A 71,091-nucleotide genomic window follows, 5' to 3' on the forward strand; every position below is an offset into this window, starting at 1 on the left:
TTTGTTGTTGAGCAAATCATTGGGCTTTTTAAATCGTTAGAAATGGAACATGGTATTTCAACCAAAATAAAATGGTGAGGAATAGTTAGGATTTAAGATGAGATATATAAGTTACTTATAAGTAGTAACTACAAATTAACTTTTAGTTCTCTTTAGAAATTTATTTTACTTATAATTTTTTTTATAGAAAATCTATGTAAAAAAATAAAAAATGAAACATGGTATTCTAGAATTTACAGTATATTCTATACTTTGTACATGAATCATTTGTGTTAGACTTATGGTGATTTGACTATAGTTAATTAGTTTAAATTCTAAGGGATATTGTTGATTTTTCAATATTTAAAATATATTAGCCGCATGAAAATCAGTTTGTGGTTTAAGTTATTTTTTGACCATAATAATATCAGTCAACTCACAATGTCTTACTGCGTCAAAAAAAAAAACTCACAATGTCTTACTATTATTATTATTATTATTATTATTATTATTATTATTATTTTCAAGTAGTCTAGTTGTTAGAAATTTTACCCTTAAAATGGATAAGTGGAATGACTGGGATTCGAACCCCGAACTCATGTATATGTAATGTAATGTCTCTACCAGCTAAGCTAAACTTACGGGACTACTATGATTTTTATTTTAGTAACATATTTTTAACTATTTGAATCATAAAACCTAAAAATAATTTACATTCTACATTTTCTCAGATTAAAAAGTTTTGATAAGTTGAATTTCGTGACTTAGAATATATTCATAAAGCATTAAGCGTCGACACATATGCATATAGTTCACCAACCAATGTCTTACGGCCATAGTGAAAGTTAAACTCATGTCTTTTAGAATTAGTACAAATCAACTCTTTATCAACCGAACTCATTTTACTATGTAATGTTTCATATTTTCTCGCCGCCAAAATTCAGTAATTTCAAATCTTATGTTGTTAGTTTAGCATAAAATGAACACTATCATATTCTAAAATTTTGTTGGATACTTACCGTCGTCCAATTATTTAATGTACTCAATTATTTATATTTAATAATTCATTTGGGATGTTTTAGTGGTGTTGGTTTGAGATCTTGCAGTTTGTTCATTTTAAGGTCTCAGATTTGATTCCTTTTAACGTCAATTTCGGTGGGCTAGTCCATATAGAGTAAAAAAAAGTCAAGATTTAAGGATGATGAGATTGATCCCTTGAAATTAGTGATCCTTGGGTCGGATACTGACTTTTCAAAAAAAAACTTATGGTATTTATATTTAATATTTTAAACGGATTTTAATTAAATTAATTTGACAAATGAAAATACAAGTATTTGACCCACAGCAAAGTAATATCTCATGTGATCTTATCCTTTCTCTCTTTGCCATATATGGATACTCTCACTTTCTATCTCTATGTCCAGTACCTTGAATCTTCCTCTATTTCCATCTAAGTTGACCCACTCATTGCCACATCATCCATCTATAAACTAACAATTAATGAAACAAATTTATATTTGGTTATTATCCATGATGCCTAAATCATCCCATCCTAACTCCAATTGGTTTCATATCATTTTCCATAAAATATTACTAACAAATTCACTATGACATTTTCTTCCTATATATATAACCACCCTCAAAACAAACCAACACAACAACACCAACCACCTATTCTCTCATTCTTCTTTCTCTTTGTGTAACACTTCCTCTAATCTCTTAATGCTCTTTTCTTCATTTTCTTTAAACAAACCAAAGTTAGTTATTATAACAGAAAATAAACAAATCAAAGTTAGTTACTATTCCTAACAGAATAACTGAAAATGGAATTAGCAGGTAGTTGCACAGATGAAACAACCACCACCACCATCACCACAAGCAATGACTCTCTTTCGGTATCTCTCATTCCGGCGAAACTATCACCACCGCCGACGAACGCACTAAGCCGCGTCGGCAGTGGTGCTAGTGTGGTGGTAGATCCCGAAATTTGCGGCGGATCCGGTGAAGCTGAGTCTCGTAAACTTCCTTCATCTAAGTATAAAGGCGTTGTGCCACAGCCGAACGGACGTTGGGGAGCACAGATTTACGAGAAGCATCAGCGCGTGTGGTTAGGTACGTTCAATGAAGAAGATGAAGCTGCAAGAGCTTACGATATCGCTGCTTTAAGATTTCGTGGAAAAGACGCTGTTACAAATTCTAAAACTCTCACCAGCGTAAATAACGATACCGATGAAGCTGAAGCTGAGTTTCTGAACTCGCATTCCAAATCTGAGATCGTTGATATGCTAAGAAAACATACCTACGACGATGAGCTTAAACAGAGCATGCGTGACACGTGCGGCGGAAGACAGCGTCGCAACGGAGAATTATATGGTGCAGCGTCACGTGGCGCGTGTGATGCTAAAGCGCGTGAACAGTTGTTTGAGAAAACGGTTACGCCGAGTGACGTTGGAAAATTGAATCGGTTGGTGATACCTAAACAGCACGCGGAGAAGCACTTTCCGTTAAATGCTGTCGCGGTTGCCGTCTCCGGCGAGGGAATCTCGCCGTCTGTGGCGGCGGCGAAGGGTTTACTTTTGAATTTCGAAGACGTTGGAGGGAAAGTGTGGCGGTTTCGTTACTCTTATTGGAACAGTAGCCAAAGTTACGTTTTAACCAAAGGTTGGAGCCGGTTCGTTAAAGAGAAGAATCTCCGAGCCGGTGATGCGGTTCGGTTTTTTAGATCGACCGGACCGGATAGACAGCTCTACATTGACTGTAAAGCAAGAAGCAGTAGTGTTGTCGGTGTTGGTGAAGTTGATAGTAATAAAACCGGTGGTTTGTTTATTTCGGTCCGACCGGTTGTTGAACCGGTTCAGATGGTTCGGCTTTTTGGGGTGAATCTTTTGAAACTACCTGGTTCTGATGGTACTGTTGGTGGTAGTTGCAATGGGAAGAGAAAAGAAATGGAATTTTTTGCTTTGGAATGCACCAAAAAACCAAAGATTATTGGAGCATTATAACATTATATTAAAAGTTAATTTTCTTTTTTATGTTTAAAGTTTTTTTTTATGTGAATTTTTATAATTATGTGACTGAGGGAAAGAATTAGAAAAGTTAATAGTGGTGTAGGTTGTAACTTGCAAGTTGCAAGTTGCAAGAATGCACGTTGCAAAAAGCTGAAGTGTACATTATTAGACAAAAATTTGTGATACTAGGGGCAACAATAATTGTTGTGTTTGATAACAAAGATGGTTTTTGAAAATGAAACGTAGGAAGACAACTGTTTATTCTATATTCTACTCTTGAAAATTACTTGATCAATATTAATATCAATATATAATGTACAATATTTTTGTAGTATATTAGTAATATAATATAATCTACAATTGTCATTTTAATAGTAGTATTAAAGACATATTTGATTTTTATTATAAAAAAGCACTTGTATAATTTTTTACACCAATATATACTGTACATGTAAATTTGTTTTTGGTGAAGAAACTAATATCTCGAACTTTGTAGGATTTAAATATCGATAAATTAGTTTAAGAATTTTAGTGATGCTACATATATTTATGTTTGAGATCCAATTCAGTTTTTCTTTTTGCCAAATGATCCAATTCAGTTTTAGCTTTCATCCTTAATTTAATCTGATTCGGTGTCAGTTCTACTATCCGATCGTAATTGCGAGAATCGAACCGTGAATGATCTATCCAATTTTAAAATGTGTTATTATTGTATTTTTTTGATGCAATATTATTGTATCCGATTATGTCATAGATATTAATTCATGTGGTGTACTTCCATTGAAAAAATATCATCCTAATAAATTAAAGGGTCATACGTGTCCCCGGGATACTAGTTAAGCATACTAAAAAAAGAAATAAATAAAAAATTAATGATGAGAGAGAATAACATTTTACATATTAAAACATTGAATACATAATTTACGAGATAAAATTTCCATATTTATATTCTTAACTAGTGCTAAATTAAAATATTTACTCTTTTTTGTTTTGAGGAATGAGAAAGGTGTGCCAAATATTTAGATACAATAAAAAAAGAAGACTAGTTCATTGATATAGTTGGGGAGGGAGGGGGGGTCCAGAAGGGCATGACCTAGGAAGGTGTGAACGAGTTGATTAAGAGACATTTGTCCAATAAATAAAGACCTAGTTGGCATGCAACTTGGTACTACGTACACTGTACATGGCCCGATAAGCTTCTTCTAATATTCTCAATATATTCTACAACGTAGCAGTACATTGTTTTTGGAATGGTCAAAATTCCACCAAAAAATATAATTGAACAGCTTGCATTATTCTGAACCACGTAAAAGAAATGAAAAGAGGGGCAAAACCTGCAACTCGATCAGTCTTTGGTTCAGGACAAAGTTTTTGGGAAGATCTGTTACCTCTTTAAACTGTTGTCTAACTTCTTTTCATTTTTATATCTTTTTTGATATATAATTTATATATTTTTTTTTTATAATAGAGCTGAGATCGAACTTACAATCTTTAGTATACTAAACAAATTACTTATCATTAAATCAAATCTAATGGTTTGATATTGTATAATTTATACTTATCATCATCATCGTAATGTTAACGGATGATATCAAGTGAAACTTTTCCTTCCTGTAGATAAAATATTATCGGTTTTCTTGCAATTATTATATATTGACTTTTAAAGGTGGGTGTAGTTTTTTTTCCTATCAATCAACTAAACTAAATCAATGATATACAACTGAATTGACAAGGTTGACCCAATAATTTTTATAAATAAGTGAGGCTTAAAACAAATATTACTATTGTAACAATAAAAAAAAGGGTCTTGCTAAGGGCACTCTTTAAGCATTCCATTAAAAGAAACTTTTTATTCAAAAAATTAAACACTCTAATTTTCAATGCGTTGACTTTACGCGTTTCCTCATACTCCTATACACCGTCTTCTCATAATCATATTTATAGATATACTTATAGTTATAGTAGGTTTTGCCTAACATGGAAGGCTTCACCAAGTCTTCTATGGTGTATAAGTTGCGAATATTATTATAACGAATATGAATTTTATAAAATTTATCGTTTGATTGAGAGTTTATATCATATAAATCATTCATAATTTTTTTAAAAAACATTTATAATCATTTGATATGTTATTGAGACCCATCAAGATTAACAGTATTCAATTAAAACTCATAAACTGTTAATTTTGATGGATCTCTGAGTCTGTTTGGATTGAGTTATTTTTGATCTTTATGTGAAACAACTTATGCAAATAAATTTTTATGTATTATTATAAGTTTTTCAATGTAATTTATGATAAAAATAGCTTATAAAGATACAATTTTTGTTAGTGAAAACTTATAAATTAACATACAAATTTATTTATTTTCATAAGCTCAAAAACATGCAAATCCAAACGGGTCCTCAATAACACATCAAAAATAATATGGATGATCTACATAATAATATTCACAAGTGGTGCATGTTGCATCAGTTGGGTCAGTTGTGCACATTAGAGCCCGCCATTATAGTAAGGTAAATTAAATATATACTTATAATTTTGTCTCAATTATTACTTTTCAACTAGTATTAATTTTATCTCCTATATATATGTATTTTTTTCTCCCATGTTTAATAGTAAAGATGTAACAATTAAATTTTTTTGAGAGAATTACAATATTAATGGAGATAATTCACTCCTATTATGATTGACTATCTGGTTTCAAACATATATATATATATATATATATATATATATATATATATATATATATATATATATTGAAGAGGCTAAAATATATCAATATATTGAAAAGAGGTGAGTTCTAACATGGAAGACTTGATGAAGTCTTCCATGGTGCACAAGTAGTCAAAAACATTATAACGAATACGAATTTTATAAAATTCACCGTTGGATTAAAAGTTTATATCATATAGATCATCCATAAATTTTTTTAAAGAAATTAAAAATCATTTGATATGTTATTGAGACCGATCAAGATTAACGATATTTAATAAAAATCCATAAACCGTTAATTTTGATCGGTCTCAATAACATATCAAATGATTTTTAATTTCTTTAAAAAAAATTATGGATGATCTATATGATATAAACTTTTAATCCAACGATGGATTTTGTAAAATTCGTATTCGTTACGATGTTTTTGACTACTTGTGCACCATGAAAGACTTCATCAAGTCTTTCATGTTAGCCAAAGCCTTGAAAAGGTTGAAAAGAGGGTATAGTGTACGAGGAGTACAAAAATCCCCAAGCGAATACAGAAAATTGGGCTCAAACAGAAAAAATAAACAATAAAGAAAAACAGGGCAGCCCAAACACACAGATTGAATAAACACACTCCCTAAAAAATCAGAAACCCCCTGTCTAGACACCAAAAAACGCAGACCAACAGCATAAAGTAGAAACCAGAAAAAACAAAGCTAATTAAGGCAACAAAAACAGCACGCAGACCAGCACCGGCATACAAATCACCGGTTCATTCATCCACTCATATATAAGACAATGGTGCACTTTATCTTTACTCAAAAACCACCGCCAAGACAAAACTTTAATTTCTTCTACCACAATATTAACGTCATCCGTTCGGTCATCGAAAATTCCTTCATTCCATCGGCGCCAAATACACCATAGAACAGAGTTCCAAACCAACAATAAGCCATTCCTTTGCTTTTTCCCAAAACTCAAACCTCTTAAATAGTTCATCAAAGTAAAAAGGTCCAGTGGTAAAACTAAAACCAACCGAAGCCACTTAAACACATCATATATCACACCCTCGCCGCAAAGGAGCAATGTGAAAAGAGGTGTAGAGCGTATTCAACCTCGGAGTCACATAAAACACAACTTCTAGACCTTACCGGCACCCCTCACTTGCTAACAGCACCACCCTTGCGTGACAATGTTAGGAGTCTCGCATCATGTAAATAAATGTGTTCAATGTGGTACTTTAAGTTATAAGACTTTCCCATTTATTGGAGTAGTCTTTTGGGTTGGGCTATCCACTCAAATGGGCTATCCACATTACACCATACCCTTTTATAGACTCTACAATAGTTACTTGTTAGTCAAGTCATCATAACAAATCACTCTAACTAACAAAACAAACTTGAACTTCCTAACCAACTAAACTATGTTGTTATGAATTAGTTTATTCAACAATGTGCACATTGGCTTGCTAAGTTTGGAGCTAGTTTGGCTACTGGCTCAAACAACCATTTGCAGTTCTTCTCCCTCTCAATTAGATAGCGCATTTCTAACTGATGCAGTCATGATCGAGACTTAGATTCTTGTTTCATTTTCTATTATCTGTTTTATTTCCCATTGATAAAAGAATACACTTATTTTATTCCCAAAGAGTCAACTATTTGCCTCTAACCAAGTGAAGCAAAGAATGAAAATAAAAAATACGGTGATTCGTGATAATACTACTTTTATATGCCGGATTTATGTGTGAAGAAGTGTACAATACCAGATACCATACCAGATTGACAGCAGGTATGTATTCTGTTAAATCAGAAAATCTATGTTATACTCCAGAAGCAGAATCATGCTTCCAAACAGCTTTTTCCTAGCTCAAAAAACCAGCTTTAATAACCGAGTATTAAAATCACCATAAACATATAAAATATCTATTTGAATATTGCAATCACCATAAGAGAAATCTATTTAAACACATACTTTTGGTTCAGCATATTAAAGTTATCAGAAACCTCTTTCTTCCTCTGCAAGATTCGGACTAATCTCTCGTCTTCTTTGCTTCTTTTTATCAGTGAGCCACTGAATATGAATTCCCAATACAGTAGAAGAACTCTTGTTCTTCTTGAGCTATGAGTTGTTTTTCCATATTTTTGGTTTCTGAGAGTTTTTCAATATCATCTAACCAAGTACCCCTCAAACGAAAAAAACCTTAGCTTGTACCCTCAGACTCGGTTTCTAAGAATCTAAACAAAATTCGCATGACATCAATACAGTTTTCAAAAACAAAAATGAAAAATTACCAAAGAAATTAACATAATTTCACAAGGTCATTCTTCAAATTCAAATCCAGGACATATACAATTACCTAATTTTAAAATACACAACAAAACCCATAATTCAGTTTTAACACATAATTAAACAAGTTCTAAACATAGTCAGCGATATACATACATATGCATATATAAAGAGAGAATCAGCCATTACGAGAGATAACATTAACCTGGACTGGGGAGAAAGTGATGTCGGTTTGTCCCTCTAATGTAGCCGAGAATCAGCCATTACCGTGCCCATATCCTGCATAATTCCAATACAACTTACAATGACTTCCATTATTTTATTCCTTCAAAGTTCAGGTTGTTCAGAAATTTGATGTTTAATGAGATTTTCTCATATATCCTATATCGGCCAACGCTTCATGGCAGCATAGTCTTCATTGATTATGACAGCATGTAAAATTTAAGTCTTCTTCAATAAGAACAGGTTACTTATAAACTATCCTACATTTCTTCATCCCTGACACCAAGTTATACTTGAACTAATTTGTCTGATAGAAAAGACATTATGCGATACATCGAAACAAAAATAAGAGAAATTATATTTTATTAAAAATTAGAAACTCAAATTTAATATGCAGATACTGAATATATCCTATTTGAATTTTCATTTCATTCTTACTTCAGGGAACAAAAGGAGTTTTGGTTTTCTCCCACAATTAAAAGTTCATATATAACTGAAACTGTGTTTTGGTCAATAGTGTCCAAGTTTTTCATTAGTAGATTAAATTCTGACCAAATAATAGCCCTATTTGCAAGTTGCAATGATATTTATATTAGTATGTATAGCTTACAGAAATTACTTGTAAGTGCATTTAGCCCTATTTTCATTTTCATTAGTACATTTGATCATTGGCTTTAGTAAGTGCTCCTAACTAAGCTCCAACACGTTGTTACCAATCTCGACAATTGATTTAAAATCTAACAGTTTAGATTATACAATCAATTTCACTTTGAATTAAACAGATATTAAAAAGCCTAAGATACTTACTTGTAACTCCTAAGGACACGTGTTAACAAGACTTATTTAAAAATGTTAAATGTATCTGGCATTAACCAATTTTTTTTCTCAATAACAACTTGTTGAGGCCTCATTCTTTATTGCTCATACAAACTCGGTAAAAATATGACAGTACAAACATTAATATATCAATTAATTAACTATAACTTAATTTGTTTTCATGCCAAAAGTCAAAACTTAGATATTTTAATGTATATTGTCAAAAAAAAAAAAAGGTATATGCATAGTGTAAACTCGTTGAGTGGATTAACTTATTTTGTATGGTTATTAATTAAAATATACTTTTAGTAATTATAACAAACTTTTAAAATGTGTATTTGAACAAATAAAGAAACAGTAAAGGAAAACACATGAGAAAGTTCACATGACTCTTGTGCTTACTTGTTTTATATCCTACATCAAAGATCATAAACATAATTGGCCCATTAGCTCAGTTGGTTAGAGCGTCGTGCTAATAATGCGAAGGTCGCAGGTTCGAGACCTGCATGGGCCAATTTTTTGAATTTCGGCTTTCATTTTTTGACCATTTCTGTTTTTGTATAGTTGAAATGATTATGACAAAGAGCTATTGATAATCTATTGCATAAACTAACTTAGCTCAGCTGTTCTACTCACTAATTGAGTACAATGTGATTTTTTGAGACCAACTTCTCCTTACAATTAAAACTTAATAGTCATGATCTTGGATACGCCACTGATTAGATACGAGTCATTTCAACTATATATATTGCTCGGTAATCATTTACAATTCAACGGAGACTTTCTACGTCACACTTTAGGTACCAACAGTATTATATAGGCTTGAGCTATTTTTCTGTTTGATCCACATGGTTGGTTTTCATTCAGCTTGCTTTCAATGAAATAGGAGAACTATAAAAGGCACAAAAATGCCTCGAGCAAAGAGCAATGAAACCATAAGTACAAGAGTACTATACAATTAGTACATTGTAATATTGTATGTAATGCATGAACATGAATATAAGTACAAGAGTACTATACAATTAGTACATTGTAATATTGTATGTAATGCATGAACATGAATAATTGTTTTGATTATTATCAATAATGGTTGCACCATTGGATGCATTTAAAAACCAATGGTTAAAAAAACAGTGACATATGTAAGTAATAAAGAAAAACACAGAATCTCTGACTGAAAATGTTTCATATAGGAACTGTTTGTAGTTTTTCTGAAAAGGCAAAAGAAAACCATTTGAGTGAAACACTAAAAGCAGAAGCATGCATTATAGTGGTCCATCTTTTACTCTCACTGACACTAACACTTCATCTAAGCGTTACAAACAAGTGGTGCTTCTTCAACCTCAGAATCTACACTGTGTCTGTTCTGTTCTGCAGTCACTGATTACTCTTCATCACTATACCTTTGTTACGTTACTCTCTCTTTTCCCTTTAAATCACATAATAAAGCAACATTGAACAGCCCTGAAATTGAACCATTTATTGCAACATATGAAAGAACCTTAGCTTTCATTTCACTGTTTCTTTCACAGACAAAGATAATGAATCATTCCAAGTACTACTAGATTACTACTAGTTCACAACACCAACACAAAAAAAAAAAAAAAAACTAACATGTGACATGAGTGGTAGATAGTAGATACATTTGTTAGCAGAAGTTAACCTCTTAAATGGATCGCAGCTAAGAAGCACGAACACACATCGACACTGGACACGACACAGACACCGACACGTTGACACCAGTAATCATAAGTGTCGGTGTCGTGTCGGTGTCCAACATAGACGCGTGTCCGTGCCCGTGGTTCATAGATTTCAGTTAACTAGGGATTAATCTATATATTTTTAGTTGAAAGTAAAAGCAACTTCACTGTTATTATCTTCTTCATCTTGATCTTCACTTCCACTTGCTTCTTCTTCTTTGAAATTTTCATTTGCTTTATATTCATGATCAAAGCTCAAAGATTCCAATGTATGTGGAGCGTGGCCATTACCGAAAGCACGAACATGATCTTTAAGTGATCTTTTATGTTTGAAATCAGAACCACAGATACAGAACCAAAGCTTGCCACAATTCTTCTCATGTGTTCTCCAATCACCTCTCACAGCAAATGGTTTCCTACACTTCCTGCACTCGAATGTTTTCCCTCCATGTTTCCTCTTGAAGTGTGTTTGAAGTGTCCTGAAATCTTTCAATGGTCTTGATCTTGGATAGTTTATGTTGTTTTTGCATCCCTCAGCACAACAATAGCAGGGTAGTTTCAACATTGATGAAGATGATGATGTTGGTTTTGAGCCTTTTAGAGATTCAGGTCCTTTTCTATATTGTGATCCATGTCCCCACATATGCATCTTCCATAAACACATGCAACAATTAATATTTTAATTAGATAAATTTATATCATAAATTAAGGGGAAAAAACTTGAGAGCTTGAAACGGAGAAAAACTCCTTAGAATTCATATTGATTTATAAAAACAGCAAATAAATACATGAGATGTTCTGCATATATAGAGCTCGTAGAGAATCAACAAACTAACTAGTAACTACTACTAACAAACTTTTATATTTCTATTAAATAAGGTGCACCAAAAAAACTACACTATACTCCCTCCGGTCTCATACATAAACAAAGGTTCATTTTTCAGGTTTATTGAAGACTACTCTATACTCCCACCAGTCTCATATATAAGTAAAGGTTAATTTTTCAGGTTCATTGAAACTGAAAAAATGAATCTTTGCTTATATATGACACCAGAGGAAGTATATGTTGAGACATATAATTTAAATAAAAGATTGAAATGAATGAATGAACCTGCATGTTGTTGAAACGGTTGAAGGTTTTGTTGCAGACAGAGCAGGAGAATTGGGTGGGACCAATAAGGATTTGGGAAGGAGAAGGGATCCAGTATTGAGGAATGGGATTGTGAGGTGGTTCGGAAGTGGAAGTTGGATTAAGGGAAATGTGGAGGAGAGGGGAAGAAAGTGCTACATTTACAGCAAAAGTATGATCATGAAGAGGAGAGATAGTATTTTGTTGAAGGGGAGGAGGGATAGTAGTGGTGGATGATGAGAGTTTGGGAGGAGCTGGTGGTATTTGTTGGTGGCCAGGAGGGGCAAGAGAAAGGAAAATGGAATCTTCATCTTCTAAACTGCTGCAGGAGATACTCTCACTAGTACTCACACAAGATAATGAGTAGTACTGATGATGATGAGTTTGCATGGTGATGCAGCATGCAGTTGATGGGATAGGATCAATGGATGGTGTGTAGATAGATAAAAAGGCAGGAGGATTGGTTAAGGAGAGGGCTTTTTCGGTTTTTGTTTTGATATGCGGTGAAACTCGCACACATTAAATGTTAAAAACCGGATATTGTAATTTAAATTTACGCACCAGAATACTCCTTCCGTAATATTTTATAAGTAAATTTCATCTTAAAATGGTTCGGTAATTTAGAGTTCAACTATGAAGTAAGTAAAATCTGACTAATAATTATTCTCGTTAAGAATCGAATTTGAATTCTCTGGAACAATTCGTCCTAAAAAAAGATCATTTAACCACTTGAGCTCTATATCTTAGTTATCATACATATGCGTCTTTGATGACTATAGTGTCAATTAGTGTCTATTAATGATAATAAAATTAGATGATAAAGCTCACAAATAAATCTATCTATAATGTTATACACACAAAGAGATGTGACATAAATGTGCATTGATCTCCAACCCAAAATTGAAAGTGTGAAGGTCCAATTTCTTTCCATTTGAGACAGAGAAAACACACAAAAATGTATATAGTAAGTGGAAAGTGAAGAAGAGAGAGTGATAGTGTGAAGAGAGTAAGTAGACATGGAGAACTGTAAATGGGAAGGCGTGTGTCCCTATTGCCCAAGTGATTGCGATAGTCACAGACACACAGTGTGATTGTGATGCAAAAGGTATTGCATCTAATGAAAGCTCCAGTGTAAGTAATTCACGACTTTAACTTTACCTATGGATTATATAATTAATGTTTCTCATTCTTTGTGCTTACATCTCATTTATTTATACCTGCTGCTTTAAGCGAAATTCAAACTCGATATCTTGAAATTACAATATTAAGCTCTTATTATTAAGTCATTGTATTCTCTTGACAATTTTTTCGACACTACTTACTAACTAGGGAGAATTTAGTCAAACCTACTCAAATGAGGATTTTTTGGTGTTGAACCCGACCCGAGTCAAAATGCGTGTGGTGTTCGGCGGAGTTGGAAAGCGAGGTGCATCTATTTGGGTCATGCCCCTTTGTGTATTCTTTGTGGTATAAGATTTTCAATTGGTTTGATTTGCGTTCCATGGTACCTATAGATAATGACCCTCTCATGTTGCTGCAAATGTTTTGCATTGAAAATGGTCATGGTAAAAAAAACATCTCAAGGGCCTTTTATCAGGTACTCGGTAGTATGGTCGATTTAGAGAGCTAAAAATAATTCTATTTTCAACTCAAAAGTGACGCCGGTTGATGACATTTTTGGCTATCATCAAAGTGGTTAATAGGGGAGGGGGGGTTTGGATCTTGTATTGATTGTTAGAAGGATGTTTCACTTTAGGAATTTTGGTGCTCTTTCTTAGGTGTTTTCTTGGGTTAACTATTCCTTGTACTTAATCTCGTTTTGTGAGTATAGTAATGCCACATTCATTGGCTTATATATGCAACTATTCACAACCTCACAAAATATGCATTATTCTAACCTCGACTTCAACCTCAAGTTTATACTGACTGGGCGTCAGAGTGTTTTCCATAGGTAACCCCCTTTATGCTCGGATTCTGACTTCCGGTTTAGAACATTTCTTTCATTGGTCCACCAAATAAGTTCTCTACCATCACTTCTATCTCTTGAGATAAAACTTGAATTTTGTTACCAACAGTACATTATTTGTACTTTTTAACCTTTATATATAATTATTTTTTGTATGGTTAAAAAAACTATGAAGTTAACACCTCAAATGTATATGCTATGAAATTAACATGCATTATTAAAAATCTACAATCAAAGTGGAAACTTTTGCATAAGTATCATGATTATTAGTAGTATATAATTGGCGAAAATTCTGAATGTCGGGAGAAAAAGTGTGAAAAATATGTGACGATTCTTGTGTTGTGTTGTGTTGTGTCACACGTGAAGTGTGTTAGCACTTTTAACCTTGGGCAAAAAAGAGAAAATGAAGACAGCATTAATGGGCTCAAGTATAAGGGCTAGATGTTAATGGTAGGCCATATACTCTTATGTTTGATTGGACATAGCCCTAATAAAAACCTTTTATTGACTGTTCCACCCATCCCATCAACTACTATGTATCTTTGCTCACATTCAGATGATCCATTGATTGGGACGCTAAAAAGGTCAGGTAAATATTCCAATTTGAGTTTACCATGTTTTTTTTCTTCCGCGAGTACAGGTATCTATCGCTTTGGATTTTCGTAAGAGCGTCACGCGGTTGTAGTTCTCAATTGTTCGATTTAAATAGAAGGTTGAAATCGTTTTACTATACAAGTGATTTAAATTATTAGAATTTGAGATGCTTATACTCAACCATAAAAGCTAATTTGAGAGTTGAGGTTTGCACTACACATATAAAGACCATCTCTGCCATATCTCTAGTCAATGTGAGACTTCTAACACACCCCCTCCCCTCACGTCCAGAATTGAACAAGCTGGAACGTGGAATCAACAACAACGGGTGGCCCAAATATGGGAGGTCTCCACAACAAACAACAAATGGATCTAGGATAGGCTCTGATACCATATTAGAATTTGAGAGGCCTATACTCAACCGCAAAAGCTAGCTTGAGAGTTGAGGTTTGCACTACACTTATAAAGGCTATATATGTCATATCTCTAGCCAATGTGGGACTTCTAACATAGATGATCCGATCTGAAATCAACGACCCAAATTTATTACCGCGTGGAAGTGTGTGAATGTTGACAGCATGAGACTCTGGTCCGGCTAAAATTTTGGTGAAACAAAAGAAAAGTGCAAAACAAATAAAAGTTTCAACCACTTGTTATACCTATTATATTATAATTAGAAAGTTAATAAACAAAAGAGTTAAATAAATAAATGTTCTTGTAGTTTTTCAGAATTTTATTTTTGATCCTTAAAGATTTTTTCGGCACTTTTTTGTGTTGAAGTATTTTCTGTCATGATTTTTTGTCCTTACTTTTCTCGCTACAAGGATGAAAATCAAAACTCGCTATAAAAATAGGGACTGAAAAGATATTTAACACATAAAATAATGTATATGATTCTAAAATCTGCATGAGTCCAAACATAATTGTAAATATTGCACTTTGCTTTAGATATGCATTTTATCACTTTTCTCCATATACTTTAATTATGTACCCTTGTCGTGGCTTAATATGAGAATATTAAAATATCCTATCCTATTATCCTATATGATAAAAAAGCTTAATGGCTCATGAGCTTAGGTAAGGAAACAGATCAACAACTTTTTGAAGGTAGACAAGAAGATAGCTGAATGATAGCTCAATTGCAAACTCATTTTACCTAAAATTAAATGACTTAAAGATCATTCCAAAACTAGACAAGAGATAATGCATAAATATATATAGAGTCTTTGGATTCGATCTAATTAACACATGACATGGATTGAATGACATGGGCCAAACATGTACATAATAAAGTGAATCCTGTAGCTCGTGCACGAGTTATGTATTAGTGGGACTTGAATGTGGGAAAGACAATGGTAAATTTTCCATTTTTTTGTTCTTGTACGAGAAAGGAAATTCACTTGGACAAACCTAACAGTAGTAGTATATCAAACTTTCATAGCTCCTCATCATTCATATGTCACTTTCTCATTTCACTCTTCATGTTGTTGATACTCTCCATCCCTTGTATTTTTCTCTCATTTCACTCTTTATGTTCTATGAAACTCATACACCAAATATGATTCTCATAAATCGATCGAGAGCAAATATAGTAATAATTTGAAAATTAATTGATTGGATGTAATCACGTGTTGTTAGTGTCGGTGTTTTGTCGATATTAGACACATAATATGTGTTGGACACAAGACATGTATTCAATTCAATCAGAAGTGTTGGTATTTTACAATATATGATATGTGAATTTCTTTTTTTCTGAAGACTAGCTTGTTTTTTTACGGACTCTCAACTCAAGAAGATGAACATCACTGACTGATAAAAGTAGTTCCATTACGGCAATGTCTCCTCCTCACAAGCCCGGTTTTGAGCCAGGGCAAGCAGGGCCCGAGTCCAGGACCTCCAAAAAATTGGGGCCTCAATTTTTTTTGGCCTATCATGCTAAAACTGGTTAAGTATTTGTGCTGAGATTTCATTTACAAGAGATGATGGCAGCTCAGTTGCTGCACGCATCTTTGTTGATTTTTCGAAACAGGATGGAGTGGGTTAAATTATCGGTTGTGCCATTTTTTTGTTTGTCTTATTTCAATAGATCATGTTTCAACAAATGACAATCAATACCACCCATAAAACTTATAAATAAAACTGAAAATTTATTTCCTTTTACAAAATGATGATTTTTTCTGTAAATAAAATTATTTTATAACTCATAAATAACTTTACTACTTTATTTATATAAAAAAACTACATTTATTATTTCTTTGAAAATAAAGAATTAATTTATAAAATTAAATTGTAATTTTATATAATTTTTATAAGAAAACACTATCAATTTTTTTAGATCATCAAAACACTATCAATTTTATTATTTATTTTATTTGTCATGTACATGTTAATTTTATTTATTAATTATCTCTTAATTTTTTATTTATCGTTTCAATTTCAATGTTGCGGAATATGACATTTCTTTTAGGGATAGGATCAATTGACTTAAGGTGTCAAAATTAGTTTGACATCAAATCATATCCATTGATTTGATTTAATCTAATGACTAACATTTAATGGGTTAAACACTCACATGAGCATATTGTATTGTATCCAGTTTTCTCCTAATCAGCAACACCTCTTCTTTTCACTCCTTGTTGCTTGCAGAAAACTAAACCCAAAACAAGTTTTTTCTTCCCTATGGCATTATCATATAAGAATAATGCTAGCAACACACTCTTTAACAAACACACTCCAACACACTCTCTTTTATTGGTTGAAATTCACATGGGTCTCATAAAAAAATGTGGACCCATATAACTTTTATGGGACCCATATAAATTTTAACCAATAAAAGAGAGTGTGTTAGAGTGTGTTTGTTATTGGAGTGTGTTGCTAGCACTCCTCTATCATATAATTCCTATCCTATACCATATTAGTATTTTTATTTCATTATCAGGGGTCCATTTTTTTAAAATGATGTTTTTTTTAAAAAAAAATACATTTTTTATTAGTGGTCCATTTTTATTATTTACCTTGAACCTCCAAAATCTCAGAGCCGACCCTGCCTCCTCATATATGTACAAAATTTCAACCGTTATTTGTTGATCACTAGTTTTCGTCCGTCATGAGGCACACATGGATTATTCCCCTTCCAAGTAAATTTTTGCTAAACACATGAGTTAGAACATGAGTTAGAAATCAACTTCTAATAACCACCTGCTTTAAGAGAATGAAACTAATAGTATTAGCATTACTGTGAAAAATGAGAGGAAAAAATATTAACGGTAGAAGTCATGATTTTATGTGTTCCCTTAAAACTTTGGAGGTCAAAAAAAGTGTAAAAACAAAATAATCTCTTTTTTTTTTTTTTTTGGTAAGGAAAATAATTTCTTTATTGATACTATACAAAACGATATAGAAAATGTGAAAATGTATTTTTGCAAAAAGAATTATATTTGAGATGGAGGTAGTAATAGATAGGCAGAAGAACCTCTCGTAAAAAAAACAAAGATGTGTGGAACCTATTTGAATTTTTTTCGTTGAGAGGTGATTTTTTAGGTGAATTCCGGTACACATATTATGTTGATATGTATCGGTACACAACTTAGGTGGATGATTGTGATTGGTTCACAAATATTATTTAATATAGAAAAATTAATAAATATTATTTTTAAACCAATCAGTATCATCTACCTCAACAAATGTACCGGTACATATCCACATAATTAATCAATCTTATTAAATTTTTTTTTGTCAAGTAGCCTAATGACTAAAAAATCCACCTTAAAGGTGAATAAGTGGAATGTCCCAAATTTGAACTCGAACTCCTGCACATATAGTGTGGTGTCTCTACCAACTGAGGGACCGAACTTATTAATATATTTAATACTTATTTTTGTGTTGTTTCATCTTGTAGAAAAGAATTAGACTACAAATATTTTAGTAGCCTTAATTTTTAAAGGCTCGTTTCAAATTTCCTCGCTTCTAAATTGGTTGGACCGGCACTTATTTGAATGATATTTTGGGACAAAATAAGAGGATTTTTTTTGCCATCCTACCTGCTTCTCGCGCGTCCTACGCATTTTTATTTTTATTCTTTCGATACTTAAGTAGTGGATATTATAAAAATGAAATTATTTTAAAAAAAATTTTCCGCTACTTAAGTAGCGGACGTTATATAAAAATAAATCTGATAATGTATTTTTGGGATATATCTGCTACTTAAGTATTTTTGTAAATTCATAAAGCGCACGAGAAATTGTGTAGGGCGGCGAAAAAGAGAATCTCCAAAATAAAGCTTTTATTACTGCTTACAAATTGAGTTGCTAGCTTTAGTAATTCGTAGGTACCGCGGAAATGGGCTTTATTTGAGCCCGTGATAGTTGGTTTGTATTATTGTTTTGTTTCATACACTTTTCTTTTTTCTTTGGTCCAAATATCATGATTCCTTCTTCTCGCGCCTCCTGTGTCTCGCACGCGCTCCTCGGTTTTCCAACACTACCTCTCTCATAATGTAGGATGTGAGTGTTTAAATAGCAAAAATTGAGAAAACAAGTTTGCAACTAAAATGCGAACCTTATAAAATCAAATTATTTTTTCGCCCCCTATTTTATAAGGTTCACATTCTATGATGCTAACTATTTTTTTCCTAGATTTGGTGTCGTCTGAGTTCGCTACTTAAATAACGAGGGAGATATTTTTGAAATTTTCAGAGGCGAACGAGAACTTTTAGGGGGCGCGAGAATAAAATCTCAAATATCATACCCTTCGTTACTTGATATTTTAAAACATATTTTTTAATATAATTAATCAAAGGAGGGTGGAAGAAGGCGTCTTTTTGGTGGAGAAATTTATCGAAGAAGGGTGAAATTTATTGTACATTGTTTAATGCCTTGAAAACAACTTTGAAAACCAAGTTTGAACAAATAGAGCACAGACCTGCCATATCAGACTTAAAGCCAAACCCATAATACCTTTCTTTAATCCTAAGGTCCTTTAAAAGCTACCGTATGTACCACTCTACCTATACATACATAGTTAGACACCTCCCTGCATCACTCTCACTCTCTTCTTTTCAATCTCACTCTCCTCTCTCTTTTTTCTTTCTCTATCCATTTCTCTATCTATTTCATATCTCACAAACAAGTATGAGTCTTAAAACTAAGAAATTTGAATCATCTTCTTCTTCTTCATCTGTTGGCAAAAAGAGAGCACTTCTGATCTATACATGGGATGATTGTTTAGAAGTTGAAGATAGAAAAATTTAATTTTCCTCAAGAAAATATAGATAGGCAGTCAGATCTTAGGATATTTGACAACGAAGGTCCAGGTTTAATTGCTGCCATCGATTATCAAGTCTTGGAAGGTAATATTTTAAATTTTAATGTTTGTTGTTAATGAATAATATTTTTTTCTAAACAATTTTATTAATTTATTTTATTTGTTATGTGTAGTTAATGATCTCATAGTACATGTGAAAGAGTTGCCTAAAGATACAAAGTTTCTATTTATCATAGATGCTTGTTTTGGAGCCAATTTCATGAAGTTGTTTAGTGAAAATGTTGTTATGATGTTTTCTTCAAAAGAAACAGAAGAATCCAAGGGTAACATTTGGTATGGTTCGCATTCTACCAATGCTTTTTTGCACTGTGTTGTGAGAGATTCCGAGACAACATTACAAAGTTATTAGAGCTTATTAAGATTAAATTAAGAAATTTGGGTATTGATCAAACACCGCGTGGGTTATGTAACAATGAGTAAGAAATTTTGGTTTTCCGGCCAATTTTTGGGGTTTTCCGCCGATTTTAGGGTTTATAATTGATTTTTGGATTTTTTGCCGATTTTAGGTTTTTCTGCCGTTTTTTCGGGTTGCCGGCCGATTTTAGATTTTACAGTCGATTTTTTGGATTTTTGCCGATTTTAGGTTTTTCTGCCAATATTTCGGGTTGCCGGCCGATTTTAGGTTTTATAGTCGATTTTTTGGATTTTGGCCGATTTTAGGTTTTCGGCCGATTTTTTGGGTTTTCGGTCGATTTTTTGTTTTTCGGCCGATTTTTTGGGTTTTCAACAGATTTTAGGGTTTATAGTCAATTTTTGGAATTTTGGCCGATTTTAGGGTTTATAGTAGATTTTTTGGATTTTGGCCGATTTTAGGTTTTCGGCCGATTTTTTGGGTTTTCGGCCGATTTTAGGTTTTTGCTGCCGCTTTTTTGGATTTTCGGCCGATTTAGCGTTTACCTTCGAATTTAGGTTTCTCGGCTAATTTTAGGTTTATGGTCGATTTTATTAAAATAAATAAAATTAAATGAAGGAAATTCAATGACATTATTCAAACAAAGAATTTTACAATTAATGGAATTTCAACACTTTATCCAAACACTGGAATTTGAAAATCAAGGGAATTCAATTGAATCAATTGAATTGCCTAGTATTTAAAATTCCTTGAATTTCTAGAATCCCTCATCCAAACACACTCTTATTGTACATTGTTTAATGCCTTGAAAACAACTTTGAAAACCAAGTTTGAACAAATAGAGCACAGACCTGCCATATCAGACTTAAACCTAAACCCATAATACCTTTCTTTAATCCTAAGGTCCTTTAAAAGCTAGCGTATGTACCACTCTACCTATACATACATAGTTAGACACCTCCCTGCATCACTCTCACTCTCTTCTTTTCAATCTCACTCTCCTCTCTCTTTTTCTTTCTCTATCCCTTTCTCTATCTATTTCATATCTCACAAACAAGTATGAGTCTTAAAACTAAGAAATTTGAATCATCTTCTTCTTCTTCATCTGTTGGCAAAAAGAGAGCACTTCTGATCTATACATGGGATGATTGTTTAGAAGTTGAAGATAGAAAAATTTAATTTTCCTCAAGAAAATATAGATAGGCAGTTAGATCTTAGGATATTTGACAACGAAGGTCCAAGTTTAATTGCTGCCGTCGATTATCAAGTCTTGTAAGGTAATATTTTAAATTTTAATGTTTGTTGTTAATGAATAATATTTTTTTCTAAACAATTTTATTAATTTATTTTATTTGTAATGTGTAGTTAATGATCTCATAGTACACGTGAAAGAGTTGCCCAAAGATACAAAGTTTCTATTTATCATAGATGCTTGTTTTGGAGCCAATTTCATGAAGTTGTTTAGTGAAAATGTTGTTATGATGCTTTCTTCAAAAGAAACAGAAGAATCCAAGGGTAGCATTTGGTATGGTTCGCATTCTACCAATGCTTTTTTGCACTGTGCTGTGAGAGATTCCGAGACAACATTACAAAGTTATTAGAGCTTATTAAGATTAAATTAAGAAATTTGGGTATTGATCAAACACCGCGTGAGTTATGTAACAATGAGTAAGAAATTTTGGTTTTTCGGCCAATTTTTGGGGTTTTCCGCCGATTTTAGGGTTTATAATTGTTTTTTGGATTTTTTGCCGATTTTAGGTTTTTCTGCCAATTTTTCGGGTTGCCGGCCGATTTTAGGTTTTACAGTCGATTTTTTGGATTTTTGCCGATTTTAGGTTTTTCTGCCAATTTTTCGGGTTGCCGGCCGATTTTAGGTTTTATAGTCGATTTTTTGGATTTTGGCCGATTTTAGGTTTTCGGCCGATTTTTTGGGTTTTCGGTCAATTTTTTGTTTTTCTGCCGATTTTTTGGGTTTTCAGCCGATTTTAGGGTTTATAGTCAATTTTTGGAATTTTGACCGATTTTAGGGTTTATAGTCGATTTTTTGGATTTTGGCCGATTTTACGTTTTCGGACATTTTTTGGGTTTTCGGTCGATTTTTGGTTTTTCGGCCGATTTTTTGGTTTTTCAGCCGATTTTAGGGTTTATTGTCGATTTTTGGAATTGTGGCCGATTTTAGGTTTTTCTGCCGATTTTAGGGTTTATAGTCGATTTTTGGGCTTTTGACCGATTTTAGGTTTTTTCTGCCGATTTTTTGGGTTTTCGGCCGATTTAGCGTTTATCTTCGATTTTAGGTTTTTCGGCTAATTTTAGGTTTTACGATTAATTAGTAATTTTTAAAAGTTTATAGAGAAGAAGGAATTTCAAATTCTTTGGTTTTAGGTGTCATTTTGAAATTCTATAAATTTAACTTGAACAAAATACTTCATAAATTTCCATCATTTTGAAAATTCTTCAAATTTTCATCCAAACAATGAAATTCACCTCAAATCATTTGAATTCTTTCAAAATATTATTTTTCCTCAAAAAATTCCCCCATTCAAACACACTCTTAGAGATAATGTTAGTTTGGGTGTTTGAATGTGGTTTGAAGAGAATATTAGAAGGGATGTGGGAAACGGAAAAAATATGTTGTTTTCGAATGATAGGTGGTTAGGGGGTGTTACTTTTAGTGATAGATTTGCTAGAATTTTTTATTTGGTGTTACATAAAAATATTAATCTAGCTAAGATGTATATCGACACGGGTGGGGGAAATAGGAGGGGCGGAGGTGACGAAGACAGTTATTTGCATGAGAGGAAAATACACATCAATAGTGTAAAATATTTGTTACTGACATTTAACAATAATCATATATTTCTTCAAGTCTTCTTATTTTGTATTGACATATATATATATATATATATCCGTGAAATTCAATTAGTAGAAGAGTTTATGATAAATGTTACCGTAAACTTAACTCAATTAATAAAATTATCACATTTTATAATATAGAAGCAATAATTCAAACTCCAAAAATATATTACTTATTCATTTTAGAAAATGAAATTATAATTCATACTACTTTCACAAAACAAAAAATAGTTGTCATAGATTATTAGAAGCATGGAGTTTGAAGTTGGCCATTAGAGAGCACGAAAAGGCAAAATATGATCCATTCAACATTATTATTATTATTATTACGCGGCACAAGACTCGCGTGTATTGTTTGACATCTTGTCATTTAGATTCGGATTGGTATTCCCTTTCCTTTTCCTTGGGATTGATTGGGACTTCACAAGTATCTTCCAATGCATATCCCCAATATACTTCATCATATTCATGCCAACTTATAAACAAAAATCATCCAATAAAAATTGTTGTATTTGTAGTCATATTTTTGTTTATTGGTTGATGTATTTGTAGGTAAGTAGGTATCACAATAAAATCTATATATGTGGGTATAACTTGAACTCTTTCTGTTTCAATTGAGAAAATTTAAATGGATTGGATTTAGATTTTGGGTTTTTATTTAAAAAGATTGAGAAAAGACCGGTAATGAGGACAATGATATTTAACCCGAATTCATCTTCAAACATGTCTACTTAATATTAACATTATTTTTATGTCTCTTAAATTAGCAATTCTTTGGTGGTTTGGTGATTGTGATGTGTGCACTAGGTGGTTTGGTGATTGTGTATTGTGTATTAGGTGGTGTCCGTTTTTTAGCTTTGTCATTGGTGTTCCGTTTATATACGGCGCCTTTATTTTTTAATTTTGTTTATCCCGACCTCTGTTCGTCTTGTGCAGAGACCGATTATTATGAATAATATTTTGCGTTAAAAAAATACATCATTTATAACTTATAGTCATTTGTCCTCGTGAGTATAACTCTGTTGATAGAAATATTACATATAATATACAATAATTAAAATTTGAACTCTGATAATCACACTTATTCAATTTAAAAAAGTAAAATTCTAAATGTTTATTACTTAAAAAAAAATTATTTATAACTTTTGACTAAAAAAGTCACGTGACGAATGTCACTATAATGTCATTATAGATAGCAAAAAAAAGATAAAATTTACTTTGTGTTAACCCTTCATATTTTAGGGCGATGATGAACCATACTAGTTTGATCTAAAAAAATTAAAACCTAGCCAAATTATTTAAGAGACTAAAATTTGTTGACTTTTTTATTTTTTTAAGAATAAAATATATATATCCAGAATAATTACACATAAGTGAAAGGCAAACAGGCAACAAGCTGCGCAACGCCGCAACTAATCATTTTGGATGGCAAAATCAATTCTTTTGAAAACTATATCCATAGACCTAGGAGAGACAATATTGTTATGCATGATCCTTTAAACTCTATTTAAAAGATCAGTGACATCTGGTGCTATAAAGCCAAAAGTGTGAAACGTGAATAATAACTTTTATGATTTTAAAAGTAAAATTTGAGATATTTATAAAATCTAAAATTTAATTAACCCTAAAATGATAATAATTAAAGTCAAATATTTTTATACTTTAGTGGTCATCTTTGATTGATAGCACAAATGTTATATTAATAGTATCAATAAGTTCCCGTAACTCATAAGCATAATTGGTAGAAATATTGCATTTTATATATGGCGGAGATTCAAATTTCAAATCTTCCACTTATTCATATTAAAAGATGAATTTATAATTATTAAGTTACTATGAAATATGAATAATGCTATCTGAACAGAATTTATTTGGAGATAGTTTGATAAAAACCTAAAAAATAAAATAAGAATGGTTGTCAGAAAAGGATAAAAGATAAGAAGAGTTCATGATCTTATCTAATCTAATGAAGGTAACCAATATCGGATAGAAAGGCTGACGTCATTGCTAGCGCACAATGAAAATGCGAATCAAAATGGTCCTTTATACTTTGGTTAAGAAAATGACATTTTTTAATTAACAAAAAATTTAAATAAATTGAATCTCAAAAAAAATTAAAAATTCATATTTAATTAATTATTTGTTATGAAAAATTCTTTTGCAAGATTGATTGTAATGAACTAAACAAGATAGAAAAAATTAATTCAAAATTTCGAATAATACAAATGAGTTGACTCAAAGCAGAGAAAAGTTGTAAAAAATATTTGAGAGACTAAAGCTTGCTAAAACTTTTTATAGAGATTAAAAATAAAATTTGAGGTATTTATAAGGACTAGTTTTTTTTTGTTAAATTGCAATTTTGACCCTCTAATGTTCACAAACTTACAATTTTGACCCATTAACTTTCAAAATAGTATTTTTTTTCCTAATTTTCACAAACTTGCGATTTTGGCCTCATAACTCTATCCCTTTTGCAAAAGGACGACCCCTCTTATTTTGACAAAGTCAACACACATGTGACAAATGACTCATATGCAACGTCAGCATGTCTTAGCACGTGGATAATGACTCACTTATCACGTTAGTATTGATGGCCACATATGTTATTTTAAAAGTTAAAGTGCCTAAATCGCTAGTTTGTAAAAATTAGGCGGTCAAAAGTGCAATTTAACAAAAAAAAAATAATTAACCCACAAATATATCATTTGATTTGATTTTTTTTTTTTCGAGTTATTATACTTAAAACCATTTAATTATATCAGTACTTTTAATACTCCATTCAATTTTAAATATAAGAAAAATTTAAGTTAATAAAAAATTATGTATTGAGTTCAAATTCATCAACTTTTATTGACTTAACATTCTCTTATATTTAGGATTTGACGTTAAGTATTAATAAGAATGTCACCGTATTAACACAACTAATCATTTTTCTCAAATATTGTGTAAATCTCATGGAGACTCACTTAAAGATTTGAGTTTAACTTTTGTTGTTGACATAAGGATCTCATTGGCGGAACATATGTGAATGCGAGTACTATTGTTAGCATTTACTAAGCCTTGAGGTCTTCTTTGACCTAGTAGCGAGCCTTTGAAACTCGATCAACACACCTAAACTTTTATTTATAAAAATGATTTTTTTATCATGTGTAAATTTGTATATGTTAAGAAGTTCAAAATAGTATATTTGTATTGAAACTTGTATATGTTAAGAAGTTCAATATCGGTCGTTCTTTACAGAATGTAATTACTCATGTGTTAGACTCAACCGATAATTAGCTTTATAAATGGTTCCTACATTATCAAATGTTTTACTATCCAGGAACATCTCTTTTGTTACTTGGTGCCAATACTGCCATTACATGTGGAATATTGTGGGGTCTACTAAAATATTTATACATCTTTTATCATACAAATGAAGATATATTGTGGGTTTAGTTGGACTCATATTAAAGTTTTTTATGGGTTGTATGAATATTTAAAAAATGTAGGTGAATTATTTAAATAATTTGAAAGTGTAAAATAGTATTAAAAAATTAAGCGAGATTCATTTAAAGAACTTAAGTGGGTGAAATGGATGTGAGTGCTCTAAGCACGTAGCACTTGATTACTATTCTTATATGTGGATACAAGATATGAGGTAATCACCTGTCAAAAAAAGATACGAGGTAATCAAGAGTGTAGATCAAATTAGAACAACTTTCATCAAGTGATGGTGGGAGTGATATCTACTTTGTTGTGAAATGATGTTTTAAATTAACGATGTTGATAAATAAGTCATTTAAGTTTTTAACTCTTGCACCGTCACTCTTGCAGTTAATCTCCAACATATGCTCATTTTTAATCAAAATATTCACTATGGTGGAAGTTAATGTTGACGACCACAGTGCAACAAGATAATTGAAAAGTTTTTTTTTTTTGTTTTTTGATAATCAAGGTAATTGAAAAGTTAACGGTGCAACGTTTTTGTAACATATGATAATAATATGATAATTAGAAGAGTAACAGTTCAACAAGTTAGAAACTTAAATTTTTTATTTTTTTTTTGACAAATATTTAAAAGACATATTTGTTATTTAAAAACCTAAAAATCTAACTGTTACCTAAAAAACTCAAAGGAAACAACTCTTTACAAATGTAAAATTTAAAGATTTACATTTTGCCTAAAATTAAAAATCGAAGGTTTAATTATTTATTTTATTCCCTACCCATGATCAGGGACGGAGACACTTAGAAGACATTGGGGGCACTGGCGTGCACAAATATTTGAATTTTTTTTTTATAGTATGTGTTGCACTTTTACTTTCTAGACCAGATTCATTTACAATACATTCCAACATAAACTTGTTATGTGAGTTTAAAATTTGTACTCCTCTCCATCTACTCACTATAGACAAGTACACAACACACATATTATAATTTTTTAAGAAAAAATTCTAGTCCGTATAAAATTGCTTAGAGAAAATTGTTTATGCTACTTTTAAAAGTTATTAAAAAGTAATTGTTCTAATGTAAAATTTACTTCTTGTTTTTTTTTTGACTTCCTTAATTAGTGTTCTGGAGATATAAGTCATCGTGACCCTTTCAAAAATTCAATTAAGCTATGTCTCAATGTTTGATAATATCAATAATTAGGTTATAGTTTATTGAACTAACTTACGTAAAAAAAAGTTTACTGCACTAGCTTATAGATGTTTTAAAAATATAAGATGTGATGAATATTAAGAATTTTTTCATGTATCTCTAATATTAAGTTTATTGGACTAGCTTAAAAAATAGTTTATTGGACAAGCTTATATATCTCTGATATTATTAATTTTATTTTTAGTCTAGAAATTTAAGTGTGATGAATATTAATTAAAGATAATATAAAAATATTAATATATTATTTATTTTCAATTAAAAAAATCTATTTTAAATATTAGATGATTTACATTCATGAATTAATTATGACTATAGTCATGCATTTCAATATTAAATATTGTTGGTGTTGGTTGAAAATATACATATCAAAAAGTCCATATTTTCTCGACAAATAGCACCAACAACTATATACGTACCCATCAATATATCTTCTAAAAAATAGTATTTCTTTCATTTTTTTTGTCCTTCATGTGTTAAATATGACTCTTTAAATCATGCATGTCATGTAAGAATGACTATTATATATGATAAAAATATAAAGTGATTGTATTGTAAATTTTAATCCCGATTATTTTATTTTTACGAAACCCCTATTATATTTATGTATCTATTATTTATTAAATAACTTATTATATTTAGATTGCATAAAATTTTGTAATATTATATTATTTTATCAAAATATAATTACTTATTTGTTTCGTGTGTCACGTGTTTTCATCTATTCTTTTGTATTTTTTTTCAATTTCTTATTTTGGCACACATGCATAAAAATAAGATATATTGTTGAAAACACACAAGTACTAAAAATTCTTATTTTTATAACGTACTCCCTCCATTCCCTACTAAAAATTCTTATTTTTATAACATACTCCCTCTATTCCCTGCTATAAGTGAAAATTCACTTTTAGAATAATCAATGTGTTGATCAATAATATAGATCATATACATTAATGATCATTCATTGAACCTTATAAGAAAGAAACGAATGAAGTATACTATTATAAAAAGTAAGTGTCAAAAATTGTTACTCCTCTAATTATTAACATGTACTATTATTAAAAAAAAAAAAACTTTTGAGATTTTGAATCATCCAATTAGATAAAAATATGCGAATTTAAATGATTTTATATTAGGTCAAAACGTGCGTGTTTAGATAATTTTACACATTTTACACAGAGTTAAATCATGTAAACTCGTTTTGACTTGTGATTTCACTGAAAACTAATTTAGCTTTGATTTAACACGCTAGTCATACATAAAAACGTAGAATCGATAAAGTTTGCGTTTTAAAACGAGATTTTAACAACCTTGGTTAAATAATTGTTTAGTTTTTTTTTTGTTGACATTATAAATAGATATATTGTTTAGTTAAATAGTAATGAAACATTGCTTAGTTACATAAATACTAGGTCGTACATAATATTTATAATTTATATTTATGCTTCTCAAAAATGAAATATAATATATAATATGTATTTAATACTATAAAGTTATTTATTTATTTAATGTCCCCTCTATATAGAATTTCAGGCTTCGTCCGTGCCCATGATTCTAGCTCCGTCAGTGCCCATGATACCTTTAACAAAACGAAAGTGTAGATTCATCAAAAGAAAACAGTAACAAAAAACAAAGAAGTGTAGATTCATTTTCTCATTCTTATCCAATATTACAAGAAAATGGAATATTTCTCTTTCACTCAAGAGGAAAAAAAACTCCAAAGAAAGAAAAAAAAGACATAAAAAAACAAATAATGAATAAAGAATATAAAATGTATCAAAGATTCTGGTTATACGCGACGTCTCGACACCGATTTTTCCCAACACTAAACTAATAGAAGAACTTCTTAAGATTGTTGTTAATGACATAGTTTCTTTAATATCCCGACTACCAGTACAATTTAATGACTCTTGATATTTTATGAATCCATAAATTCTTAAGAGTATTGGTATTTCTTAAGAATTATGTTATTTTAAAACTTAAAAAATTCAGATGCATTTTTCTTAACAATTTGTTTATTGCCGTTAATTCTTTCTCTCCTCTCTATCTGCCGCTGAGAACAAATTTATTTTTACTTATTTGTTGATTTTCTTGGTTTATCAATTAGAGAGGGGTGGTTTAAATTCAATTTTGATTCGGAATCACCCTTTTTGATTGTTTTTATTTATTTTTATTTAAATAAGTGATATCCACCATATTTTTTAGGTTTTATTCGAGTTTTCTCTTTTGTGATTTTTCATCTGGTGCTGTTTTAATCTCGTCTTAGTGCAGAGTTTTTGTTTTGATTTCTCATCTTAGTACGGTGTTTGTTTTTGTTCAGATTTGGAGGTTTGTTTCGATCTAAATTCAGTGTAAATTCAATGACTTTAGCATCATCAATGTTGCAAATCCGAATTCAATGACTTTATACCATTTTATGCTATTAATTCGAAGTTGTGAGCCTGTTTACAGATTCATCTTGGTGAGATTTTAACAAAGTTGAATATTTAATGATTTCGATTGATGTATTTCTTATTAATTTAAATGAATGAATATTATTGTTTTTGAGTAAAAAAAAATCGAAAGTTTAATTATTTATTTTATTCCATACCCACTATAACTTTTTTTTTTGATGAACATACCCACTATAACTTTGACAAAACGAAAGTGTAGATTCATTTTTTTTTGTCATTCTTATCCAATTGTTAAAAGAAAATAGAAAAAGAAAATAGAAAAAGAAGTATCTCTCTTTCACTCCAAAGAAGAAAAAAAAAAAAAGACAGAAAAAAACAAATAATGAACAAAGAATATAAAATGCAGCAAAGATTCTGATATAATATGCGACGGCTCGAGCCCGTTTTTTCCCGACGTCTTCGCTAAACTGTCTCTCATTTACTCTCTCTTTCCCTTCTTTCTCCTTCATTCTTTTTCTTCTTTTCTTAATATCAAAAAAAAAAAACTTTATTATTTATATTATTATTCCCATTTTTTGATTCTCTTCAGATCCCATATTCTTCATCGATATCCCCACTCACCTCTCTGTCTCTCTTCTCTGCTTCCACAAAACGCCATTCTCTTTATATATTCATTATTCTTCTTCTTCTTACACCAATTTCATCTTTTTTACCCTCACAATGCAGCGTTTCAAAATGGGTTTCTCTGATTACATCCAAGCATTAGAAGAAGAACGACGTAAGATTCAAGTTTTCCCTAAAGAACTACCTCTTTCATCAGAACTCGTTACACAAGGTACCCTTTTGTTTTTTTTTTTTGTTTTTTTATTTTCATTTCTGATTATGATTATGATTATGATTATGATTATGACTTAAAGTTTTAATTTTTGTTTCTGGGTATGTTTTATTTTTTTAAGACCTTGATTTGGTTTTTTTTGAATTTTTTGGTTGAATTTTTGTTTGTGTGTGTAGCTATTGATGCTTGTAGACAGCAATTGTCTGGAACAACAACTGAGTATAATTTGAATGGACAACAATCTGAGTGTTCTGAACAGACAACATCAACAGATGGACCTGTTTTGGAAGAGTTTATTCCAATTAAGAAAAGGGCTTCACCTTATTGTGAACAAGTTTATGATGTTGATGATGAAGAAGATGATGAACAACATTCTCATCATAAGCAACAAAAGATTTCAATGGATAAGAAGAAATCTGATTGGCTTAGATCTGTTCAGTTATGGAATCCAGATCCTCCTTCTCATGAGGTATAATAACAAAATCAAACCTTAATTGTTACGCGTTTGGGTTGGTCCAGTGGTGTTGGCTTGCAACCTTAGAGTGTATTCATATCAAGGTCTCAAGTTCCATTCCCGGTGCCAATTTCAGTGTGTTATAGTCTATACAGAACAAAACTCTGGCTTTAAACGGCCCCCGCAAGTGGATGGTGGGATTGGACCCCTAGGATTAGTAGTCCTAAGTTCGGATACCGAGTTTTTTTTAAAAAAATACCTTAATTGTTGTTTGTGTTTTTTGTTTTTGTGTTAAATTAAAGGGAAACAACAAACAATGAATTGTGTAATTGACTTGTTTTTGTTTCTTTGTGTGAAAATTTGTTTAGGATGTTACTAGGAAAGTAGTGCCTGTGATGGAATTGAAGAGAAATGGAAGTGGTGGTGGTGCTTTTCATCCATTCCAAAAAGAAGAAAGAGTTAACAATAGGACATGTGAATTGTTGAGTAAAGGACAACCCTCTTCGACAGGTGTAGCTGCTGTGAGTTCTAATGCGGCTACTGTCACCAGTAACAATGCTGCAAACAGCAAAAGAGATGAGAAAGAAGAAAAGAGAAAGCAGCGCCGGTGCTGGTCGCAGGATTTGCATAAGCGCTTCTTACAGGCACTTCAACAACTTGGAGGTGCAGATTGTGAGTATCTTATTGTATAGTAATATAGTACCAAGTTCTGATTGTTATGTTGTGTGTTCATATTGTTAATGTAATTAACCGCATATCGAATAGATGTTTAATATTTTGTTGGCTTATGTTTTGTAGCTGCAACACCAAAGCAAATTAGAGAGCTAATGAATGTTGATGGCCTCACAAATGATGAAGTCAAAAGCCATTTACAGGTTAGTATATGAGATTTCAAGATTTTCTTCCCAAATCTTTTGCTGTCAATTTCATTTGAGTATTTGTTTTCATTTTGTGATTTGTATTATCTAGTTAGTCTTAGTTTTTTGTTTGATATTGAATCTTTTAAGTTTTAACTGTTTCATCTTGTTTTAGTCCCTTCCTAATTATTGATGATTTTTCTTGTTGCAAAAGTTACAATATAACTGTTCCATATGATCAATTAAGTCTAAATTTTTCCGGTTTTGCGCAGAAATATCGTTTGCATACAAGAAGACCAAGTCCGTCAAACAACGAAAGTGCTAATTCACAATCAACAGCACCTTTTGTCCTTGTAGGAAACATTTTTGTCCAACAACAAGAATATGGTGGGGTAGCTTCATCAACAACATCAGGGGAAATGACAAAGGTTGTAGCACCTTCTGGAATCTATGCACCAGTGGCCACACATCCTCCTCCAGCCGCGACAATTAAGAAGCCCGAGTTTAATAATAGTGAAGATCCTGTTCATTCAAATTCACCTACATCATCATCTTCTACACATAATACTACCAATACTTCCCTTGGCTATTGAGTTTTTGATTTTAATAAACATGTAAAAGTTATGTGACCAAATTGTTGTAGAAAGTTCTTTGATATTTTTTTGTTGTATAATGTTACTTCCTCATGTTGTATGTGATTTACATTATAGAGTTAAAATACTCGGCAAAGTGACAGTTTTGATGTTGAATAAGTCACTCCCTTTTTTAGGTGACTGTTACCATGTTATCTCCTTAGAACAAGGTGAGGAATGAAATTTCAAAATTTTCAATGTTTCTTGAATTTTTAATTGATTTAACCTATCAAGAGGTGGCTTTTGAGTCTCTTGATTTTTTATTGGTTCAACCTATCAAGAGGTGGCTTCTGAGTTGATCTATCCTAATAAGTGGATGTTTGGAATCACATTAAGTTTGACGAAATCATAGTGATATTGAGATTTTGTTAAAACTTTAAAGTATAGTTTTTACCAAAGTTATAGTGGTACATCATGTTTTTGTCAAATTCACTGATAATTCAAAAACATAAGCTAAATCGTTGTTTGGATTCAATTACATGCAAGAAAAAGATGTCGTCGATGAAAATGGTTGGAGCCATGGAGGTGCGGGGTAGGAAGGAGATCAAATATGGGAAGATAGGATTGAGGTGGCAATCTTAATCCGTACAATATATTGCCATCTTTGTCAAAGGTTATGTAACATCATTAATTTAGTATGACATATATCTTATGTATTTCTATTAACATCATTAAGACATTTAACAGTAGGATTAAAAGCAATAAATATTCATTTTGAAAATATCAGAAATCTTTTTTTTTTTGGAATGGTGAAAATATCAAAGATCTAAAAAAATAAGAGATTAAAATTAGAAGAAATATATATATATTTATATGGACGAAAAATATAATTAAATATAATGTATATATTTCACATGATATGGTGAATAATAATTGAAATAAATTTTGTTAAAAATAATAATAACTTATTGATGTAAGTGGTATATACCCTAAGACTTTTCCTATCAAGATTATGACAAACCAGGATGTTTTCTCTCCCGATCCCCGTGTTACTTTTATATCCCTGAATTTTCAATTTTGCCTTTGAAAAAATTTCGGTTCGTAGAAATCAAAGTTTTTTTTTGCCTTGAAAACAAATTTCGGTTTCTAAAAACCGAAATTTACTCTGAATTTGCACTAAAAAACAATCCGGTTTATGCAAACCGAATTTTTTTGCAAGGGCAAAATTGGAATATTGGGTTGTATAAGAGAATCACGGGAGGTCCGAAGAGAAAACATCCACTTATAATTATGAATTTGGATTATACTATAATACTATTGCAACTCAAATGTTGCTCCTTGAGCTTGAGCATAATTCTTAATCACAAAATTGTGTTGGTTATAATTGGTAATGTGGTATTCATTGAATGGTTCACCTACAACATCATGGTAGTTTGGGGTTGGAATGAGTTAGATTGATTTAATGGAATTGGGAATATTCTAACAGTGGCATGGTAATGCACAAGAAGTATCTAAGAATATCCTTAGAATATGCAATGAACATTACCATTATAGGACAAAGAAGATGCAGACATATGTCACTTGTGAAAATGCCATTTTTAGCTACTATGAATTACAATAATAATGTTAGTTTAAAAAGCTAATATCAAATATATGAAATTAATTTGGGACAATGACCATAAACCAATGGTGAATTATATAAAAGATCGCACTAAAGATTAGGTTTTTGCTAGAATTGTCCTTATTGATTCCTTTTAGACTTTAATAAATTCTTTTGTTATTTTGTTGAGAGATTGACTTTAAGAATATGTACATACACACATTTGTCATTTTGAAGTGAAGGATTCTTTATTGGATTGGATGGAATCTTCTTAGTTTGATTCCTTATCAAATTACTGCCTTGTCAAAACAACTTTTGCATATGTTTATTAAAAAATTATTCAAATTGTAAAATAATATTAAAATATTCTTGTAATTTTTTTAAAAAGCCAATATATTATTATATTATTTTTAATTATTTTTAGTTGTTTATTTATTTGGACACTTCACGATTACTCACGGAAATTATTGTATTCATGAGATGTCAATTTAATGATAAAAATTTAACTTTTAAATCTCTAGAGATATGAGAAGATCCTCTTCATTGACATAATAGTAAGTGGAATCTCAGCCGCTAATTCATTATTGTCCAATAGACACCATAAGATTGGATGATCATGATCATCACTGGACAATCTTAAGTGAAAAACACATTAGACATGATTTGTGCCCCTAGAGATATATTTCAAATGTCATATAAGGCAATTGGCAAATGACTATTAGAATGTTGAAAATGTTTTGAGCTAAAGTAACTTTTTAAAGAAATTCAAATTCTTCTATGTATGTTTTATTGTTTGAAAGACAATTTTTTTAAAATGATGAGAATTTATAAAGCATTTTGTCCAAATTAAATTAAGAGAATTGCAATGGTAATGTTGAATTGGTTCTTATCAATCTTTTAAATTTTGCAAGTTGGTCTCTAAGTTTTTTAAAACTTTCAAAAAAAATTCCAGGAATTTTCGTCTATGTTGTGTTCATGAGTCATTTCTATTTGAGAGGTTGGCTCATTTTACCTAAAATTTTGTAATTTATAGCCATTTATTGTACTTCTTTTTAAATATATTTTTACTTTAAAAAACAATTACTATGGTTAAGCTATTTTTGAGGTTCAACAGCAATTTTGTTTTTATTTGAATGATTTTTTTAAATAATTGAATTATGACTCAGAAATCTCATTGATTTAATATATTTAAGACATTAGTTAAAATATTAAACAATGCCTAAATTGTTATGACAACAAGTCGGTGAACAAGTGGAAATGATCCATGGTAATCACTAGAGAATCTCTTACATGATGATTACTTGCCTCCTCAATAGAGTTTCTTTATTCTCCTCACTTTTCTTTTCTCTTTTTTAAATTTCAAACACCCTTTGCATTGCCTCTACACTCACCCTAGCTACATAGTACATTTCTTTATGCAAAATGATAGCCTTAATTTAAGTCATAAGAAAAATATATTTACATGTTACACGTACTTTCAAATGGTCAAAACCATGAATGAGACAACTTTTCAAATTTTATTTCAAGTTTGGTATGGATACCTTTCTTATTTTCTTTGTATAGAGTTTGATTTGGATACTCAACAATATTACTCCCCTCTTATTAGATGATAAAACCAATCCACCTCTAATTAATTAAGCTAACCGATTGATAAAAGTCAATTTTTAGCATATAATAAATGACAAAAGTCCGATTGTCCCAAAGCATAATCTTATAGATTTCCAATTATTCAATCCTATTGGACAATTGGATCACTTTGGCCACCCCAATTTTTATTTGGGATCATTTTAATACTATTTGTTAAAGAAATTAAAAGGGAAATTAAAAAAAATTGAAAAAAAAATCAAAATTTAAACTTTTAAATTATTGATTACACAACTTTTTTAAATTTATATTTTTTAATTAGTATCTCTAAGTCACTTGTTGACAATTGTCTTTTATATATATCTTCGCGAGAAATGTTGTTACCTATAGGGAGAGAACTGTTATCAACATTGTTGTTAGAACGCACTTTTATTTGAGTGTTAACCTTCTCGTTTCGGGGAAGAAAGTCTAATAATAAAGTATGAGGACGAATACAACGTTCTTATCATTAATGATTATTAGAATAACTACAAAAAAACTATGATTGATAATAATCAGTCTGATGTCAACTGTTACCAAAGATCTGCTTACTTGACTGTTGTGCAGGGAAACACGACTCTAAGTTTTTATTGGGATGGGCCAAGTCCAACATTTTAGGCGAGCGAGGTCCTTGTATATTGGGCCTCAAGCCAGACTAGAACAAATTAATGAAAGAAAAGAAAAGCATTTCTAATAATTTTGATTCTGTTTTTATGAAAGAATACATATTAAATAGTATAAGAAACGAATTGTTTTTGAAAATAACCAAAAATACATATGAACAATCAAATATTGTTTTTAAAAAATACAGACGCACACGCACTTGCAAGAGCGTTGTCGTCAAAGTCACCCGATGGCAATATGTGGTCCTCATAAGAATATTCCAAGATAAGGAAGGAACATATAATAAATTATATATTTTAAAAATCAATGGTCATATAATAAATTATACATTTGCGTCAAAAAATAAATAAATTATACATGTGCTAGTATATTCTCTCTATTTTTTATATTATCATGTTATGCGTAAGTAGTAAGGATAATAAATCAAATAGTTTCCCGTTAATTTTGTTAGACATAAAAAAAATCCAATACATTCTCTCTTAAATACGGTTAAATGTTAGAAAGATCTAGCGATTAGAAACATGATAACAAGCTACTCATCGAATCAGACTATAATATCATATTAGAATTAAAAGTTTAATCTAATTTAATCATATATAAAATCAGTTTATAAAATAAGGACCGACTTTTATTTACAAACTCATATTTAGACCAACTCACATCCAATGTGAGACTTTATAACAAGATGTTAATGTAAAAGTTACAAACACCATACGGAGACGGGATAATAAACAACTCCGCATTAAGATGAGATAAATGAAAAAATCACAAAAGAAAAACTCAAATGAAACCTAAAATTATGTGTAAATCACTTATTGAATTGAAAAAGAAATAAAATTTTCTTTGATGAATAGTTTATAAATACATTTGTCTAAGTCTTGAATCAAACATCTGACTGCATACTTAAGAGAAACAAGAGTCTTATCACTTGGACTAATTCATTATCGGTAATTAACTAAACTTTAATTTTTTTTAAAAAAACAACATAAATGCCTATATATGGCGATGCATAAATTATAATGTCAAAGGATATATATATATATATATATATATATATATATATATATATATATATATATATATATATATATATATATATATATATATATATATATATATATATATATATATATATATATTTTTAATGCAATTTTTTAATGTAATTTAAAAGCTAGCTAGATAATGGTTATACACTTATGCATAATTCTAATTCTGTCTTTACTTACTATAAGCTTTTTAGAAAGACAAAATTGTCCTTGATCTTTAGAAAGATAACTTGTCTTTATAATGTAAAAGCCTAATTAGACATATTTATTGTTTAAAAGTCCAAATTATAAAAAAAAAAACAAAAATCATACTTATTAAGATAAAAAACCAATATTAAACACATCCATATTAGATAAACAGTTTGTATATGACTAATGATTCACACACTTATGTAGATAAGTGAGAAACAGTTTTATAATTAATCCAGCAAAACAAAAATCTTGAATAATTGTATGCTATTTTTAGTTTGAATTAATATAATATGAGGACATTATTTTAAAAACAAGTACTACTATTGAATTATCAAATTCAAGTCTTGTTTTGTCACTAGATGGATCATATTCATATATGAGGACATTAGGTGGATGAAGAACTTGCATTATGATGATTTATTGAACCACATGTAACATGTTGGTCCAAGAAGCATTAGCTGTATTTTACAAGTCTACGGCATTAATTATATATGGTTGTTTGTATGACTTGAACTATTAGAAAAATAGATTTGGATCAAAGGATCTTATCATTAGGAGAGGAGTATAGTTGGAAGGAATCAACTAAATCTGGCCCTTAGAGTGGATCTAAGGCCAAATGACCCTAAAGGTACTCTTAGTTTGCTTGAAATAGGAATAGTTTTTCTTTGAGTTTGTTAGGATCGAGTCTTCTAAATATATACTATTATTCCCTTGATCCCCTTGATGATTATGATAATAACTAATAAGGAATATTCTTGTAACTTAAATATACATTTCAAACAAAGTAGTCTCAAAATCATTATAAGATTTTCTAACATTGGCAATGTTACCATCAAATATCAATATATTATCAATTGCCTATTAATTATTTCCTTCTTTAATACTCCATCCAAAATGCTAGTGTTGGTTAAAAGTGTTTTTGGATAGAGGAATGCTTAAAGTAATTTTTAGAGGGGATTTTAATTCTTCCATCTAAATTCTCATGTTTAGATGATTAATTTGGAGAATTCTTAAAATGATGAAAAATTATGAAGTGTTTATCCAAAATTTTGCATAGTAATAAAAAAGATAAGAAATGTCTCGTGCGAGTGTGATGTGTGCCAGAAGATTGAGTTTTGAAATGAATTAGTGGTAAATGATAATTTTGAGTTTTGTTCATGACTCGGCTACTGCTGTTTATAATACATGCGAAAAATATATCACGGCTCCTTAGTTTAACGGTTTAATAATAATCATTAATTCAATAAGTTGGCACCATTAATTTTCTTTAGTATTTTTTTTTTTTGAGAAATGTTATTTGTACAACCAATTTTGTACAATATTTTGGACAACTCTCTCTCATACTCACATTATATTTTTACTCTCTCACTTTATTGTTTTTTGTGCAAGATGAAGAAGGAAAAAAATGTTGTCCAAACATGTTGTAGCAAAATAGTTGTACAAATAAGATTAGTCTCCTTTCAAAATCTTATGGGCTACACAAAGTAATTTTTTTCCTTTTTTTTTATGCTAAGAGACATAAATTGATCAATTATTTAAGAGACTCAATTTTTTATCACTTAAATTAATATTTTGTTGGTTATCAGTTATCACCATGGATCTTACATACTTACGAAGTTACGAAATGGAATGTTATTCTTACCTTTCAATTCTAAAGTTATCTTGTCTTCGAAAAAAAAATTCTAAAGTTATCTTTTATCCGGTGCCCATTTTGTCACCTTGTAATAAAAAGAAATCCAGCATAGCCTTGATATTTCCTAAGAAATTTTCTCTTTCCACCCCTCGTATTTCTTTTCGATCTCTTAGATTTTCATTTTTGCCCTTGAATAAATATTCCGATATGTGTTTGCTGAATTTTTTTTGCCTTAGAAAAAATTTCGGAATGTGTTTTCCGAATTTGAACTAAAAAACTTCGGAAAACACGTTCCAAAATTTTTTAAACAAAAGTAAAAATGGAAAAATGGGTGGGCTAATTTAGCTTCTTAAAAAAAAAATTGGAAAAATGGGGGTAAAAAGAATTACAAGAGGTGGAAAGAGAAACATTCATTTCCTAATGATGTTATTAATGAAAGAAAGGGCCAAGCCCAACACAACAAGGCCAGACAAAGAGTACTAGCCGGGTATACCCAGGCCTTTGTTAGAATGAAAGGAACCTTAGTCTAATACTTGTTTTTTTTTTACAAAACCTTAGTCAAATACTTGAGAGTTGAGAGCCATGTGTAAAATCAAGGGTTAAATATATTTTTGGTCTCTATTGTTTTCTAGAAATTTTATTTTAGTTCTTAATTTTTTTTTTTCGCATTTTTTAATCATTGGAAAATTTTCTATCAGAACTTTTGGTCTCTACTTTTAATCAAACTCTTGTATACTTTCATATTTTTTAATTGTTTTTTGTATTCATGTTTATAATATTATAAGAACATCTCCGATAAAAATTTAGATTTTTTTAACATAAAATGAATTTTTTATAAAATTTTTATGTGGAAAAAACTAAAAAAATCATATTTAATTCATCTCTTATTAAAAAAATTTAAACTTTTGCAAGAGTGACTCATATAATGTATTAAACATGAATGGAAAAAAAATTTAAAATTTTGAACGATATGCACGAGTTGAATAAAAAGTAGAGACAAAAAATCATGACAAAAAATACTTCTACTAAAAAGTGCATAAAAAATCTTTAAGCACTAAAAGCAAAATTCTAGAAAATTATAGGAACCAAAAAAATATTTAACCCTAAAATCAATAAACACACATCTCACATTTGAAAATTTTCGACGCAGAACCAAACAAAGTGCAAACATGAACCAAAATGTGTGTTTAAGTGGTCCCGGAAGGTGCCTCTCTCCTATTTTCCATCTCTCTTTGTGTCGGTCTTAAGTTTTTCACTTTGAGTTCTCTTTTTCCTCTATCGGTTTGAGGGTGGTTTTGGGTTATTTTTTCTATGAAATTACCCTTTGCATTTTTCTTTTCTCCTTATTTTTAATCTAAATAAGTAATTTTCACATAGATTTTTTTAGTTGCTTTCTTTTGTATTTGTGATTTCGTCGTTCAAGTGAGGCGTTTGTGTTGGTCGTCATCTTGGTACGACATTGTTTGATTTCTCTTCTTGTTGCGGTGTTCGTTTTGTTCATATTGAAAGATCATCTTTAGTCGATTGCAGATTCAATCAATAATTTGGGCATCAAAGTTGCAGATTCGGAAGCATAGACATTCCAATGACTTTAATTTTATCATATTATTTGTAGGAATTTTGTGGTTGTATGCTCTTAACTTAGATGTTGTGAGTTTGTTTTCAAATTTATCCTTTTATTTTCAGCGATGTTAAATTTGTATTTGCATTTGATGTACTCTATTGATTATTATTTTTTGACTAAAGTACTCTATTGATTATTAAAATGAATGAATATCGTTATTTTTAGTTAAAATAAATAAATAAAAGGTTTAATTAGTAAAATGGTCTCTTAAAGATATTTTTGGTTTCACATTGGTCCCTTAAAGAAAAAAAGGTCTGAATAGGTCCCTTAAAGAAAAAAAGGTCCGAATAGGTCCCTTAAAGACATATTCGTTAATTAGTTTGGTCCTATTCGTCCCTTTTTTTAGGGACCAAACTGATTAACGGAGATGTCTTTAAGGGACCTATTTGGACCTTTTTTTTCTTTAATGGACCTATTTGGACCTTTTTTTCTTTAAGGGACCAATCTAAAATCAAAAATATCTTTAAGGGACCATTTTACTAATTAAGCCTAAATAAAACGGCTCGGGAAGGTTTGAGCCACATGTGGCAAAAGTTTTGAAAGACTGAAGCAAGATAACACGACTAAGAAAATGCCACGTCACTTGGCAAGACACGGATAAAAAATTGAAAAACATCAAAAATATTTAAAAAAGGGTTTTGTTATAAGACACCCACCTTCAAATTAGAAGGTGTCTTTTAGCAAGCTACACATTTGCTAGTTGACAAAAATATCTAACTTTTTTCTTAAACAACTAAAAAAGGAGGGGTATGACTATTTCTGGTTGAACAAATTTTGACCAGGTGAATCATCCTCTTCTTTACCTATTCCAGAAGCTTTTAAATAGCCAATAGAATTGAAAGATTAAGGATGCGTTTGATCTGCTAAAAAATAGGGGACTGGACTGGACAACTTTTGTTGTACCCTATTTGATTTGAAACAGGCTATGGAACTGGACAAATTAGGCAGCAAGGGACAGGACAAAAACAAGATTTTTTGTCCCTCACTGAACCACATGACAACTTTTTGTCCACAGTACAACTATAAAATATACGAAAATACCCATTTTATTTTCAAATATAAAAATATTATCGCCCTATATCTCTCCGGTACAGTTTTGTCCTGTCCTGTCCTGTATTATCTTGTTCTGTCATGTACTGTTCTGTCCAGTTCTTGCTGTTTTACGAATCAAACGCACCCTTAATCTTTGCTGCGGTTAAAATTTTCTAAATTGATTTTAAAATTAAAACTTAGTTTAAGGAATGAAAGAGATCTAAAAAAATTGCAAGTAGCTCACAAACATTATTTCCGGCGGCAATAACAAAGAAGCTAAAGTGATTTTTATTTTTTTTATCAAAACATTAAGTCTTCATTTTTTTTATCAACCCATTGGTCATTCATTACGGAGAGGCCTGATAAAAAAAATGGAAATTGAACGATGGAGGAAAAGAAAATCAATTTTTGCTTTGATAAAAAAACCAGTTTAACTGAAGAAAAAAAAATTGGTTCAAAGAAGAAGATCTCATGACCTTCAACTAGAAAATTGGGATTTTTGTTTTTTATAATTATATGTTAATTACGGTAATACCCCTCCTTTTTTGGTTGTTTAAGAAAAAAGTTAGATATTTTTGTCAACTAGTAAAGGTGTAGCTTGCTAAAAGACACATTCTAATTTGAAGGTGGATGTCTTATAGCAAAACCCTTTAAAAAATGCTATAAATTCAACAGAAGATTTGTTGGTGACATATAGTACGGACCACCATTAAAGTGGTCTAGGGTTTGCCTACTCTAGAAACAAATTTGGTCTGCCGTATGTTAGGTTCACTACTTAAGGGTCCTATAGTGGGAAAAGAACTTGAGGAAATAAGGGAGAGAGAATCTAAGCCATTAAATTTTAAATATAAAATAATATTTAAATTTAAAATAAATGATGTAAAGTTGATCGATGGTTAAAAAATGAAAATTGAAGAAATTTGAAAGTATTCATTCTCCTACTTACGGAGTTTTGGTTTTATGTTCTCTCTTCCGCTTTTTAATAAAAAATATATTATAACGGCTTTATCTCGTGTGTCGTCTTAACCGGTTAAAAAAACATAATATAACCTTTTTTTTTCTTTGAAGTTCATTTAATTTGTAAATCTTTCTTTAAAGTGATGGGTTGTTTTTGTGTAATTGATATTCTTTGACATCTACGTTGAAATAGAAAAATATGATTACGTCTTATTCAAGGATCTTGTTCCTCTAAAGTGAACAATTCACTTTCAAATATAAAGTGGATAATTTTAACCATTGTTTAAAAATCAAAGGTAGATATTATGAGTTGTTAAAATAACAACTATTAAATTTTCACTTTCAATTTTATTAGAGATACAAAACCCGAAAGTAAATAATTGATTTATGTCACTTTTTGTAAACGAGAGCTACAAATAGATTGCAAAAATGAAAACCAATGAAATTTTGTTATAAATTTTATATTTTCTTTCCCGTTTATTTCTTTTATGAGAGAAACTTGATATTGGCCATGTTAATTTTGACCCCGCATTTTTTTCAAATAGTCTAGTGACTAGAAATTACACCCTTAAAGTAAATAAGTGATGATGAATAACATTCACTACATTTTTTAAGTCATTTTAAAAATGAGAGTATTAGTGAGGCCTACCCTATCCATTTATAATTTGGGGTATTCACAAGTATTATAATTTAAAAAAACCTATTAGTGAAGTCTCTCCTAGACAATTTTTGTGAAGCTCAAGCAAAAGCTATTGGTTCCCCTTCAACTATTGATAATTTTCCTTGCCTCCGATCGACCGCCATTACGTACAAATCGACCCATGATATTACGAACACACCATCACGCACATTCGTTTTGCCTACATTATTATGAAAATCGGCATCAACATTGCATTCGTAAGCCGTAACAAGTTAACAACCACCATCCGGTTTGGTCCAATACACAGGCTGCTGCACGCTCTTATTTTCCACAGTTGGCATAGTATTCATATATAGTTTTCCACTCCCTCCACATGCAAACATCACTTTAGTATCCACTTTGTTGTTTTGCTTCTTTTTCATTATTCCAAAAGTACTATTGTTTCTATTTTACCAGAGTGTCCATAGAAGCATTGCTACTTTGCCAGCTTCTATTTTATTCCCCCTGCTACATATATTCTTCCTGCTACATACAAATCATGTATATGAATTGTATTCCGTAATTGCAGAGAATTCATGCATGTTCCTCATTTTTCTTCATTTTAAGTTTTCTCTATATCTTTCCTTTTCCTCTAAATTGAGAAACACTCAACTACATATTTTGACTTAAATAAAGAATTTAGGAATTTAAGTTACTTTAGAATTTTAAGGATTTGTCACCATGGTCATGTCCAAGAATGTTGAGGTTGTGGTCTTAGACAAACAATTTATAGAGACTTTGCTGCTTAAAAAAAATAAATCATAGAGACTTCATATTATTGTATAAATGTTTTTTAAGAAGACTTCATATTATCGTAAATATGTGTTTATAAGTGAGGGCAATCCTTACCTTACAAGCCGATTTTGTAAGGATAAGTTAGGCTCAATACCTAATTGAGTCTGATCTTTGACTAATGCGTGTAAAGAATATTTGTCGGTTGTCTCGAGGGATTAGTTTTGCAGTTGATATCTTGATTTACCAAATAAAAAAAAAATTATTTATTTTTTGAATCCAAAAAATAAGATTTTTTTAATTGCCCGTTTTTTTCTTATTACATATTTATCTTTCTATTTATTTTATGAATTCACCTCCCTCTTTTTTATGCAATGAATTTACCTCTCTAATATCTCTCTATTTTTTTTAAATAGTTTAGTGGTTAAAAATTCACCCCTTAAGATGAATAAGTGAAGAATCTCGGATTCGAACCCCAACCTCTATATATATAATGTTTCTATCAACTAAGATATACTCCCGGGAACCTATAATATCTCTATTTCTAACATATAAAAATTAATAATTAATATGAAAAAAGATAAACAATTAATACTTCCAAATTGCAAAATCTTGCAAAACTACTTGACAAAAAAATCATGGTATAAATCCTTACTTAACAATTAATAATTCTAATCACTAGGCGTCACAATTTTAGATGAAAAAACTTACTTTATACTTATAGAGTTTCAACTTAAAACAGTTTTTTCGCACTAAAACATACTAGAAACTTAAAGGGGATTCTTAACATATAATATGATGTTAGTATAGAAAACCTTTTAGGTGAGCAGTAAAACAAATTCTTGTGGTACATATTTCCATCCATCCGCTCCCTTCCACTAAGTTAAACAGCTACAACATGCTACAAAATTTAATCATTAGCCCAAAATTTAGTGCTTAATTTACCAAGATAAACAAATACCACCTTCAATAACTGTAATGATTAAGATTATACTCCTTTCCCTAACCAATAAAATGTTCCCATCATTCAAAAATTAAAAAGCAACCTTTCATTAGCTTCAAGACTTTGTAACCTTTACATTACACAATAATTAATATAATGTGATCTTCTCAAATTTGATTCTTTGATATGCAGAACAATTTACTTGCCCCACTAAAATAATATTAACTTAATTAATGTCCTTTCATAAAAATTATTCTTGGTTAATAATTTACCATAAAAAAATCCTGAAATGATATTTTGGCATCAAAATTTTGATGTTAAATATTGTTTTTTATACGTGTAAGTTATAAAAAATAAAATTAAGAGATAAAGATAACATATATGATGTTATATATACCGGTGTTTGGGAAGAAAAAGATTGTCCGTTGTAACTGCGTTAATGCAGTAACAATATTAACTGTCTGATTTAAATGAATGGTTAGGATCATTTTGATGCATATGTATGATAGTCGTCCGATGTAAAATCAATAGACAAGATCAATTACTGCATTAATTGTGTCCTGCAACAAATCTTGTTCCTAGTGTTTGTATTTTGATGTTGAAATAACATATTCCAAAAATATTACTCTAAACATCTACAGGTTTCCTACATTGTAACTAGACAGAATCAGTTAGTGATGGAATTTTAAAAACAACTTCTAAGATAATCTTGCTTTAATTGTTAGGTTTAAAAGTGGGTTAAATTTATTCTTTGAATTTAGTCACTTTTGATCATTTGATTTGATTCAAAGTTAGAGGAAACTTTTTAAGCTGCAAAAACAAAAGCACAAGTGGCAAGAAAAACACTTAGTGTGGTAGGGTACTAAGATGCACATGTTATTATTATCATTTAGGCTTAATTGCACTTTTGATCTTCCTATTTTATAAAACTCACGAAAATAGTCCCTTTATTTTAAAATTGAACATTTCTTTAAGAGGATTATTATTAATATTATTGTTTTTTTTTTTGAACAAATAATATTATTGTTATTATGATTATTATTGGCATCAAATATTTGTCATCACCACTCTACTCACATATATATAAGTGATGCACTTCACTTTAATTCCTACATCCTAGGGCCTTTCTCTCTTTGATCTTCTTTGTAAGTGAATTAAAATGGTTTCCATTCCTTCTCAACCTTCTAAGGTAATTCTAAGTTATAGTGTTGTATATAATCACTTTTTTGGCATGGTCACATGCACTAATTTTCGCCAATAGTTTAAAATGTTAACACAATTTAAATATGTGGTTAATTTGTATCTTCTACAATTGTATAGGAAATTCAATCAGAACAAAAAGGGGCGGATATTGGCCCCGCTCGCCATGCTAAATGGTGGTACTCGACTTTCCACACGGTGACAGCCATGATAGGTGCTGGTGTTCTCAGCCTGCCATATGCCATGGCATATCTAGGATGGTAAGTTATTAAAAGTAATTTCAACTCACCACAAAAAGTTTGCAACTTGACAAATTTTTTGTTGAAATCTATTCGATCGATTTTGTAGGGAAAAAAATGTTCTTATTTATTTGTCGTTTTTAAAGTTCAATGTAACAAAATTCGAATTCATTGTAGGGGACCAGGGATCTTGATGTTGTTATTATCATGGTGTCTAACCTTAAACACAATGTGGCAAATGATCCAGCTACATGAATGCATTCCGGGGACACGATTCGATCGATATATTGATCTTGGTAGACATGCTTTTGGACCAAAACTTGGACCATGGATTGTTCTACCTCAGCAACTGATTGTACAAGTTGGGTGTGATGTTGTTTATATGGTTATTGGTGGAAAGTGTCTAAAGAATTTTGTGGAGATAGCATGCACCAATTGTACACCAATTAGACAGTCTTATTGGATTATGATATTTGGTGGAATTCATTTTTTTCTGTCTCAGCTTCCAAATTTCAATTCTGTTGCTGGTGTTTCTTTAGCAGCAGCTGTGATGTCATTAAGGTGATTCTTGTTTCTTTAGCTTTTAAATTTTTATTATTTATTTTTTGTCCATAGTGTTTTATGAGCTAGCTTCACATTTTATATTTATATGTAAAAAGGTCCTATGGAACTTTCTCAAAAAAGAAAAGGTCCTATGGAAAGATTTAATTTGTGTTCTTCTAAGAAACAAAAATAAAAAATACATATGAGAAAAGAATGAATGTCTGTCCAATTAAGAAATTTGAAATGGTAAATTAAGGCAAAAGACTTCATTAACCTCACTTTTTGGGGAGTAAATTAGCATTTTAATTTTTAAAATTGTAAGGCTCAGGTCAATTTAGTTCTTTAAATTGAATAGTGTCGTTATTGATTTTAGTCATTTTTAAAAATTTAGCATCACAAATTTGATGGTTTTATATTTCATAAATTTGGAAGACTCAATTGACGATTTACAATTTCGAGTATAGAAATGATCATTTACTCTTTGGCTAAATTGCACTTTTGACCCCTTAATTTGTATAAACCTGCAATTTTAGCCCCCTAATTTTCATAATAGCATTTTTGACCTCCTAACTTCAGCCCCTTTTAGACAATGACTCACGTGCCACTCAACATATCTTGCCACATATGTTAATGTGGCATGTGAGTCGTTGTCCACATGTGCGTTGACTTGATCAAAATCACTGGGGGCAACCTTTTATAAAGGGATAAAGTTAGGGGGTCAAAAGTGCTATTATGAAATTTTATGGACTAAAATTACAAGTTTGTAAAAATTAACGGGGCAAAAATGCAATTTAGTCTTACTCCTTTTTTTGGTATATTTGCAAAGAGCGTGAACAATTCAGAAGAAGTTGAGGCAAGGAAAACAATTTGGTGAACTCAGCTTTTAAACATAGGTTGAAATTGAATAAAATTATAAGTACTTAAAATTTAGTAGAGGATAATACAACTCATAATCTTTAATTTAATCCAATTGCTCCTAGTTAAGATGAAATTCCTACATCCATATAATCTAGTACACATGGATGTTGATATTATATTGTAGTTAAAAATAAGTGTATTCATATCAATACTAATACATCATATCTCATCAGAACTTCACAGTTAAACGTGTTTGGACGAAAATAGTACTAGAATTGTTTTCATACCATAAAACAAATAAAAGTGAATGATTAATTTTTCAAAAACACTATATCTATAACATAATTTTTGGATTTTGACTGCAGTTATTCCACTATAGCCTGGGTGGCATGCTTATCTAGAGGTAGAATTGACAATGTTAGCTATGCATACAAACCAATCAGCAAAACTGATTTATTGTTTAGAATCTTCAATGCACTTGGCCAAATATCATTTGCATTTGCTGGTCATGCAGTGACCCTTGAAATTCAAGCTACAATTCCATCAACACCTGATAAACCATCAAAGATACCAATGTGGAAAGGTGCTCTTGGTGCCTATTTCATCAATGCAATATGTTATTTCCCAGTTGCAATTATAGGTTATTGGGCTTTTGGACAAGATGTTAATGATAATGTACTTATGTCACTTCAAAAACCTTCTTGGCTTATTGCTTCTGCTAATTTGATGGTATTCATCCATGTTGTTGGTAGCTATCAGGTATCAACTCTTACCCGTTTTCGCTATTTTTTATACAAATATTTGAAAACGTGAAAAATATTGTGACTATTTTGTGATTAAAAGGGAAAATAAAAATGAAAATAGAAAATATTTTATGAAATTAAAGAAGTCTTAAATTTTGTTTCTGATCGGTGGAGGAAAAAATATATTGTAGGTTTACGCAATGCCTGTTTTTGACTTGATTGAGGGGATGATGATGCGAAGATTAAACTTCCCTCCTGGTGTAGCGCTTAGACTTGTAGCTCGATCTGCTTATGTAGGTAAGATGTCAAAACTCGAATCGAAACTAATCTATGCTATTATTGTTACATAGAAAATTTTCACTAGTAGAGTAAGTTTTAAGAACTATTATTTTTTTTCATGATAAGTCTTTATATAACTATAGTTTGTTGAAATGTTTCAGCTTTTACATTAATATTTGGGGTCACTTTTCCTTTCTTTGGAGATCTTCTTGGATTCTTTGGTGGATTTGGTTTTGCACCCACTTCATATTTTGTAAGGCTCTCTTGTCCTCTCAATTTCTCCAAACTTATGTGAAATTTAAATTAATTAATTTTAAAATCAATTATCTGGCTCATTAATAATTAATTGTTACAGCTTCCTAGCATAATGTGGTTGATAATCAAGAAGCCAAGGAAATATAGCATCAACTGGTTCATCAATTGGGTAATGATCAATTCACATTAGCAATTTCTTTAAAAAAATGTAACAATCTAAATGCAAATTCAATTTATGTTTCTTTCATTTCAGGGTTCAATTTACATAGGAGTATGTATTATGCTAGCATCTACAGTTGGTGGTTTGAGGAACATTATTGCTGATTCATCTACTTATAGTTTCTATACCTAAAGTGCATGCATGATGTTGCAATTATTACAAACCTTTACTTTTTTTAGTATGATCAATCATAGTTATTGTATGATTAATTTAAGAAAATAATAGGTCACATAAAGTAGCATATGATGAATGACATGTTGTAGGAGCAATATCTTACAAATGTCAAGATGTTGAAAGAAGCTGCAAATCATTTATGAATGTTGGTATTCTTGAGTTTTCATCTCAAAATTATATAATGTATCCCTACAACATGAGTTTCTTTTAACGCAAGTTTCTTTTAACTATTCAAATAAACTAAGAGTTATAACTTATAAGATTGATTTTATAGCTCGAGTAGCAGAATTAAGAAGTGAAATGATAAAGATATAGACATTTAAATTGAACTCATTATCAACCCGACAAATTATTTATGTTGAATTGGATTACCAATTAGTTTCATCTGTATTTATGAATTGGATTACCAATTAGCTTCATCTGTATTTGGTATCAATGATTGAACACTAATCCAAGCAAAGTATGAAGGAAAAAAACATTTGTTGGTTTAGAGACGCTATCATAATTTTATATGATATCTCAATTGCAAAATGGAATTAACAAAATTAAGATAAAAAATTTGAGTGAAATAGCAACTTCGTCCTTGAATTTGCACGCGTCAATAAAATTTGTTCGTGAATTATTCGAAATAGCCAAAACATCCTTGAATTTGTGAAAGTTACATCAAATAGTCTCTCTATCAACTTGATTGTGCTGACGTGTCATATGTTTACATGTCATTCCACGTTATCAACTACGTGTCCAAGAATCCTTCCACATCATCAACCGCGTGTCCAGGACCAATTTGGTTGATTTTGAAATTCGAATGTCAAAAAAATATATAGAGTTAACACTTTAACTAACAGTGGTTCTTATGAGTGTTAGAAACAAACATGGCATCAATATCTCGACCGCACATTCTTCATCTCCATTCTTCATCTCCATCGTTCAAACTCAATCCTTCATCATCCCTATTTCGCTCCCGGAAACTCCCAAATTCCTTACCCTTCAATCGCCGACGTAGCTTCTGCTCCGTCAATTCCACCTCTCATCACAAATCCGAATCCGTTTCAATCGTAAACAACTTTCTCGATTATCTCAATGAATCGTGGACGCATTTCCACGCTACAGCGGAGGCAAAACGACAATTACTCGCAGCCGGTTTTCACCTTCTTAACGAGAACGAAGAATGGAATCTCAAACCAGGTGGACGCTACTTCTTCACTCGCAATATGTCCTGTTTGGTTGCTTTCGCTGTAGGAGAAAAGTGAGTATAGTTTTTCGCATTTTACTATTTTTTGTGTTGTTTATGATGTTGTTAGTGTGAATATGCAAATTGGTACTTGAAATTGTAAGCTATGATGCACATACACTCATTGGATTAGGAGTGTCCCGTTGTCGGACACCAACACTTATAATTACATTATAATCGGTGTCGACGTGTCGTGTCCGGTGTCTGTGTCCGTGCTTCATAGATTGTAAGCATAGCTCGAAATAGTATCGAATGTTTGCGAATTGGTAAATACATTATGAAATTGTAAAATGTAGGTCAAAATAGTATCAAATATATTATCAATCTTTGAATTGTTATTATTAGGGATTAATTTGTCTATGAAATTTAGGTCGGTACTAATTTTCCAGTAATTAATCCTTGCACAATTGTAATTAGGACAAATTTTTGTCCTTGATGACATGAATTTTCTAGGAAAATTAGTCTCTATGAACTAACATTAATGTGGAATCGAGGTGCAATGTGATGTGTTTTGTAACAATTGGCAAAAAACTGAGGTACTGATGGAACTGCTTTGATGTTGTTGAAGGTACGATGTGGGCAATGGTTTTTATGCGATAGCGGCGCATACAGATAGTCCGTGTTTGAAACTGAAGCCGAAGACGGCGTCGTTGAAGTCTTCTTCTTATATGATGGTAAATGTTCAGACTTATGGAGGTGGATTATGGCATACTTGGTTTGATAGGGATTTGAGTGTTGCAGGGAGAGTCATTCTCAGAAGAAGTGACAATTCTTTTGTTCATAAGCTTGTCAAAGTCAACAGACCTATTTTGCGTATTCCCACTCTTGCCATTCATCTTGACCGGTACTCTATAACTCACATTCATCAAATCATATCACTCTTTCATACTTCAATTACAACTCCTTTTTGCACTTAGGTCTGTTTGGGTTGATATATTTGAGCTTATTTAATGGCATAAACCTTGTGAGATTGTTTGAGAGAGCTTATTGAAACAACTCGTGACATCCCTGTCAGTTGTTTTCAGCTTATTTTCATAAGGTCTTTAAGATAGCTGATGAAAACAGTTTATACCATAGCTTATGTGAAAATAGTTCGATTTTATTTTATCTATTGTTACAGAAATAATTTATGCATAGGCACTTAGACGATAGGTATTAACAGGGGATAAACATAAACTAACTATCATCATCATGCTTATATATTCATCAAACTTAACATTATGGTTAAGTGTGATTTAACTCTTCTAAAGTGAGTAGTAACCCAATTATTAACGAGAAATTCAAGGATTGATGTTTAGATGACCCTGTGATTTATAATGCATGTGTGTTCTAACATTAACCATTGATTTATTCATCAATAGTTAATCACTTACTTTAGAGGAGTAAAAACTGATTTTTCGGTGGTATCATTTGTCTCCTGTTTGCATAAATATTTTCAGTTAATGATCAGCCATTGCTGACAAACATTTGTACCACTATTGAGGGAAACTTCTGGTTTTTCTAATGTGATCCTAGTATTTTTTTGGCTCATTGCTCTTCCACAAAGACATGCAAGCTAGTAGATTATATTGCCGTCTCATATTTGTTTCATTGTTTAGCACAGTGAACCAGGATGGTTTCAAACCAAATCTTGAGACTCATCTTCTTCCATTACTCTCGATGAAACTTGAGGACACTTCTTCAGAGTCAAAAGAGAAGACTGCTGCATTGTCATCCAAAGCTTCTCATCATCCACTGCTTATGCAGGTACATATTTTTCTTCATTCGGATTGAGTTTGAACTTTGAACAATTTTCCGTGTTCGTTGATTCAAATTAATTGTGCTTCATATGAATATTGCTATTGTAACTGTCAGAGGACAGTAAACCAGGCATACCAATAAAAATTTCAAACATTTATTTTCTTTTTTTATAAAAAAAGATTCCATCCATAACTATTGCTCTCTTGTTTGTTTCCCATTCTTTCTTCCTAGTACAGTGAGTCGAAGAAAGAAAATTAAAATCAATTCACTGTTTCCAAATATAAATTGAAACGGATTTATACTGTGGCTCCTGTAGTACAGGACAGTTATCTTTGAACGCAAGTCAAAGAAACATCATTCAAAGCCTGCCATGCCAATGTTAGGGAACTTATAAGCAATTACTCTGCCTGCTATAATTGGTTTACCTACTCTTCAGGTCTTGATCACAGCTAGATATCAGTGTGCTACTTTAGGGTAGAATTCTGATTTCATAGCATAATCATGAGTTAATGTTGATGATGATAAACAAGACATTGAGACCTTTCAAATCACAGTTCTTGTACTTGTGATTTCTTAGTCTCAGAAGATTGTAGACAACCTAAACTTTATATATTGGGTTGTGCTTACCTTGAAAAAAAAAGGGTTGTGCTAACCTTTGATCTTAGGAAGGGAAGTGGTTAAGGAATCTAGATTTAGAAAGTTATTATTTATTGGAAATTATAAGATTCAATGCATTATTATTGAAAAGCTACATGTTCCCATAAAAAAATTATGTGATTTCTTAACCAGTGCCTTAGCATTTTCCTTATACATCACTTCATTACAATTTAATAATCCACTGAGTTGGTTGCATTAGATGTTTGCTATTAAGATGCATGCAAATATGTTGGAAAATGGGCTGTAAATATTTTCAGTCATAGAAAGGGATGATTGCATTGAGGGTAGGAAATGTTAATGGAGATTGTAGTTAAATAAGGAAAAAATGATTTAGGTTAAGTAGTAGGAGTAGTAGTTAAATAAGGAAAAAAGGAGGCATCAAAGTGCATTATGTGGAATTGATAGTGCCATAGTAAGTTCCAGTGGTCTTTAGGCAAGACTCAATGATGAACATGAACTCGTGTGTACATGGCTGCACATGACCAATTTTATGTATCATACCCGTGTTTATTATTTTGGATATTGAATAAGCTACCAAGTCAAATAGATTGATCTCTTGGTGTTTTAGCAAGTGATATGGTTACAACGTGCCATGCTGAAATGGAATTTTATAAGTATGTCTATCTCGATTTTTAACTACCTGTGATTTTAAATGCTACTTACCTAACTATTGCTTACCTTGACTTCAATTTTTAGATATTGTCAGAGGAGTTGAAATGTGATGTTGATGACATAGTGAGTATTGAACTGAATGTTTGTGATACTCAACCTAGCTGTCTTGGAGGTGCAAACAATGAATTCATATTTTCTGGAAGATTAGATAATCTTGCTTCAAGTTATTGTGCATTAAGGGCACTTGTTGACTCGTGTGAATCTCCCGGTGACTTGGCTAGTGAACAAGCAATTCGGATGGTTGCTCTGTTTGACAATGAGGAGGTATTTTTCTTCTTTTTTAATTTGTATGCCTTTTGTTTATGACTCTTTTGCGCACTTATAATTGTCGGGAAATCCTCCATGTTTTTCCTGGTGTTCTCACAATAGTTTCTCTATATTTGAAAAATATCTACTATTATTAATTTATTATAACTATTCAATAGCAATAAACTAGAAAGTACTACATCATTAAACCATTGCAATAAAACATTCTTTCAAATTGATAAAACTAACATCATATCAATCATTGGTAGTGTGGGACTCTTTACACTCTCAATCACAATAAATCAAGTTAAATCCTTTATGCTGTATCCTATTTATGAGTTAGTATAATGCATCTATTTTTATTTGTAATAATGCAATGATATTTTTTTGTTGATTTCACAATCCTACATCTAACTGCTGCTGTTTAGGTGGGTTCAGATTCTGCTCAAGGAGCTGGTGCACCCACCATGTTTCAGGCCATGAGACGTATAGTTGCTGGCTTGGCAAATAACTATGTTGGCGAAGGCACTTTTGAGCGCACTATTCGTCAATCATTTCTTGGTATGTCATTCTCTTATAAATTGAGGCTCAGATTATGAATTTTGGCTTGGATCCTTTTGCAGAGTTTGTAAATTTAATGTATAAAATAAGAATGGAGAGAGTATGGGATTTAAAATAATGGCTGAAATTGATAAAGAGGTCTTATGAGCTTCAGCCACAGCAACCAATTGTTGCAGGGCTTATATTTTATTAAGAGATGTGACTGCTGTAACTCTCTTCTGTGTATCTGTTGATGATTTTGTCCTGCAACATGGAGAGTTTGTCATTTATTTAGATGTCGAAAATATATAATAGGTCTATTTAGGATAAAGGAGTATATTCAAGGGGAAATAGTGATTTTTATTGTCATACTAGCAATAGTAAATTTGATGTGCATAATTTGTTGTCTAACATGATATTCTGAAAAGATTGCTAAATTACCTTTTGGATTGTATTCTTTACAGTGTCTGCAGATATGGCCCATGGAGTTCATCCAAATTTCTCAGATAAACATGATGAACACCACAGACCAGAGCTGCAGAAAGGACTTGTTATTAAGCACAACGCAAACCAGCGCTATGCTACCAGTGGAATCACATCTTTTCTTTTTAAAGAAGTTGGGAAAATCCATAATCTTCCAATTCAGGCAATTCCTCTCTATGATTTCATTTTATTTAAAGACATTATTCCTTTTAATGCAAAATCTGTTTTTTCAAAGGAGTGTTCTGCTAAAAGATCTTCAACTTTTTTTTGAAGTTACTGTTAGAACCTTTCCAAAATAATCTCTTGCAAGAGATGAAAGAGAAAGTAAAAGTGTTATTTATGGTTGTAACTTGTAATATCACAGAATTGAGGCATCTGAATACTATATTTTGTCTACTCACTATAGGAATTTGTGGTTAGAAATGACATGGGATGTGGTTCAACCATAGGTCCAATACTCGCTTCTGGGGTTGGCATCCGAACTGTTGACTGCGGAATTGCTCAACTTTCAATGCACAGGTATCAAATGATTTAGAAAAAATATATATAACTGCATATACCATATCAAAGCCTTTATGAAACCTTGTCATATACTCAGCCTTGATACTGAAAAGGTACAAGTTCTAACCGTGCCAGGATGGCATTTGGTTCTTGTACATTAAATGTTAATTTTTGCATCGGGGAAATGAGTGGGGGAAAAAATCAATTTTCAACATTTATATGATGTTTGACTTCATCTCTTTTAGAATCAGGTATCAGTTAGCTGTCTTTTTCTCTGCATAAGTATATTAGTTGTTATCCCTCTTAATTTCTTGTTTGTATCTTACTGAATTTTTTTCTTCTTTTATGAATAGTAATAGAAGAAAAAACCTTTCTGAAAAAGAAGCAAATGTTAATGTTATTACTTTCTTGTTCTATTCATCTGAGTCACTCCAAGGATATATTATATGGATTCTCTGATTCTGCTTGTATTTGATTTGCAGTATAAGAGAAATATGTGGGAAGGAAGATATAGACATTGCTTACAAGCATTTCAAAGTTTTTTATCAAAACTTTTCCAGCATAGACAAGTTGCTGACTGTGGATAGCTGAGCCTGTGTTTGGTACCATAACTGTGGTTGCTGAGAAAGTGGTGATAGTGGAATCAGAACCGGACATCAATTTTTAAGATATGTTTGGATTAGAAAAATCCGAGAACAAAATTCTAAAACCTTAGCAAATGAACTGTCTTCCCTAGCATTTAGTTGCATTATGCAAGAGTTAGGTCCCCTCTATTTGTTCAGAGGGCATATGTTGATACATCAAAACAATTATTTTAGATAATAATGAGGCAAAACCAAAAACAGCGATGAAAATTTCGTTACCACATAGTCAAATGCCGTCTTCCCCTGAATTATGTGTATGTTTGGTTTCAATTCTGGAGCATCCAGAATTGATTCTGGACGTGTAGAATTGATTCTGACTTGTTTGGTTTCTCAAAAGTAGAATTGATTCTGCCTCCAGAATTGATTCTACTTGAAGCTAGAAATCGTAGCTTTTGATTCTAGAATTGATTTTTACACTCAAATTTTTTGTTCAACTCACTTTTTCATGAATATATCCAAACATAAACCACTTCAGCTTAAAATCAATTTTGGCCAGAATCAATTTTACAGAATCAATTCTGCCAAAATCAATTCTCTCCGCCGCAGAACCAAACACACGCTATGTATATCTAATGATCGCTCCAAGGTAAACCAGAAAAACAGATGTGTGCTATCTCTGGCCTAAGTGGTGTACTTGTGATGGGCCAGCTTATTTTCTTATGATTACTTCTAAATTCTAATATATAATAATCAATAAGAAAAGGACTTACCATAAATAACATTATCATATGGCTAAATTTTACTCCTTGTGCATTCGTACGGGTCATTGACTTTTATTCGATATTTAAGTTTGTTATTATATTATGATAGAAAATTTATCTAAAATAAAATATTTAAAAATTTGTTTTATAATATTGTTAAAATATAAGTGAAACTATTGTGCTATTTTTTGTAAAACTTATTAAATAAATAAATTTGATTATAATTATCAATATAAATTATGAAATTTTTTATGTATCCGTCACAAATAATAGTCCCGTCCGTGTATATTTTTTAATAAAAAATTAGAAATTTGATTAGGATTTTTTAGGATAATTTAGTAAATTTGATAGTAATTAACTTTATTGTATTATTATTATATTATTATATTACTATTATTAATAGTTAATAGTATATTGTTAATTTTTATTCAATGAAAAATATTATTTATGTTTCTATTTTTATATTCCTAATTTTATGCATATTCATCTTATTTTTTTCTATAAATTTTTTTATTGACTATTTTATTTTCTTTTTTCTTTTAATAAATCATTGAGTTGATCGTATTAATCTGTTTTGTTGTTATTTTATTAGTATAGATTGTTGTGTTTTGTTGCAATCTATAATCTGTTTTGTTTCTATTTTTAAGCATATCATCTTATTTTTTGTATTTATCTTATATTTTTTTAGCAAAATTACATTGAAGAATATAAAACTCATAACGTGATTAAAAGTAATAAGAATAAATTAATAATTTTTGTGGTAATCAATTTTAATATAGATATCTAAAGTTATGGACTTCTTTGGCTAAATCCAGCTTATTTTCTCATGATGTTTGCTATATCCAATCCAGCTTATTTTCTTATGATGTTTGCTATATCCAAGTTGAATACATAAAAATAGAAATATATAAATAGAAACAAAAACAATAACTATATTTTAAAAAAAAAAACATAAACAATATTTTTCATAAAAAATAAAATAAAAAATATTATTACCAAGTTTACTACTAACTATTAATATAATAAAATAAAGTTAATTACTATCAAATTTACTAAATTATCCTAGATATTCTTAATAAAACTTCTAATTTTCGATTAGAAAAATACACACAGGACTATTATTTGTCATTGAAACATAAAAAATTGGATAAATAAATTTTACAAAAAATAACACAATAGTTTCACTTCTATTTAACAATATTTTATTCTAAATAAATTTTATATATTAAGATAATGATAAACATAAATATCGAAATAAAGAGACTCGTGCGAATGCACGTGTCTTTAAACTAGTTATTGGTGGCTCCAACTTTTTTTAAGACACTGATTTAAACACTTGATTCAAACCAACCCGCTATTGATCAGGTTATAGCTAGATTTGAGCTTTGTCAATTTTCATTGGTTTGAACTTTTTTGCTTAAAACCAAATCAAACCAACTTGTTACATAGTTTTGAAGTTGTTACGCCTGATTCAAACCAACCCGCTATTGAACTTTTTTGCTTAAAACCAAATCAAACCAACCCTGACATCAACCACACAAAAGAGGTCTTGTAGCACTTGTCTAAGATATGTCAAGTAGCTAATAGATAAATAGTAACGAAATTTGGGCAGAAAAATAGTGGTTGCCAAGTATATAAGTTGATATACACAAAATGTGGTGTGCAATGGTGTACATGCATGATTAGAGCTTGAGAAATTCCAGTTGAATCTCGACAACAAAATTCCAGCAATCGGAAGGATGTCATGTCAAGCTCTTTCACGGTAACCCCTTGAGCTCTTAAAGGAGCTGTATCAAAAACAAGAAAGTATATAAAACATTTGTACTCATTATTTAAAAGGTAGCCTGAACAAAGCTTCATTTACATAACCTAGCTAGTGTAAAAATTGTTTTCCATCATATTTATAAAAATTCACAAGACAAGGTATAAGAGCAAATTAACTAACAAAAGAACTTTGGCGATATGGTATTTGAATATACGAATGAAAATGATGAACTACTACAAGTAGGAAACGAATGCTCAGACAAGTTACAAGAACAACTGTATTCAACAGTATAGGTCAAGCAAAGCATACCTTCACCCAAGTCAAGCACACACTTATTCCGCTCTGGATAAGTCCTGACTTGACTCGCAGTAATCATCACACATGTCTACAAGGGACATGGAAGATGCAATAAGCATCCTTGCAAGACCAAGAATGGAGGAATGGATAAAAAATTGTCTTAAGACGGGAATATACAAATCCATTCCAGCCAAACTCAGCCAACATGCCTGCACTGAAATCAGCAAACAGAAAGTTTTGAAGCTGCAGCAACCCGCCAGCTTACATCATATGCCTCAGGCTGATCAGTTGCAGGCACGACCCATGCCCTTCACCAGGGCCAAACCATTCCAAAACTTGCATCAGGTGGTGGTCGATGAAACTGCAGTATCAAAAACAATAAAGAATACAATTAGATACAAAGAAAAGGTAAAAGCAGTTTTACTCCACACCAAGGGTCAACTGATACAAGATCATAGCTATGATCTCTAGCAATCAAAGCTATAATTTTTTTTGTTACTGTAGATCAAAGCTATGATCCATGAAGATTTATATAACTAAAGTTTAGAGTGGTACTCCAGAGTTGCTTTCATTAAGCTCAAGCATGTACGTACTTAGTTTAAAAGAATGAGTTGCTATATAAAATTCACTGACACGGAAAGCTAAGCATCTTGTCTTGTTAAATTATTATATAAGATCACTTGAGCATTAAATTGGAGATGTGGGGGGCTGTTATACCTGTGCAAATGGTTGATGAAGAGGTTCATAGGGAATAAAAGGCATTCCATGACAGTGACAAGAATACTGAGATGAATGCAAATACAATGTTGGTGCAGAGCATGCACTAACTTGTCTAGGATTAAATGGTACCATTGTCTCTGGATATCCATATCCTATTCCAGCTGGTGCTGGTGGAGCCCATGGCCCAGGTATGTGCTGGAGAAGAGGTTGTGGATGGTGTGCAGGAGAAAGCTGCGGTCCATGAGTGGATCCAAGCTGTGGAAACTCAGGGTGGTAGTTTGATACAGCTGTATACATGGGCTGCATGGTGTGTGATCCTCCATTGAACCCATGTCCAGGGTCAAATCTTTGCACAAACCTGCTATGCAAATCAAAAAATTAAATAAAAAAAAGTATGAGATAAATTCATAAACCATACACCAACCATGTCCCCACCTTTATCCTACTTCTATTCCTAACTATAAGCCTTCTTTCACAAAAAAAATGTCCCTAAATATAAGCACCTTTTTCAAATTACTAGATACATTTATTGATTCTATCCAAATGTACCCCTTGTTAATACTACCTATTTATGAAAAGTCAGAATTTAATACATCTATACACAATGTGAAAAGTACCAAAGATATTTATAATTAGGGACAAAGGTAGTATTAGTTAGACTCATAATTATTGCGGGAACACGTAACATAACATGTCAATAGATATTGTCTAAATAAATCACAAGCATGTTATGAAATTATAAAACTGCATTTCATTCTGATGTCAAAACCAATAGTATATCAATTGTGCATGCCCCTAACACATGTAAAGTTTTACATCCTTGAACATCTATTATGAAGCACAAAAATCCAAACTTCACTTCAAAAAGAACTTGAGAATTATGAGATAATGGCTAACAGTGAACAATCCAAAAAAATGAGTCTATTAATTAAGCATGACTGATTGGTAACTCGTAACACCAAACATGTTTTGGGGCTTTTCTAGAAGAAAAAATATACTCCTATCATATTTTCAAATACAAAACAAGACTAGGTACCATCACATTTCACGCTGTGTATTTAATACATGTCTCTAATGTCAAAATTTGTTAAAGTGCTGGAAGATGTAATGATTAGTTGTGCTAGAATTCAATAGTGTTTTTATTAATAAGAAAATAGAAATGCTGAAGAAGAAAACCTTCCTGCATAATCCTAGCTGGTTAGCTCCTAAGTGCTAACACAAATGAATTAATACCAAATACCCAAATATTGTAGATCAGTACATGTATCATGCCAGCACCCCACATCATAAAAAATACACAGGCATGATAAATCAAAAATGAATAAACGCATTATACTATCAAAAGGCATCTAATAGCTCCTACAGTGACAGCACAGATTTATGTCTGAGTGCTCAAATCCTTTATTTTGAGTAAGGTGGAAAAAACTTTACAAATCCAACAGACCACGAAACTAGATGAAACGGTAACAGGCATGCATACCTTTCATAGCTCCTGTCATAATCAGGATCCTTGCGGTCAACTTCACGGTCCCGGAATATAGCCACCCTACTACTTTGCATTTGCCTACCAACTGATTCCGTCTCTATCCTACTTCTAGCCCTACTGGAACTGACATCACACACAGCATCAGATTTATCTTCAACCCTAGAAACATCCAAGGAACCAAGTAAAGAGTTCTCTTCCTTTCTTGACTCACATTCTGGCTTTCCACCCAAAGAACCACCATCATCACTTGAACTAAAGATCCTAGCACGAGCCTTACTATACTCTTCCGTTCTCTCTTCCACACTTTTAGAGTTCCGATTCTTAACCGAGTTCGAATTTGCATCACTGTCAACTAGTGACTGCTTTTGTGGCCTCTGCTTAATTGCAACCTTCTTAACAGCATTGTCTTCTGACGGTAACTTTAAAGGGATATCTGCAAGGCGAATAAGAGGCGGCTTACATCCAGAAGTCTTATGGACAATAATTCTCGACCCAGAACCATCCGGTAAACTACCATCCAGTAAAACCATCGACTGCAACGAATAATGCTGAGCCACGCGATGTGCAGCCAACCGTAAATACGAAGTCGGCAGTTGCTGAAATTCAAGCTGATGTTGATTAGGATCATTAATGAACTTCACAACATCCTGCTCCATCCGTAAAACTGTAAATTAAATTAAAAACCCTAATCAATAATCAATCTAGTAAAACATAGTAATCTACAACCGTAAATCTTCGTTAAATTAAATCTGGAACAAATAGCATGAACTCACATAATGCATTTACATAATGTATACACACAAGAACCCTAATTTCTATTAAACTTCAAAAATTTCTTTCACTGAATGAGGAAAACTCACTGGAAAGTCGTTCGCGAGGGTTCTGAATTGCATCGCGAAGAAACTGATCAACCTGATTGATGACATCATCGGAGACATTGTTGTAACCGCCACTGGATGAGGGAGGAGAAAGTAGCGGAGCATCGTCGGAATCTTTGTCGGATGAGGGAATCAAGTTCAATCGGTTGATGGAGTCGGTCAAATCGGCGACCGGCAACGACGACGGCGAGAGTCTGAGTTCATCGGAAGAAGCCATTTAGAAAAAATTGGAAGTGAAGAAAAAGAGAATCTTGTAGGGTTAGAGCATGGAAGTATTCATTGCGGGAAATATGATGAGGTGGGGTTTGAGTTCACAGTTTCAGTTTTGGAATTTAGGGCAAAGTGCTGAGCTTCGCCGAAAATATCAAGAATTCAGTTTCTATCATAAAGGGTGGTAATTTAAAGTTCTACGGTATTGTGTGGTAAATAAAGTTTCTTTAATAATTGTTTCCATCAGAAATCATTTAACCCCGATGTTTTAGTTATAAATCTAATATTTATTTGATGGTCATTTTCCACTTTTTCATACTTATAGTAGTATGTGAATTTAACCACTAAACTATAACTAAACAAACAAATATATGCATAGGTGTCAAAACGGGTTGGGCCCGTCGAGCCGACCCCTTTAACCAGCCATTTTTTGCGGACCGAGTTGAGGTTTCTGGCTCGGTATCGTAAGTTGGAGGGGGTGAGTTTGCCCACTGACTTTTCATTTGTTTTTTTAAACTTCGAATGAAAATTGGGCATGGATTGAGGAAGTGTTTGTCATAGAGCTTTTGAGATTGATTTTTTGCTGCTAGGTTTTTTATTATGTGTGTCTCTAGATGTGCTTAACTAGGTTGTGCTCTTTGGCTTTTTGGTATTGTGATGTTAGTCACTTCCTACCATAGCAACATTGACATAGTTATAGTTTTTGGTATTGTAAAGTTGTTTTAATAGTTTTTTACCTAAACATTGTCATAATAATATTGAACCAAGTGAATTATTTTGGTGTTCTAATCAGGAGTGCACGTGGGCCGGATTGAGTTGGGTTTGGTCAAAACCAAAATCCGAACCACATAAGTTATGTTGGATTAGATTGCGTAAAATAATCACTCGTTATAACATTTGGCCGGGTTGGATAAATTCACTAATTTTCGGATTGAATTGGGTTGGGTAGTGGGTTACCCAAATTATTTTTTTACTTTTTTATATTAAATATCTAAACATCGAATCATCATATTATTTCATAAAAATAACCCAACCATTATATTTTAAAAAAAAATAGTGTAACTTTTTTTACTATAAAAAATAATCACCAATTTTTTGTGTAAATCCGCTAATTTACGGGTTGGATGGTGTGTTATCCAAATGATTTTTTTACTTTTTTTAATATCAAAAAACAAAACGATGAATGATCGTATTTGTTTATGAAAATTATTCAATTTTTTTTATTTTTTAAAAATAGTGCAATTAATTATCATACTTGTTTATAAAAATTATTCAATTTTTATAAAAGATATATAGTATAACTTATTTTCAATATAAAAATATTTAATAATCAAATGACAAAATCTCTAGTATTTTCATAAAAAATATTTCAAAATACATAGCACTAGTGGGTTTCTTGGGTCGGGTCTGAAATCCAATTTTTTATGGGTTTTTCATTTTTAAAATCGATATCCACCCACTAGCCCGATCCAACCCACTTTTTTGGATTGGATATGGCGGGTTTGACCTGATCAACCGGATTTGCCCAACTAATATACACCCTTACAAAGCATTGGTAAAATGTGAACCATTCCGAATACTACCTTTTGATTCTTCTGTTTCTTGTGAAGATATCAACATAGCAACCTTTTCATTAAATATCTTTCATTCGTTTTATGATAGTCCCAACTACACATTACAAATAAAATAAATTAATGACATTGTTTAGAAAAAATATTATGCATTAACAGCAAAAATTAAAATTATCTTTCATGACTTTATAATCCGTTGCAACAATTAAGCCAGCACCTTTGTTTGACTTTGGATTTCCACCATGTCCACTCACAAAAAGGATCGAAATATCTTCGCTCTTTGTATTTTTAACAAAGTCTTCTATTTTCGTCTCTAATCTAAAACTTGTTATTATCTACTAATATCTTTATTTCATCTTCAGAAAATTTAAAATTTCCCATCAAAAGTTGTTTGACATTATGACAATCTTCGTATGTATAAAACATTTGGAGTTGATCATATCTCAACCTAATCAAGAGGGCTCTTTTTTTTTTTTTATCAAAACTTGAACTAGAAATAGAAAATTCACCTCTCTTAGTCTTACCACTCATATTTTTTTAAAAGGTGAATAGAAAGGAAAAATGGTCTATGAGATGAAATAGATGATAAGTGCCAAAAAGTAGTAAAAGTACTATAATACCCATCTTCATACCAGTAATTTGAAAAAATACACGCATCCATCCCCAAACCTGCGCAGGTAATAATATTTGTACCTATGCCTATACTCTATGGGTACCTAAGTACTCGTACCCGTACTTTTGCTAAAAATAAATCGATTAATTATACTATCTTCCACCATATATTATATTATGCAGGGTATCTATTCTATTATGCTGGGTATCTATTCTATTATGCCACATGTAATAATCACTTTTAAAGAAGTAGATTTCGGTTTACCTGATTATAAAATGGACAATAAATAAATAAACGATGACGTATAAAGGGAGCAAACCCAAAATTGGCACACGTGTGAGATGGTTGGTACTATATGAGAAGAAAACCTCGATCGTCGTCTTTGAAACCCTATCTCGCTTCCAATTCGTAACTTGTACCAATCACTTTACCCCCAAAATTCCCAACCCTAACCCTAAAACCGCACCTTCTCATGAAATTCCTCACGCAAACCTTCACCATTGTCTCTGAATCAGATTCGATTCCATAACCCTCGAAGAATCTTCTTCTTCTCTTTCGATGGAGGGCTCTTCAGATGATCTAGGAGCCCCTGAATCATGGGAGGTCGCCGATTTGGATGATTCAATGAACCGCTTGAACCTTTTGATATCTTCCAACAAAGATTCCAAACCTCACGACCACGCCGCAGACGGTGTTGCTTCGGTACCTCCTCCTCCTCCTTCGTCTTCTTCCACCACTGGCGATAAGGTCTTTGATGATGCTGTTAATCAGGTTGATCAGTTTCTTCGTGAAGCGATTCAAAACCTTCGTGAACGCCTTTCAAGTAGGTTTACATATATAAATTGCTACTTCAATTGTGAAATATAGTATTAGATACTAATTAAGTATTGTAGATATAAATGGTTTCATACTATTGTAGAAATTTTCAGTATGTTTATTCTATCAGAGCTTTAGATACGAATTAAGGAGTTATTTTAGGTGTTGATTACTTATACATTTATAGTTCTTGTAGTTAATATAATGCTAATTTAGATATACCTTTGCGTGGTCGGGTTAGTGTCCGACACTTGACACTGACACATCGACACCGATAGTAATTTGAAAAAATGACACAATTCAATGTAATCATAGGTGTCATGTCAGTGTCTGACACCGGTCACGCTTAATCCAAGGAGTGTCCGTGCTTCATAGGTGAAACGATTCAATCATTCTCTGTTCATTTTCATGTGTAGCTCTGTCATATGAAAATGAATATCCAATCGAGATGCTTCTTTATGCGATTTTGAGTATATTTATTCTATTTAGTACTGATTTGTGGCATACATTTAGCGATGTTTTGATTTGTGGCATACATTTTTTGATTGTTGCATTTTTTGATAAAAAACTGGGAGGTTATCTTTGTTATATACTTATGATGAAATGGATTTTCCCCCCCACATCCAAACTGATAATGAAGGAAACATAGATTGTTTTTTTTGACGAAGAAAACATAGATTGTTAAAAAAATATGACACTTGAATGTTCTATGGTTATTCTGTGATACATGCTACTTATCTAATGGCATCATTATGAAATTATGAATGCTTTATTTGAATATTACTTGTTTTAGATTAATCGTGTGTTATGTTTTTAAAAAGATTTTTCCTAATATACTAATTAAGGTTTCTGATTTGATTTATCCAGTTTTACGGATAGAGCAAGATGTTCTGAATTTAATTCAAGATCCTAATCAGCAGCAGATTGAATTTAATCAGCTTCCAACATCCTATTTAAGGCTGGCTGCACACCGGGTGGCTCAGCATTATTCACTGCAGTCAATGGTCTTAATGGATAATAATAGTTTACCAGATGGTTCTGGGTCAACAATTATTGTTCGCAAAACTGCTGAGTGTAAGCTTCCTGTTATCCGACTTGCAGACATCCCAGTAAAATTGCCATCAGAAAACAATGCTGTAATGAAGGTTGCAATCAAACCAAGGCCACAGAAACAGTCACAGGTTCTTAACAATGCAAATTCAAACTCAGGGAAGAAAAACAGCTCTAAAAGTGTGGAAGAGAGAAAAGAGGAGTATAATAGGGCTCGTGCCAGGATCTTTAATTCGACCAATAATGGTGGTACAGTGGGTGGAAAGCCAGAATGTGAGACAAGGCAACAGGATAACTCATTTAATGGTTCCTCTGGGTTTACTCGGGGGGAAGATAAATATTCTTCTGTATCTGATGTTAGTTCCAGTAGGGGGATGATTGGTTCTTCAACTAATACCGGTAGGGGGCTGATTGAGTCTTCGACATATACCAGTAGGGGGCTAGTTGAACCTTCAACTAATACCAGTAGGGGGCTGGTTGATTCTTCAACTAATACCAGTAGGGGGCTGGTTGACTCTTCAACTAATACCAGTAGGGCTAGAAGTAGGACAGAGAAGGAGTCAGTTGGTAGGTACAGGCAAAGTAATAGGGTGGCCATATTCAGGGACCGTGAGATTGACCGCAAGGATCCTGATTATGACCGAAGCTATGATAGGTATATGCGCCTTTTACCATATTATTTAGTGATGCACTTGTTTGCTAATATATATGACCTTTGTTGTATTGTTCCCCTTTCTTGAATACAAAGTTTGAATTTGCAGTCATGAATATGATTTGTGCTGTTACAATTAGTGTGACTTACTTTTTTATATATTCATTCCTATTTAGACCATATGTTAGTAAATATTTCCACTATAGAATGCACTGCATACAGAATATCTTGCGTGTCTCAATATTTTGTCTCTTGTTAACCTTTTTTGTTTGCTTCCAAAATACAAACATTAAAAAAAAATAATCCAAAATTACCATTTCTCATGCTCGGGCTTAACTCATGACGAAAGCATTTTTGTTTGCTTCCAAATACAAACATTAAAAAATGCAAAATTACCATTTCTCATCCTCGGGTTTAACTCATGACGATTTTTCATGATGATGCATTCATTAAATCTATCCCATGCACAAGATATTAGCTAAGTAGCTAACACTTCTGTTATATTGAAGAATTAATTTTATAGGTGCTTTCTTGATCCAATGAATAATTGATAAGTGGTTTTTGTTACAAAATATTTCAGACTTTCTCGTTTGTTTGCAATAGTGTTGTTGTTGGTGTTATAGCACTACAACATAGCGGAATTCAAACAAACCACTTTTTTCAAGTATTACTCTGATTTGGTATAAAATGCTGTGAAATAGAGGTACTATAGTGCTGTAGCGTAGTGGAATTTGAACAAATCGCTAGAAAAGATGAGTATAAATTCGAATATACTCTAAAGAGGAAGGGGTCCCTATTCAAAATATATTGGCAGTATTATTTTGATAAGTTATCGAGGGTATTAATCAAAAAAGAAATACAGAATTTTGAATAGTCTCCACGGTGTATGACTTATAGTTAATGAAATTTGTTGTCTTTTACTATTTACTATGTTCTGATTGTAAAATTAGTAAATATAAAGGATGAGATGAGATATAGCTGGAGTATGGCTTGATCTGATCATTTTTCTTGTAACTTGCATGGCAGGTATATGCAAAGATTTGATCCTGGGTTTGGATTCAATGGAGGATCATACCCAATGCAGCCAATGTATGCACCAGTATTGAATTACAACACAGAGTTTCCACAGCTTGGATCCCCTCATGGCCCCCAGCGACCCGCTGAACACCAACCACGGCCTCTCCCGCAGCATATATCAGGGCAGCATATATCAGGAACTTGGGTTGCACAATCAACACCTGCTGGAATTGGATATGGACATCCAGAGACCATGATGTCACCATTTAATCCTAATCAAGTTGGTGCACACTCTTCATCAACCATGTATTTGCATTCATCTCAGTATCCCTGTCAGCACCCTGGAATGCCTTTTATCCACCCTGAACATATTCACCAGCCCTTTGCACAGGTATAGGCAGCTACTAAACCTCCTATTTGTGATTGATCAAGTCTGAAACTATGTTTTATCAAAGTGCTTAATATCCATGTTTCTCGAGGTTTTATACTACAAGAATTGAAATGAAACAATTTTAAAATGTTACCTAAAGCTTTAGCCTTTAGGTATTAGGTAAATAAACCTTTACAGTTGACAAAGACATAAAAATAATTTGACAATGGTTGAATAGGGCAGCCTCGGCTGTCTAATAAAATACATGTGTTTCTCTATCTGTGAGATTGTTACAAGTTTGCAAATCATTTGATATATATGTACGCTTCTAGTATAGATCCTGTGCACATGGTGCATTATGATATACATTTGAATGATTAATAAAATTAGAAAAAGAAAGTTTGGTTTTAAAGAAAAATCGAAGTTCTCTATTCAAAATAAGAGGCTTACCATCATTTGCAACTTTGTAAAAAGTAAATGCTAAAACTTCAACACGGTGATAATATAATACAACAAATTAAACCTTAAAAAATAAAAGCAAACTGCACAGTTAGAGCCGATCTAAAAGTCCCCAAGTTCTTGCTCAATGGGAAAATGCTGATATTGTTAGGCCGGATGCCTTCACCGGGTTCGAATTCGGGACCTCGCAGTTGTGCGAGTTTCAGTGGTGCTTGCCACTTCGTCTAAAGCCAAAAACAAAAGCCGATCTAAAAAAAAGGCCAGTATTTTAGTAAGTGTCTCCCACTGGTGGCATCATCACATGAATAGTGGAGCACTTTAAAGAAACACCACTAGTCCTAGGCTCCTAGCTCAATTGGAAAATGCCGATTTTGTTAAGCTAGATGCCTTCACCCGGGTTCGAATTCAGGAGACCTCAGTTGTGCGTGAGATTCAGTGGTGCTTGCCACTTCGTCTAAGACCAAAAAAGCCGATCTAAAGACCAATATTTTAATAAGTGTCTCCCACTGGTGGCATCATAAGATGAATAATGCCTGATAGGATTCAATTGATCTAGAAAGGAAATCACCACACAGAATTCAAAGAAACAAAGAAAAATATATTGTATTATTGATGTGAAATGGGTTAGAGATCAAACGGGATCTGACCATGTATACAATGTAAAGTGAAGAAGGAAAATAAAAATGCAGGAATTTAAGATAGAATAAGCAATTCGAGCTGCTTAGCACTCCTCTGCAATGACTGCAATTGAATCAATCCCTAACCAACTCTCCATGATGGGTTCCGTATAAAAAGGATCTAGAGCCCTTCTCTCTCTGCCACGTGTTCAGTCACATCTGATGCATTTAATTGATTTGCATCATCCGGAGCACGTGCTTCTTTTCCTTTATTTCTATTCTTCCTTGTATAAACTATACCATATCTATCAATGCCGCTCTTAAAAGATATGCTAGCTAGAGCCATTTTCAGATATTCCGTCTTACAGAGATATCAATCGTGCAATCACTTTCTACAACAATTATAGAACCTCCAACACTAACTGATAAAATTTCAACCACTTAAATGCAATCACATTCTTAAAACAATGAATTGAACCACAATATTTTAAAACTTACATCACAACAGATTAAATTCAATGATGCACCGCAACTTAAATGTTGGAAGTTTGTGTCCTATCAAAGGCCAGTTCAGCCGAAGTGGTGAAATATAACTGTTAATCATTGTATTTTTTAATGTCTTTTAACTAAACAAATAATGCAGTTAACATTCAAAAATAGTGGAAAAACTTCTGGGTTCTATACAGCAACTGGATTGATATATTATCATGCCATCGATAAATTATTTTTCTCCTCTTTTTTATTAGAATTTGCAAATTTGTCTTTTGTTCTCTGATATTCTGGCTGGTGTGATTAAGTTGTGTATTGTGCACCTTTTTGCACTTGACAATGGCAGTTTTTCCTTATTCATACCGCAAATTCAATTTGTTGATTCCCATCTATGTTTGGTCTTGCCCTATCTTTTTACCGTCAATTTTTTGCTTCCTTTTCAGTAGCTGCTGCTTGTGAATGTTATCCTTTATGCTTTTCATTTAAATCTAATTATCATCTTCTATGTACTTGATATGCAGTCTCTTCAGCCACCACCTGATGCAAGTTTTGGATTGGCCCGGCCCCGATGAGGGGCATAGGCCATGCCTGCACCCAGTCAGCCTGAGCTATATAATGTTAGATTATGGTCTGCTGCAGCTACAGATCTCTTTCAGCTGATTGGTGTGCAGGCATATAGGCCGAGATTGGCTGGAATGGAATTGTGTGTATTTCTTAGAACAACTCAAACAATGACCATTCCTCTCATCTCGGTCTTTGAAGGATGCTTCATGCATCTTCCATGAGT

At 31.7% G+C, this 71,091-nt stretch overlaps 7 protein-coding genes and 1 non-coding gene across 11 annotated transcripts in view; 6 read left to right on the forward strand and 2 right to left on the reverse strand.

Moving 5' to 3' along the window:
• Nucleotides 1-1,497: 1,497 nt before the first annotated feature.
• Nucleotides 1,498-3,253, forward strand: LOC123920237 (AP2/ERF and B3 domain-containing transcription factor RAV1-like). Its single transcript, XM_045972453.1, has one exon. It carries the CDS (start codon nucleotides 1,803-1,805, stop codon nucleotides 2,979-2,981), a length of 1,179 nt encoding a protein of 392 aa, XP_045828409.1. The 5' UTR covers nucleotides 1,498-1,802; the 3' UTR covers nucleotides 2,982-3,253.
• A 6,202-nt stretch (nucleotides 3,254-9,455) lies between these two features.
• Nucleotides 9,456-9,529, forward strand: TRNAI-AAU. Its single transcript has one exon. It is a non-coding gene; the product is annotated as a tRNA-Ile (tRNA).
• A 694-nt stretch (nucleotides 9,530-10,223) lies between these two features.
• LOC123920244 (zinc finger protein WIP6-like) lies at nucleotides 10,224-12,239 on the reverse strand. Its single transcript, XM_045972466.1, has 3 exons — nucleotides 11,827-12,239; nucleotides 10,884-11,364; nucleotides 10,224-10,479 (listed from the first exon to the last, which is right to left on the reverse strand). The coding sequence occupies exons 1-3, from the start codon at nucleotides 12,232-12,234 to the stop codon at nucleotides 10,424-10,426; spliced, it is 945 nt and encodes a 314-aa protein (XP_045828422.1). The 5' UTR covers nucleotides 12,235-12,239; the 3' UTR covers nucleotides 10,224-10,423.
• An 18,078-nt stretch (nucleotides 12,240-30,317) lies between these two features.
• On the forward strand, nucleotides 30,318-32,952 carry LOC123920251 (transcription factor HHO2-like). Its single transcript, XM_045972478.1, has 5 exons — nucleotides 30,318-30,800; nucleotides 30,977-31,269; nucleotides 31,623-31,926; nucleotides 32,053-32,129; nucleotides 32,384-32,952. Exons 1-5 carry the CDS (start codon nucleotides 30,686-30,688, stop codon nucleotides 32,702-32,704), a joined length of 1,110 nt encoding a protein of 369 aa, XP_045828434.1. The 5' UTR covers nucleotides 30,318-30,685; the 3' UTR covers nucleotides 32,705-32,952.
• A 12,863-nt stretch (nucleotides 32,953-45,815) lies between these two features.
• On the forward strand, nucleotides 45,816-50,090 carry LOC123920262 (lysine histidine transporter-like 6). Its single transcript, XM_045972488.1, has 8 exons — nucleotides 45,816-46,557; nucleotides 46,689-46,828; nucleotides 46,985-47,368; nucleotides 48,574-48,967; nucleotides 49,143-49,248; nucleotides 49,392-49,483; nucleotides 49,586-49,654; nucleotides 49,739-50,090. The coding sequence occupies exons 1-8, from the start codon at nucleotides 46,528-46,530 to the stop codon at nucleotides 49,835-49,837; spliced, it is 1,314 nt and encodes a 437-aa protein (XP_045828444.1). The 5' UTR covers nucleotides 45,816-46,527; the 3' UTR covers nucleotides 49,838-50,090.
• A 609-nt stretch (nucleotides 50,091-50,699) lies between these two features.
• LOC123920269 (probable aspartyl aminopeptidase) lies at nucleotides 50,700-56,816 on the forward strand. 2 transcript variants are annotated; one of them, XM_045972501.1, is made up of 8 exons: nucleotides 50,700-51,125; nucleotides 51,679-51,954; nucleotides 52,709-52,856; nucleotides 54,204-54,443; nucleotides 54,854-54,986; nucleotides 55,430-55,611; nucleotides 55,855-55,967; nucleotides 56,432-56,816. In XM_045972501.1, exons 1-8 carry the CDS (start codon nucleotides 50,752-50,754, stop codon nucleotides 56,538-56,540), a joined length of 1,575 nt encoding a protein of 524 aa, XP_045828457.1. In that variant the 5' UTR covers nucleotides 50,700-50,751; the 3' UTR covers nucleotides 56,541-56,816. The 2 variants fall into 2 exon arrangements, with proteins under 2 accessions (XP_045828457.1, XP_045828469.1); XM_045972513.1 differs by having other exon boundaries at nucleotides 50,732-51,125; nucleotides 55,898-55,967.
• A 1,948-nt stretch (nucleotides 56,817-58,764) lies between these two features.
• Nucleotides 58,765-62,846, reverse strand: LOC123920272. 2 transcript variants are annotated; one of them, XR_006813590.1, is made up of 5 exons: nucleotides 62,423-62,846; nucleotides 61,557-62,226; nucleotides 60,074-60,434; nucleotides 59,369-59,717; nucleotides 58,765-59,081 (listed from the first exon to the last, which is right to left on the reverse strand). XR_006813590.1 is itself a non-coding variant. In XM_045972533.1 (4 exons), the coding sequence occupies exons 1-4, from the start codon at nucleotides 62,655-62,657 to the stop codon at nucleotides 59,667-59,669; spliced, it is 1,317 nt and encodes a 438-aa protein (XP_045828489.1). In that variant the 5' UTR covers nucleotides 62,658-62,846; the 3' UTR covers nucleotides 58,765-59,666. The 2 variants fall into 2 exon arrangements, 1 of the variants encoding a protein (XP_045828489.1); XM_045972533.1 differs by having other exon boundaries at nucleotides 58,765-59,717.
• A 2,292-nt stretch (nucleotides 62,847-65,138) lies between these two features.
• The window catches only part of LOC123920276 (cAMP-regulated phosphoprotein 21-like), a 6,623-nt gene continuing 670 nt past the window's right edge, over nucleotides 65,139-71,091 (forward strand). Inside the window, exons 1-4 of one of the 2 annotated variants that reach the window (XM_045972546.1) lie at nucleotides 65,139-65,657; nucleotides 66,518-67,355; nucleotides 68,379-68,760; nucleotides 70,826-71,091. The exon at nucleotides 70,826-71,091 is cut by the window's right edge and continues 133 nt beyond it. In XM_045972546.1, the coding sequence (XP_045828502.1) occupies nucleotides 65,393-65,657; nucleotides 66,518-67,355; nucleotides 68,379-68,760; nucleotides 70,826-70,876 (1,536 nt within the window). In that variant the 5' untranslated portion in view covers nucleotides 65,139-65,392 and the 3' untranslated portion in view covers nucleotides 70,877-71,091. The remainder of the gene's footprint in view (nucleotides 65,658-66,517; nucleotides 67,356-68,378; nucleotides 68,761-70,825) is intronic. The other variant, XM_045972551.1, reaches the window with a different exon arrangement.

Source organism: Trifolium pratense, linkage group LG1 (assembly GCF_020283565.1).
Source record: "Trifolium pratense cultivar HEN17-A07 linkage group LG1, ARS_RC_1.1, whole genome shotgun sequence".
Classification (NCBI taxonomy): Eukaryota; Viridiplantae; Streptophyta; class Magnoliopsida; order Fabales; family Fabaceae; genus Trifolium; species Trifolium pratense.

What these genes read in the sequence shown, in the direction of transcription:
- LOC123920237 (XM_045972453.1), top strand. Translation starts at nt 1,803, where the DNA reads ATGGAATTAGCAGGTAGTTGCACAGATGAAACAACCACCACCACCATC.
- LOC123920244 (XM_045972466.1), bottom strand. Translation starts at nt 12,234, where the DNA reads ATGCAAACTCATCATCATCAGTACTACTCATTATCTTGTGTGAGTACT. An exon ending in ACCGTTTCAACAACATGCAG is followed by an intron (nt 11,365 to 11,826) that starts GTTCATTCATTC and finishes TGTTTATGGAAG; the next exon opens with ATGCATATGTGGGGACATGG. An exon ending in AGATGAAGAAGATAATAACA is followed by an intron (nt 10,480 to 10,883) that starts GTGAAGTTGCTT and finishes GTTCAATTTCAG; the next exon opens with GGCTGTTCAATGTTGCTTTA.
- LOC123920251 (XM_045972478.1), top strand. Translation starts at nt 30,686, where the DNA reads ATGCAGCGTTTCAAAATGGGTTTCTCTGATTACATCCAAGCATTAGAA. An exon ending in CAGATCCTCCTTCTCATGAG is followed by an intron (nt 31,270 to 31,622) that starts GTATAATAACAA and finishes AAATTTGTTTAG; the next exon opens with GATGTTACTAGGAAAGTAGT. An exon ending in ACAACTTGGAGGTGCAGATT is followed by an intron (nt 31,927 to 32,052) that starts GTGAGTATCTTA and finishes TATGTTTTGTAG; the next exon opens with CTGCAACACCAAAGCAAATT.
- LOC123920262 (XM_045972488.1), top strand. Translation starts at nt 46,528, where the DNA reads ATGGTTTCCATTCCTTCTCAACCTTCTAAG. An exon ending in GCCATGGCATATCTAGGATG is followed by an intron (nt 46,829 to 46,984) that starts GTAAGTTATTAA and finishes AATTCATTGTAG; the next exon opens with GGGACCAGGGATCTTGATGT. An exon ending in TTGCACCCACTTCATATTTT is followed by an intron (nt 49,484 to 49,585) that starts GTAAGGCTCTCT and finishes TAATTGTTACAG; the next exon opens with CTTCCTAGCATAATGTGGTT.
- LOC123920269 (XM_045972501.1), top strand. Translation starts at nt 50,752, where the DNA reads ATGGCATCAATATCTCGACCGCACATTCTTCATCTCCATTCTTCATCT. An exon ending in TCCATAATCTTCCAATTCAG is followed by an intron (nt 55,612 to 55,854) that starts GCAATTCCTCTC and finishes TACTCACTATAG; the next exon opens with GAATTTGTGGTTAGAAATGA. An exon ending in GCTCAACTTTCAATGCACAG is followed by an intron (nt 55,968 to 56,431) that starts GTATCAAATGAT and finishes TTTGATTTGCAG; the next exon opens with TATAAGAGAAATATGTGGGA.
- LOC123920272 (XM_045972533.1), bottom strand. Translation starts at nt 62,657, where the DNA reads ATGGCTTCTTCCGATGAACTCAGACTCTCGCCGTCGTCGTTGCCGGTC. An exon ending in CCCTCGCGAACGACTTTCCA is followed by an intron (nt 62,227 to 62,422) that starts GTGAGTTTTCCT and finishes TTTAATTTACAG; the next exon opens with TTTTACGGATGGAGCAGGAT. An exon ending in TTCATCAACCATTTGCACAG is followed by an intron (nt 59,718 to 60,073) that starts GTATAACAGCCC and finishes TTGATACTGCAG; the next exon opens with TTTCATCGACCACCACCTGA.